The following is a 72,089-nucleotide window of genomic DNA, read 5'->3' as shown; positions in this document are numbered from 1 at the left end:
TTCTATATAGATTGTAAATAATATTGTAGTTATGTTCTTGAATTCAAACCTTTAAAGGTTGAGCATCCTTGCAAGTTGTGGATGTATCCTGGTCAGAATATAGTGCAGCTGGTGTTGATCGCTTTAGGCCTCATCTGTGTGCCCATCATGCTCTTCCCAAAGCCCATCATTACCCATTTTCAACGCAAAAAAAGGAGACAAGCTCTGCAAATTGTGGCATGTACGACAGGAGAAGAGGTAAGAAACATCATGTAGAACTTATTCTGTTAATGATATTACATATGTAATAATACATATAATGCATGATAGTTTCAGTCTGCCCCTTTTGTTGTTTAGATGACATTAATAATGATACCATTAATAGGTGTTCTGTATTTTTCTGATGATACTTATTGTGTTGTAAAGAATAATCAAACAAACCATTCTGGAAAAATTTCTAACATTTAATTTGAGCTCTACCAATAGCCTCCACCAGTTTAACCTTCATTTTATTTTGTTCAGGCTGGAGTATCTAATGCTCATGAAAGTGAAGAAGATGAGTTTAGTGAAATAATGATTGAGCAGGGTATTCACACCATTGAGTTCGTATTGGGTTCTGTGTCTCATACAGCATCATACCTCCGACTTTGGGCATTGTCTCTAGCACATGCTCAACTCTCTGAAGTGTTGTGGAATATGGTAATGAAAATAGGACTAGCTCAGGTAAATATTATGAATATAATTCAAGTAGTACACTGCTATGAACAGGTATCAAATATCTTTAGGACTGGTATTTGGACCTAATAATTTGAAATTTGATGTTACTCTTTCACTCATTTGAAAGTAGAATTCAGTCTTTATTCATATATATGGTACTCTTTCTGGGGATAGGGGAGAAAGAATACTTCCCACGCATTCCTCACGTATCGTAGAAGGCGACTAGAGGGGACGGGAGCGGGGGGCTAAAAACCCTCCCCTTCTTGTATTTTAACTTTCTAAAAGGGGAAACAGAATAAGGAGTCACGTGGGGAGTGCTCATCCTCCTCGAAGGCTCAGATTGGGATGTCTAAATGTGTGTGGATGTAACCAAGATGAAAAAAAAGGAGAGATAGGTGGTATGTTTGAGGAAAGGAACCTGGATGTTTTGGCTCTGAGTGAAACGAAGCACAAGGATGAAGGGGAAGAGTGGTTTGGAAATGTCTTGGGAGTAAAGTCAGGGGTTAGTGAGAGGAGAAGAGCAAGGGAAGGAGTAGCACTACTCCTGAAACAGGAGTGGTGGGAGTATGTGATAGAGTGTAAGAAAGTAAACTCTAGATTGATATGGGTAAAACTGAAAGTTGATGGAGAGAGATGGGTGATTATTGGTGCATATGCACCTGGGCATGAGAAGAAAGATCATGAGAGGCAAGTGTTTTGGGAGCAGCTGAATGAGTGTGTTAGTGGTTTTGATGCACGAGACTGGGTTATAGTGATGGGTGATTTGAATGCAAAGGTGAGTAATGTGGCAGTTGAGGGAATAATTGGTATACATGGGGTGTTCAGTGTTGTAAATGGAAATGGTGAAGAGCTTGTAGATTTATGTGCTGAAAAAGGACTGGTGATCGGGAATACCTGGTTTAAAAAGAGAGATATACACAAGTATACGTATGTAAGTAGGAGAGATGGCCAGAGAGCGTTATTGGATTACGTGTTAATTGATAGGCGCGTGAAAGAGAGACTTTTGGATGTTAATGTGCTAAGAGGTGCGACTGGAGGGATGTCTGATCATTATCTTGTGGAGGCGAAGATGAAGATTTGTAGAGGTTTTCAGAAAAGAAGAGAGAATGTTAGGGTGAAGAGAGTGGTGAGAGTAAGTGAGCTTGGGAAGGAGACTTGTGTGAGGAAGTACCAGGAGAGACTGAATACAGAATGGAAAAAATGGAAAAACAAAGGAGGTAAGGGGAGTGGGGGAAGAATGGGATGTATTTAGGGAAGCAGTGATAGTTTGCGCAAAAGGTGCTTGTGGCATGAGAAGCGTGGGAGGTGGGCAGATTAGAAAGGGTAGTGAGTGGTGGGATGAAGAAGTAAGATTATTAGTGAAAGAGAAGAGAGAGGCATTTTGACGATTTTTGCAGGGAAATAATGCAAATGAGTGGGAGATATAGAAAAGAAAGAGGAAGGAGGTCAAGAGAAAGGTGCAAGAGGTGAAAAAGAGGGCAAATGAGAGTTGGGGTGAGAGAGTATCATTAAATTTTAGGGACAATAAAAAGATGTTTTGGAAGGAGGTAAATGAAGTGCCTAAGACAAGGGAACAAATGGGAACTTCAGTGAAGGGGGCAAATGGGGAGGTGATAAAAAGTAGTGGTGATGTGAGAAGGAGATGGGAGTGAGTATTTTGAAGATTTGTTGAATGTGTTTGATGATAGAGTGGCAGATATAGGATGTTTTGGTCGAGGTGGTGTGCAAAGTGAGAGGGTTAGGGAAAATGATGTGGTAAACAGAGAAGAGGTAGTAAAAGCTTTGCGGAAGATGAAAGCCAGCAAGGCAGCGGGTTTGGATGGTATTGCAGTGGAATTTATTAAAAAAGGGGGTGACTGTATTGTTGACTGATTCATAAGGTTATTTAATGTATGTATGATTCATGGTGAGGTGCCTGATGATTGGCGGAATGCTTGCATAGTGCCATTGTACAAAGGCAAAGGGGATAAGAGTGAGTGCTCAAATTACAGAGGTATAAGTTTGTTGAGTATTCCTGGTAAATTATATGGGAGGGTATTGATTGAGAGGGTGAAGGTATGTAAAGAGCATCAGATTGGGGAAGAGCAGTGTGGTTTCAGAAGTGGTAGAGGATGTGTGGATCAGGTGTTTGCTTTGAAGAATGTATGTGAGAAATACTTAGAAAAGCAAATGGATTTGTATGTAGCATTTATGGATCTGGAGAAGGCATATGATTATGGATGGGGTCATTAGGGAGGTGAATGCAAGAGTTTTGGAAAGAGGGGCAAGCATGCAGTCTGTTGTGGATGAGAGAGCTTGGGAAGTGAGTCAGTTGTTGTTCGCTGATGATACAGCGCTGATGGCAGATTCATGTGAGAAACTGCAGAAGCTGGTGACTGAGTTTGGTAAAGTGTGTGAAAGAAGAAAGTTGAGAGTAAATGTGAATAAAAGTAAGGTTATTAGGTACAGTAGGGTTGAGGGTCAAGTCAATTGGGAGGTAAGTTTGAATGGAGAAAACCTGGAGGAAGTGAAGTGTTTAAGATATCTGGGATTGGATTTGGCAGTAGATGGAACCATGGAAGGAGAAGTGAATCATAGGGTGGGGAAGGGGGCGAAAATTCTGTGAGCCTCGAAGAATGTGTGGAAGTCGAGAACATTATCTCGGAAAGCAAAAATGGGCATGTTTGAAGGAATAGTGGTTCCAACAATGTTGTATGGTTGCGAGGCGTGGGCTATGGATAGAGTTGTGCGCAGGAGGGTGGATGTGCTGGAAATGAGATGTTAGAGGATAATATGTGGTGTGAGGTGGTTTGATCGAGTAAGTAATGTAAGGGTGAGAGAGATGTGTGGAAATAAAAAGAGTGTGGTTGAGAGAGTAGAAGAGGGTGTTTTGAAATGGTTTGGTCACATGGAGAGAATGAGTGGGGAAAGATTGACCAAGAGGATATATGTGTCAGAGGTGGAGGGAACGAGAAGTGGGAGACCAAATTGGAGGTGGAAAGATGGAGTGAAAAAGATTTTGAGTGATCAGGGCCTGAACATGCAGGAGGGTGAAAGGCGTGCAAGGAATAGAGTGAATTGGAACGATGTGGTATACCGGGGTCGACGTGCTGTCAGTGGATTGAACCAGGGCATGTGAAGCTTCTGGGGTAAACCATGGAATGTTTTGTGGGGCCTGGATGTGGAAAGGGAGCTGTGGTTTCGGTGCATTATTACATTAGCTAGAGACTGAGTGTGAACGAATGGGGCCTTTGTTGTCTTTTCCTAGCGCTACCTCACACACATGAGGGGAAGGGGGTTCTTATTCCATGTGTGGCGAGGTGGCGATGGGAATGAATAAAGGCAGACAATATGAATTATGTACATGTGTATATATGTATATGTCTGTGTGTGTATATATATGTATACATTGAGATGTATAGGTATGTATATTTGCGTGTGTGGACGTGTATGTATATACATGTGTATGTGGATGGGTTGGGCCGTTCTTTCGTCTGTTTCCTTACGCTACCTCGCTAACGCGGGAGACAGCGACAAAGCAAAATAAATAAATAATAAATGCTTTTAACAATCAAATCTTAGCCCATTACTATTTCACAGGAAAGAAGGGTTAAAAATAGTATAATTATGAATAATTTCCATGATATGCAAAACATTTAACCTAACTTTTCTTGTGTAAATTGATAAGATTAAATCATCACAAAAGCATTTAACAAACTGATAAGTAACTTGGTAAACTGTCACTCTCCTTCTCCAACTAGGCGAGGCAGTGTCAGGAAAAAATGAAGAAAGGCCACTTTTGCTCACATCCATTCTATAGCTGTCATGATGTTATGATGATGTCCTGGCAAAAGTCTCACCTAGTGATGATTAGCTTGTACAATAAAGCTAGGCTTTGGCCAGTGTTCTTGTTTCGTACAATTTCTTGAGCTTTATCCCACAATATACTGCCTCCAAAGTTGGTGTAGCCATTTTTATATGTTTACTAAGAATATGAATTGTACTCTGGAATAAAACATGATTGGCTATTACTGCTGATGTGAAATCAGATGTGTGTAGGAGGTTTGATGTTGGTGAGAAATACATGGCTAGAGCAAAGTCCATTGCCACAAGCCCCTGTCATATTTTCTGGTAAGTTCCCTCTCTTTCTCATACATATTTACCAATTCCCATGTTAGCGAGATAGCATCAAGAACAGATGACTGGGCCTCAGAAGGAAAAATCCTCACTAGGCCTGTGTCTCTGTTCCTTTTTGTTGAAAAGCAAAATAGGAAGGGAAGATTTCCAGCCCCTGCTCCCACCTCTTTTAGTTGCCCTCTAAATGGTAAATATTTTAGGTTTTTTGTATGCTCACCCAATTACTACTTCACATTGGAGAGTTGTTCCTGGAAAATGCAACTTAGTGGAATTATAGTAAACTGGGACCCTTTTTACCCTCTTGAAATCTCACTTGTAGAAACATTTTCTTGCTTCCATGAAAGAATATAGGCCCTTTCTTACTAAACAAATTAAAACTCATGGTTAGTTTCTGTTAGAGGAAAAATATCACCCAGAGGAGAAATAGCAAACACTAAACACAAGGACAATGAACAAAAGTTGCATCCCTCCTTTCATGATGTTTCAGGTTGACTGAGATGATAACTCTTGTCATCTGACATATTGGACAGTACCATGCTGCCCCATATACAATACCTCCACCATGAGCAAGTAATAGGATATATTGCATAAATAAAATCTGACACATGGAAAACTTTACAGTAAAACCTGTAATATTAAAACTTTTAAAAGAGTGTCATGGTTTTAAGTGTGAACATACATGGAGGGAGGATAAATAGTGGTCAGATGAATAAGAAAGTTGCAAGAATACTAGATATATTTTAAAATTATTCATTTCTTCCTGTCAATACTTCAGGAGAGGCAAATACATATCAAATAACAATTACTGTAGAATATTTCAAATAACAATATGAAAAGTGATATATTCATGTGGTACAATCTCCTTTCAGTCATCACCACTAGGCAGTATCATGCTGTACCTTATATTTGCTGTTTGGGCTGTCTTGACAACTAGTATCCTGGTGCTTATGGAGGGCTTGTCTGCCTTCCTTCACACACTGCGTCTTCATTGGTAAGCTAAAAGCTTGTGCCATATAGTCTCCTTGTACAGGCTTGTGGGCATTCAGTATGGAGTATTCATCTCTGTGTTAACCTATCATGTATGTACAATGAATCAGTTTTGATTGGATAGCTTGAATTTTGGTCGTAGTTTTCTAGAACTAGTTTACTACGTTACGTGTTGAATGAAGCCTAAGTTTAGAGTAAGTTTAGCTTGTATTAATGCCTTTCCTCTTGAAATTTTGCATGGATGTTTATGTGATGCAAGAATACAATGTTATATGGTTGTGAGGCGTGGGCTATAGATAGTGTTGTGCGGAGGAGGGTGGATGTGTTGGAACCACTATTCCTTCAAACACCCATTTCTGCTCTTCCACACATTCTTCAATGCTCCCAGAACCTTCGCCCCTTCCCCCACCCTGTGACTCACTTCTGCTTCCATGGTTCCTTCCACTGCTAAATCCAGATATCTAAAACACCTCACTTCCTCCATTTTTCTCCATTCAGACTCACCTCCCAATTAACTTGTCCCTCAACCCTACTGAACTTAACCACCCTGCTCTCATCCATACCCACTCCCAGCTCTCCTCTCTCAATGTATTTTATTTAAAACAAGAAATGTTTTCAAACACCTATGATGCTATGCATCCTACCACACTCATATTGAATGGTAGATTCATGGGTGTTAATATCTATGCTATGCTGCTACCCACTGCTTTTTTATTTTTTCAGTTTAAAGGGTTGATTGTGCATAAAATTGCACATACACCACAGTCTTGAGACATTGGTGTAGGTTCCTCCACACACCCACTCACATTCACATTCTTTTACAGTGTTTTTCTGTCTAACTTTCAATATTTACTCCCACCATTCATCTCATTTAGAATAGTCTTTTTAATAATTTCTCTTCAGTTATGAGTCATGAGAAAACATGTTTTCTTTCATTTTTTAGGGTGGAGTTCCAGTCGAAGTTCTATAAGGGAGAAGGATATGCTTTTGCACCTCTTACTTTCAAGCACATTATCAGTCAGAAAGAAGAAGAAGCCTAACGATTAATTTATCATTAAAAAGCACAAGTGATGTAAATTGCATATCGTATCAAAATGATTGTGTAACTACATGAAAACAGACTAATTTACATTCTTATTTTTGGTATAGAGATTATCTTTTATTTTCAGTGGTTATGATTAGCCAAGAGCCCTTATTAGTAAAATAAATCTTTTAATAAAGAGCTTTTAGTGAAGAAAAATGAATAGATATACACTTGTGTAAGAGACAATGTTGATATCTTATCAAGGTATTCATTGTATGAATTTTTAGTCATTTATATATATATATATATATATATATATATATATATATATATATATATATATATATATATATATATATATATATATATTACTTAAAAGAAAGTTGTATCTAATGAAATTTTGTAATCATTTGTTGCTTGGAATTTTTATATGCATATATCTAAATTGATTTGTGTAAGCTGTGTTGTGGTCCTTGGTTGTTAATGTGGCTAGTTGAGTTGCCTTTAGCCTCCAGTTAGAGAACAGCTTGAGACTTTAGTTTGGTTAACTATACACTTCTTGGGTTGTGTGTATCTGAAACCATGATACACGTCATGAAATTTATATTGAGAACTGCTTTTTGCTCTGACTGTCAGTAAAATAAAAATCTAACTTTTTAATATATACATTTGGGGAAATTTTTGACTTGTAAATACAATAAATTTTTTAAAAATTATTTTTTTGCCTTTTGTCATGATAAATGTAAAAACAATCATTAAGGAAGAGATAAGAACATTTGTTTTTGAGAGAATGAATATGAAGATATATGAGGAATGCGAAGACCAGTTCTTTTTGTTGTTTTTATTGAGGGGGGAAATTCTAAGATGGAAAGGAGTACCAGCTATGGGATGGGTAAAGAGCATATAATAGAGAGAAATCAAACCTGTGATGCTCAAGTTAAGGTACACATTGCATCTTTCTGTGAAATGAGACAGAAGTTGATGAGTATAAAACGATTGTTTAAACAGCCCACTTGGTTGTCCGAAACTTCCCTGATCAGAAAATTACCTCGGAAACCAAAGTTGTTTTTGCTTTCTGCCCATGCTCAAGTTTAAACCTGCTAGACCCAACAATGACTCTCATGTTACCATGAGCTTCATTTATTTGTTAATTCTTTTTTTACCTTTGTTTAATCTGTAATTTAGCTAAAGTAAGGACATCATACGGATGCCATAAGCACTCAGTAAATGAAGCAATCTGCTTGTATTAAGTTAAATATCTCAACCAAACCAATTACTCTTTCACCAGTTGATGATGCCACCAGCTGTACATTGATTCACTTATGAATCTTGTTTTCCTAATGTTTTCACCATAGCTTAGTTAACTTATGTTTGTTATAATGTCAAGATATGTTAAGTGAGAGTTTTCTGCATAACTAAACATAAATGATAACATATAATGTTCTAGAGAAGTGTAAATGAGGTGGCAATACAGGACTATTTAACGTCCACTTAAATTTGGTGCTTTAATTTTTTGAACTTATTATATTTTAGAGAACTGCCCATGAGTTGGCAACATGTGAATTTTTTTAACATACAATATTATAGACAAATGCCCATGACATGAGTTGACATGAGGCTGTCTAGCATTCATTTAAATCTGGTGCCTGAATTTTTTTGTACCTATTAAAGTTCATTCATTATTTACCAAAATGCATAATTAAAGATATGTTAAAGATATACATTGACAATAAACAATGTTTTTGAGTGCTCATAAGCTTGCAGCATGAGGCTACTTCACAAGAATGTTTTCAGTATAACACAGGAATACAGATGTACTGTATCTGATAATTCCATTATGGGAAGTACCTTTACTCTATCAGTTGTACACTTCATCTCTTGTTAATCATCTCTTGTTAATGTCATTGCCAAACAAGGAGAGCAGGCATAAAAATACATGATGACACCCAGGAGACTACATCAAAATTTTAATTGTATTTCAGATTGTTATGCATTAGAAGTGTAGTATTTCTTTTTCCTTAAGTGTACAGGGAATTTTTTATTTTGTTGTGTAATTGAAACAGTTTGCTGTTCAATATTGTGTCAAATTTTAAATGAAAATGATGATTACTTTAAAATGAATGACCAAAAAATACTAAAATGGAGAAACTGGGAAGAAACAAAGAAAAGCTGAGGGTAGGAAGGCAATTACTCAAGTAGAAAGTGACTAAAATGGGAGGGAGTGGGGGTTGGAATCTCCTGTCCCATTTTTAGTTTCCCAAAAGAAGGAACAGAGAAGGGGCCAAGTGAGGATATTACCTCTAAGGCTCAGTCCTCTGTTCTTAATGCTACCTCACTAATGCAGGAAATGGTGAATATGTATAAAAAAATTATATTTATATATTTATTATACTTAGTCGCTGTCTCCCATGTTAGCAAGGTAGCGCAAGGAAACAGACGAAAGAATAGCCCACCCCACCCACATACACATGCATATACGCCCACACACGCATATATACATACCTATACATTTCAATGTATACATACATATACATACACAGACATATACATATATACACATTCCTATGAGTCCATGGGAAAAATGAAACATGATAAGTTCCCAAGTGCACTTTCGTGTAATAATCACATCATCAGGGGACACACAAGAGAGAAATAACAGTCAGTTGATATACAAAGAAGAGACATAGCAAGGACGCCATTTGGTAAACATGTGATTGTCCAAGACAGACAGATTATTACACGAAAGTGCACTTGGGAACTTATCGTGTTTCATTTTCCCCATGGACTCATAGAAATATACTTGATCATGCGCAAAATTGTGATCCTTTCAAATATATACACATGTACATATGGATAGAGTTGTGCGCAGGAGGGTGGATGTGCTGGAAATGAGATGTTTGAGGACAATATGTGGTGTGAAGTGGTTTGATCGAGTAAGTAATGTAAGGGTAAGAGAGATGTGGTTGAGAGAGCAGAAGAGGGTGTTTTGAAATGGTTTGGGCACATGGAGAGAATGAGTGAGGAAAGATTGACCAAGAGGATATATGTGTCGGAGGTGGAGGGAACGAGGAGATGTGGGACACCAAATTGGAGGTGGAAAGATGGAGTGAAAAAGATTTTGAGTGATCGGGGCCTGAACATGCAGGAGGGTGAAAGGCGGGCAAGGAATAGAGTGAATTGGATCGATGTGGTATATTGGGGTCGACGTGCTGTCAATGGATTGAATCAGGGCATGTGAAGCGTCTGGGGTAAACCATGCAAAGTTCTGTGGGGCCTGGATGTGGAAAGGGAGCTGTGGTTTTGGGCATTATTGCATGACAGCTAGAGACTGAGTGTAAACGAATGGGGCCTTTGTTGTCTTTTCCTAGCGCTACCTCGCACACATGAGGGAGGGGGATGTTATTCCATGAGTGGCGAGGTGGTGATGGGAATGAATAAAGGCAGACAGTGTGAATAGTGTGCATGTGTATATATGTATGTGTCTGTGTGTGTATATATATATGTGTACATTTAGATGTATAGGTATGTATATTTGCGTGTGTGGACATGTATGTATATACATGTGTATGGGGGTAGGTTGGGCCATTTCTTTCGTCTGTTTCCTTGCGCTACCTCGCAAATGCGGGAGACAGCGACAAAGCAAAATAAAAAAAAAATAACATTCGTACTTGCTGCCTTCATCCATTCCTGTTGCCACTCCACCACACATGAAATGGCAATCCCCATGTATGAGAGGTAGTGCTAGGAAAAGACAACAAAGGCCACATTCACTCATACCCAGTCTCTAGCTATCATGTGTAATGTACAGAAACCATGGCTCACTTTTCACATCCAGGCCCCACAAAACTTTCCATGGTTTACCCCAGATGCTTCACATGCCCTGTCAATCCACTGACAGCACGTCGACCCCAGTATACCAGCTCGTTCCAATTCACTCTATTCCTTGCATGCCTTTCACCCACATGTATGTTCAGTCCCTGATCGCTCAAAATCTTTTTCACTCCATCCTTCCACCTCCAATTTGGTCTCCCACTTCTTGTTCCCTCCACCTCTGACACATATATCCTTCATATATATAATGAAGGATTATTTGGAAAATCTGGCAGTAATGATATTTGCATTTCAAAACAAAAACACGGCAGTTATTCGTGTTTCATGTGGCATTGTTATCATTTCTGTATTCGTTATCTATCAGTGCTCACTGACAAGTGGTATGGCCACAACAGCCATGTAAGACTCTAAGTTTGATTCAATTAAACATTTTGGAACTGGATTTGTATCTATTGATATTTATGGTTTTCCATGCTTCAAAGTTGCCTAAGTAATTAAAGTAAATTTGCATGCTATGATTGATAATTCCTTCACAGACAAAATAATGACATCCTGTTCATTAACATATTTTTGTCTACCTGTTCAAATGCTTCCCTTAACTAAACTATTAGATTTTTTGAAGATATTGATCAATGATTTCACTTTATAGTTTTCTTTCATGACCACACAATATCTGACATATGGTAATTCATCCCTTTAGCTTCCCAATGTTCTCTGCTTACTCTAAGTATGGCGCAAATACTTAAAATGAACATAACCAAAGTAGTGAATTACAGTTGTTTATCTTATTTTAATACCCAAATAATTTTTGATATTTCAAAGATTTAAGGCAAAGATTACAGCATTAGGAAGGGATTTTTTGAGGTACAAAAATATAAAAAATAATCAAAAGCACCAAACATGCCAAAACAACTGGAGTAACACTGCCCATTTCAATTTTTAGTAAACTCGAGGGTAGCAAAATTGTTTTTGACTAAATATTTTGTGTTGCCAAAGACTGTTAGTAATCAAAATGTCTCAGGAGACAATACATATGTCAAACTAGAACACAGAATATATAACAAAACTGAGAGAATCATTAACTATACCATCACCAATTTATTCTGTCTATAACCCTGTCATACCATCTGCTAATTCTGATGTTTCTACGAGGGGATTTTCACAATCCTGAGTATCTTGTGAAAAGCACTGATCAAATTTTGCTGTGAAGTTAGAAGCTGACTGGTTATGTGCTGTCGACTCCGTTCTTTGCTTCTGTTCATTAAAGCTACCATTTACAGTCATACCTGTGAAAGAATATGAAAAAAATAGCAATAAGTTAAAACCAGATCATGACACAACTTATAAAAGAACTGTTTGGTTAGAATTTGGTTTTCACACATATGGCAAATTAATAACCATTAGTCTATCCCTTTGAGGTATCAGTGCTTTCCATGTTCAAAGAAAGGTAGTGTCTAGGATCATCTCCTATCAACTTGGTACAGGAGGACCCTATCCATATAAAGATGTTCTGCTTAAAAATGTTGTGCTTTAATGTACACTATCAGTTAGGAAAAAATCTGCTCCAAGTCAAAAAAATTTCAATTTTAAGCCACTGAGGCCATGAAGCTGTGACATCGGATCATGACTTACAGGTGTAATCCCCCAATTATATCAAACACACCAAATAAGTGGAGTGAGCCTTCAACTAGTAAGAAATGAGGGAAAACATATCATCTGAAGTTAAATTATATATATGTTTTGTTCTACTTAGATGTTGGTGAATGAGAAATGAATGTCATCCCTCCACCTCAGTTCAGGAATATAAGCAAGATTCATGACCATTATCTGATAAACACATGTAATTTCATATAAAAAAAAAATCACATATGTTTCTTCCCAGTCCCTCCATTTTACTGTCTTTTTTTTTACTATCTTTGCTTAAGCAATCACCATTTTTTTCACTTTGAATTTTGACTTACAGTATTGAATGGCAAACTGTTTAAATTATACAACAAAAATTCAAAATTTTCTGTATAGTCAAGGAAAAAAGTAATGCTACACTTACAATGAACAACATTGTGAAATGCAGTAAAAAGAGTTTTGATATATTCTTCTTGGTGTCATCAACTGCACACAAAGACTACCTGGAGCATACTAAATGAACTTACTTCTGACAACATTTAAATTACAGACAAAAGCACATGCCACCAACAGAGATCAGAGAACAAAACCATACACTAAACAATTCCATCGCTAATATAATCACTGAAAGGCAAACAGCAGACTGGCACTTCTTTAACACTATGAACATAAACCTACAGCAAGCAAATCTATCAGTAAAAAAAATCCACATTTAACAATTCTAACCCATACCAATAACAACCAAAAACAGCACTTCCACCAAAGAACACACAAACATTCTCATGAAAACTAATAAAAAATCAGCCACAAACCAATCGCACCCCTCAACGGGGAAGTCATAAGGACCTCCATATATCTATATTTATTCCTGTAGAGTTGCTGCAGGACTCATTCCTTGAAAGGACTCGGATGTTACTCTAGGACCCCTTTGCCAAGTGAGCATGTAGCTCCAATATTGCATTACTTCCATTAGCAAGGCACTGATGGACTCCTTTAGAGTTAATAGTTCTTTGACAAGACTGTACTTCCTTTCAACAGACAATGATAATGTCAAAGGTGACATTTCACTTACATTATAGCCACAGGTAGGTGGAGTTTGGTAACACATCCATGGTTGTGGGTAGTGGGCAATGGTTTTGGTGAACTACATGTGATAGCTACAGAAAGGAAGCAAGTAAATTAGGCCTTTTCTTCATTTGTTCCTGGCATTACTGCACTAATGTGGAAAATAGCAAAAAAGTATGAAAAAATTATGAATGTGTGTGTATGTAATGCACCAAACTACAGCCCCCTATCCACAACCAGCCCCCACAGACCTTTCCATGGTTTTTCCCAGCTGCTTCATATGTCATGGTTTCGTCCATTGACAGCACTTTTCCTAGTTTACCACATCATTCCAATTTGTTCTATTCACTCTATATGATTAGTAAACACTTCTTGATACTGACCTAATGGAGTTTGGGAATTTCGGGTAGTAAGCTGAGTCATGAGTGCAATCAGCGTTGCATTTTGGGTTGTCATTGTGGAGAGTAGCTCCTTAACAGTGCTGCCTTGATTTGCTAGTGTCTGCTGTAGGCTCTGTGGGGTATAATATCATCAGAATCAAAGGAGCACAAAATCTACATGGACTTGAGAAAAGAAATATTCTTTGACTAAGCAGCTCATTTCCATCAATGCCTTGAATGTTAACCTTATGGCTATAACATCTTCCATAATGTAAAACAAACAAAATATTAAGATATTGAAAGAGTGAGCAAATTACACAGATAACAGAGAATGCTTCCATAATTCAAAATCAGATATTCCTCAGGCATCCTTGTCAGATATACCCCTAACCTTAAATGATTTACTTCCTCTATCTGTCCATCATTTTTCATGGTTTATCTCTTTTCCTTGTACTTTCAGACATACCAACATCTGTCATGCATCCTACATGACCATATGATCTTAAAAGGCATCCACGCATGTATTGAAAGTGGCTGCAATGAATCTAGTCTTTTATGTCCTAAATCATGAAAAAGTTTGAAAAAAATTTTCTGTATCAACAAAACTAACCCGCATTATTGTTTCTTGTTGTTCAGCATGCAATCTAAGTGTTTCTCGTATTTCCACCAATGCTGAAGAACATGAGTCCAACAAATTGAATGTTTGTAATTCCATCTGAGAGGGGTCCATGCTATCAGCTGTGGATGATCTACATAAACCTGGATGACCCACAATTTCACCTCTGACAGCTGACCCTGTTGAATCAGAGGCAATGTCTTCGTCTTCTACAGCACCCCACCACCTATCTCTGGCACGCTGAGCTGCACGGCGACCTCTTTTAGATGTACCACATTGCATGCAAGTTGAAAAAATCTAATTAACAATAATAAGTGCATTACACATGTGAGCAAATGATGCCTTTTCATCATCATTTCTTGGCATTACCTTAATCATATGGGAAATGGTGAAAAAGGATGATAAAAAACTGTTATGTAATGGCTATCTACATACATAAGTGAATCAGTAAATGTTCTGGACATATTTCTAGGGAAAAAGTAATTTATTTTTCCTATACTTTCTTACTAAAATTAAATCATAACAATTTGTAAGATATGGGAGGTTAATTTCCCTCTCTGAAAGGATTGAGACAAAGAATTTTACTTATACTTTTCTTAATGTCAATTTTCTTACTTGTCAATAAATTGACAGCATAAAGAAAGAAGGTACGGTAATTTGCTATGTGCAACTTTTCATCATTACATCCTTAAGGAAAACTTAATACACTTTGGTAAATCAACCTTAACATTAAATGTTTATCACAAACTGAATTCACAAGGCTATGAGAAAATGTTCCAACAGCCAAATGAACTCTTTCTCTCTCTTTAGGGAAGGGGTGAGAGAATACTTCCCATGTACTTCCTGAATGTTGTAGAAGGTGACTAAAATGGGTGGGATCAGGAGGCTGAAAATCCTCCCCTCCAGTTTTTACTCTTCCAAAAGAAGGAACAGAGAAGGGTCATGTGAAGTGAGGATTTTCTCTCTAAGGTTCAGTTATCTGTTTTTGATGCTAACTCTAATGCAGAAAATGGTGAACGTGTGAAACAAAATAAATGAGTTGGAAATGAAATGTTTGAGGACAATATGTGGTGTGAGGTGGTTTGATTGAGTAAGTAATGAAAGGGTAAAAGATATGTGTGGTTATAAAAAGAGTGTAGTTGAAAGAGCAGAAGAGGGTGTGTTGAAATGATTTGGAGATATGGAGAGAATGAGTGAGGAAAGATTGACAAAGAGGATACATGTGTCAGAGGTAGAGGGAACAAAGAGAAGCAGGAGACCAAATTGAAGGTGGAAGGATGGAACGAAAAAGATTTTGAGCAATTGGGTCTTGAACATGCAGGAGGGTGAGAGGCATGCATGGAAAAGAATGAAGTGGAACGACATTGTCTGCCAGGGTCAATGTGCTGTCAATGGACTGAACCAGGGCATGTGAAACGTCTGGGGTAAACCATGGAAAGGTCTGTGGGGCCTGGATGTGGAAAGGGAGCTGTGGTTATGGTGTATTACAAATGACAGCTAGAATCTGAATGTGGATGAATGTGGCCTTTTTTGTCTCTTTTCCTGGCACTACCTCACTGACGCAAGGGATGGCAATACTGTTTTCTGTAGGGTGGGGTGGCACTGGGAATGAATGAAGGCAAGTAAGTATGAATACATACATGTGAATCTTTGTATGTATATATACATGTTGACATGTATATGTAAATGTAAGTGCAAAGGGGGATAAAGGTGAGTGTTCAAACTACAGAGGCATAAGTCTGTTAAGTATTCCTGGGAAATTATATAGGAGGGTATTGAATGAGAGGGTGAAGGCATGTATAGAGCATCAGCTTGGGGGGGAAGAGCATTATGGTTTTAGAAGTGGTACAGGATGTGTGGATCAGGTGTCTGTTTTGAAGAATGTGTGTGAGAAATACTTAGAAAAACAGATGGATTTGAATGGAGCATTTATGGATCTAGAGAAGGCATACGATAAGGTTGAATGGTCTGCAGTTTTGTTATATTTCATTTTAAGAGGCCTCCAGACCAGGCAGGAGAAGGTGCACTTTAAAGTGGAACAAATGAATTGTTTGCTGAGGATATTAAGTGATTCTTTTTCTTAAATGGATGCTCAAAACCAGTAAAATGCTAGTGTAAAAGAAAAATTGAACTACAAATACTTTCCGACTTGCCTTTGTATGTGTATATACCCATCAGAACTCTTCAATCTGAATAACACTGATTAGTATCTAAGAAGACAGCTAAAAGAAATAAGCATTGTAAATTTTTCCATACCTTCCTCTTTTGCGTGGAGGCTCACTATCAAAAGCTTCAGTCTTGCATTTCCCACCTACTGCATTGGATGACTGGGCTGCTGCAATTGATGTATTTACAGATGTTGCTGATAGATGATTTGAGTTTCCTGACAATGGGTCTTGCTCAGAAACAATTGTAGTGCTCAAGGGACTGGGTAGACTGTCCTGAGGCGCATCGATGTCTCTATGGTCTACATTTGAAGTTGGTATTTTTTCTATCTTCTCTTTCCTCATAAGAGGAACAATTTGGTCAAGTATTTGAAAGTATGGCCAATCTGCATTTGCTGTAGAGTAGCCACCTTTAATATCCTGTGGTCAAAAGTTTTGTTAATTATGAACAAAATATTAGTGACAAAATGAAAGACTGAAATTATCAAATTAATTTCGGCTATAATATATAAAGCATTCCTGTCTCTTAACTCAAAATTATTCCAGCACTCTCAAGAAAAATGTTCAATGCATTCTGTATTATTTTGTGTGTACAAAAGCACTACAAGTTATAAGCAAAATACTGAAGGTATCTGAGTTTTAACCAACACTTTGGCTTGAACTATTATTGTCAAGATTATCATGGCTCTGTAGCATATACAGACAGTCAAGAAAAGTTTCAAAGACTTTGGAGACAAAGTTAGAACAATGAGACACCAGTCATGTGGATTAGTACCACCTCCTTTCTTACTGATAAGCTGCACCTAGAAGATAAAGGTTAAGTTTTTGGACAAAGGCAAAATTGGAGAGCAAGGAATGGAGCTAGCTAAATGATGCACTACCTCAAGACTGAAGGAGGTATGCCGTTTAGACCATACAACTTGCCCACTTGTAGCTGAGTTAATACTCAAAAGACAGTGTGCACAGAAAATGTATGAAAGGGCATAAATTCAGTGGAAAAAAATAAGGGGGAAAACTACACACAGGATCATCCAAAGTAAAGTCAAAGGAGGAACAAGGTACCAACACAGTGGCTTTATCAACAAAAGAGTAAGTTACAGATTGATCAGGTCACATGAGAGAAGGAAAGGTTGACTTACATAAGATACTGGACATAATCTCACTCAGGACCAGAAAGATTTAGGATGAGTAACAAAAGACAACTAAAGTGGTGCACTGAAATTAAAAACTAGCATATTCCTTAAAAATTTCCATTCATTGTACATTCACAAGTTATAAAACTTGACAAAATTGTGAGTCAAAACAATGAAGTAGATTATATTACAAAAGCCTTAAGACAGGAAATATCATTCAGTGGGAAGTCTGTCAATAACATTATTATTACCAAAGAAACAATTATAAACCCACTTTCACCACTGTCTTTAAGTCATATCTACTACACTGCTTTTGCTAGTATATGAAACATCAGACTAAATAAACAAAGCACACGAGTGTATAACCAGGTGCTAAAATAGCATCCCTCACTTGATATGTCACTCACCATATATTTCTGAAGTAGATTGGACCATTTTTTCCTTGCCTGTGCAGGTGTTATGATGTTGGTCAGTCCCAGCTCGTCCACAATCCGACTACAACATAGATATGCAATTATACATGATATACAAAGCTATTTTTCAGTTAATCTTTTATCAAACCATATTTCAATTGATGCAGCACAAAAGCAGAACTTTTTTCTTTTACTAAAATTTGTAATTAAATAAAAAATGTTTGTAACTAATACTTAACTAAAATATATTTCCTGAAAATATTTCATGCTATTCTCCCTGATTTTTCTTTTTAATTTCATTCCCATTTCCAGGAAAATTATCATGGACAGTCACAGAAATTCATTCCTCTAAGATTATAGTGAGAAAACAAACAGGACTTCATATTATATGCTGAATCTTTGCTCAATGCAGGGGTTGCAGTCTTACACAAGGGCATGTTGGGCATAGCTACTCATACAGTGCACAAAGATAATATTTCATGGTACAAATATGATTAAGGGAATGCAGCTGTGACATCAAACATACGGAAAAATATCCTTTTCTTAATAACAACTGAAAGTAAGTACCTGTACATATTTGTGAACTAAACAGGCATTGTCAGGCTATGCCTTAATATGGGTATGTCACGAATGAAAAGTTGTATCATTGTTAATGGACAAAAAGGAGTACACTTTTGATAAAGACCACACTAAAAAGGAGTCCATCCTCTCCAGACAACTGAATGTAACGCAACCTTGAACCTGTATGAGCCCTATAAGAGGTCAAGGTTATATGGTCAAAAAATATATGGAAACAAATAAAACAAGAAAAAGCTGAATGAATGCAAAATACATGTAGGTAGTGAACTTATGTAAAGAAATGAAATAATAAAAATAAGGTAATGTATGTGTTTTATTACACTCACCAACAAATTATGGTGATGCACTTGTGGTGATGATTATCACAAGGAGTTCTGAGTTAGTATATGCCTCTTCCGGCCCTCATTTTAATGTAAAGATGCATTTCATTGCTATGTAGGGGTGATTTACATCACAAGCAACTATACAATTAGCATGGAAAAAATCAAAGATTTCTAGTTATCCAGGTAGTATAACATCTTATCTTGTGGGAACTCTAACAGTACTTGTATAAGCTACCTTTATCTGTCATCAACTGAAGTGAAAGGCACAGTTTATCCATATGCAGAGATGCCTCATGTTACAAGCAACTACAATTGACAATGGGAAAGGTTCCTACTGATCCAGTTACCCACAAGTTCAAATGAGCTCAGTATACCTGTAGGTCTAAACTGCAACTTGAGGGCAAGGGAACTTTGGTGATAGATGATGGTGACAAGGATGATGCAACAGCTTTTAACCAAGCTGTTAGATGGGGTCAAGTTGATGTTAAGAGAAAACTAGTGGGACAATTATGATTAGGTGTGGGAGGAATTGAGTACTATCTTGCACGTCCCCCTCTGGACCATCTTCATCTGCCCCAAGAAGGAAAAGGCACTGTTTTCATGCCTTAAGGGACAGAGGGAGAACACTATTGGTGCATGGTCATAAACAATAACTACAACCCTTGTGGTAAATGTGCTTTGAGCACTGTCCACTATCTGAGGCACTGTTCACTTCATTACTGCTTTCAACTGTTTGAATAATTTAAGCACATCACACATAAATATTGTATGCAGAGGGAGTATCTCATGGTACATTAAGGGATGATGAAGAGTAAAGAATGGGTATGACTATACTACCCTAAGTTGCTAATAAGCAATTACCATTTTCTGTCTTCAAGAGAGTTGATGACATCATAATGTTTAAATTACAGTATGTACTGTAAACACTCATGTCTATTGGTGTACAAAATTCATGTATTCTTTCCCCATTGTCACTTGCATCTAGGACCTCACACCCACCCTCCACTTCTTCCTCCATCCCTCCATTCAAGTCAGCTAGCACACAGTCTCTCCCACAAGAGCTACATACTCTGCTGCTTTTTCAAGTTCTCCCCAGAGAGCATCTATAACCCTCTCTTCTACATCATTACCAAGAGAATATGCGTCCATTACAGACATACTTAACCTATTACACTTGATCTTAGCAAAGATCACTACTGCACTGACACACATGCAATCATCATACATACTTTCAAACCACTAAAACCTTCATTTACAATGCTACACCTTCCCATGCTTAACAACCTAAATCATTTTGCAGGCCTGATTTCACATCCTTCAATCCATCCCACTCAAAGGTTTCTCTATCTTTCAGTCTTGTTGTAGACAAATGAAATGTCTAATCTTCCCTTTTTGGATGCATCTACAGCTATCATCCTCCTAGATTCATCACTTATTCCTCTTACATGCCATTTACATATTGAACCTAAATTCAGATTTTACATGCACACTCATATGTATGTGTATATAAATATATATATATATATATATATATATATATATATATATATATATATATATATATATATATATATATATATATGGTCACCACTCCGCCACACATGAAATGACACCCCCCTCCCCCAGCATGCACGCTAGGCAGCGCTAGGAAAAGACAACAAAAGCCATATATGCACATATACATACATATACATATCAATATATACATACACATATATACACATGTACATATTCATACTCACTTGCCTTAATCCGTTCCTGCTGCTACCCTGCCCCACAGGAAGCAGCATCACTACCCCCCATTTCAGCATGGTAACACCAGGAGAACAGACAGAAAGGGCCACATTCATTCACAGTGTCTCTAGCTGTCATGTATAATGCACCAAAACCACAGCCCCCTATCCACATCCAGGCCCCACAGACCTTTCCATGTTTACCCCAGATGCTTCACATGCCCTGGTTCAGTCCATTGATAGCACGTCGACCCCGGTATACCACATCGTTCCAATTCACTCTATTCCTTGCATGTTCAATTTGCTGCTGGGGGTCTGGGCATTCCACAAGGTTCCCCCCTGCCATGGGGTCATGAATTCATAAGTCCAAGGCTAGCCCTATTTTGCGATGATATCGAGGGCGGCGTCTCCTGACGTCAGCACCTCGAGGTTGGGGGAAAACGTCTTGCTGATGTCTAACTGGAATCCCCAGAAACTGATATTGTTTGAATGGGTTCTTGCTTGTGTGCCGTAGAAGGTGACTAAAATGGGTGGGACCAAGGGGCTGGAAATCCTTCCCTCCAGTCTTTACTTTTCCAAATAAAGGAATGGAGAAGGGGGGCCTAGTAAGATTTCCTTGCTTAGGCTCAGTTCTCAGTTCTTGAGGCTACCTTGCTAATGTGGGAAATGGCAAATATGTATGTGTAAAATATCACAATGTGCATCTGACAATACCTGTAGGCCTTTTCACACAGATGCTTGCGTCCATTAAAAAGATGTCGAAGCTTGTATCGAAGCTGGATAAACTCCCGTGTAGATTCATCTGACCCTGAAATGATATTCACATTTCCATTACAAGATTTCATAATTACTGATTTTGAATTCTTTATCTTTTCTCATCTTCCCTAATAGCTATGATCTGTGCCCTTTCCAAAAGCAGGTTTGTCACTTCTATAACTTTTAGCATACTTTTCCTACTCTCTCTCTAATTTTTCATCATTTTGATCCTTTTTCATGTGTTATCTAAGGCTTGACCATGAAGAAGACTTTTGTCCATGACTGGAGTCTATGACATCAAATACAGTCATTGAGGCCTGACTGAATCTTAAATAATAGTAAATGTCTTTGATGGTAGCCTATCATCTAAATACATCTCACAAGCCTTCTCCATTACAGTGAGCTGGCTCATGCAAAACCTCATACAAGATTCATCTGCCTATCTATGTATTACCATTCCTCAATATCTAATCTAATGAGGTGGATCAGGTGTATACAGAATGCAAACATAAATCACCCACATCTTTAACCCATATCCAGTGCGTTGAAATGAAACTGGACTTCTAAACTTATAACAGTGCTTCTATCATTTTCACTGTAGACATCAAATTGATATCTCAAGTGAGATTGACATATCCATTGATACCAACTACACAAAATGCCTCTATTCCTTCCAATTCCTAATCATTCCTTTCCTATCATCTGAAATGCTGCATCCCTAGCCCTAATCATTTCTTTCACTATATTTGTACATGTCATCTGCAATCTATTTTTCCTCATTGTACATGTATATCTTCTTGAACAACCAATAATCTGCTAAACATTTAACATGATTAACCAACCTAAAGTACTTTCATCTATGCAACTTTCTAATGAGATCTTCAAAGCACATAATCTCACATCTCTAGTCTTCATTCTATCTATCCTCTGAACTCCAACTATACTACACAAGCCATTCATATCTACTTTCAACTATACTGTGCATTACCATGTGTGTATTCCAGACCAAATTCTTAATGGAAATGAAACCTGTATTTCTCTCATGTAACGACTTTTTTCAAGAAAGCGTTTCATTATGTGGACAAAATTACTGCCCTCATGACCTAAACTTATTCCTACCTTACTCAGCACTCGCCCTTCATTCAGACTTTCCTCACAGAATGTCAGCATAAGGTTACAGGAAAGCATATAGCTAAAATCAGAATATGACCATATCACGTATGGAATGCAATAAGATACTCAATTTGACCAAATTTGAACTAAACTTGTTAATCACATTAATGCTATGCCATCTGAGATTTTCATAGCTTATAGTAATACACCAGAGCTGATCATCTATCTATCTATCTATATCTCTGATGCTTGTTCCCTCCAGGAACTCCCATTAAGGGGGTGGTCACAGCAAGAATGTCTCCACTTATCCCTGTCCTTACATGCCTCCCTCACATGCACTTAATCAAACTACCTCACACAACATACTATACTCAAACATTTTATTTCCAATACATCCATTTAGGCCTGCTACTATCTCTTTATGGAACTGGATGCAACTGATAACAGTACTTTCTTTAAACTATAAGGAAGTAATCTAGAATGACAGTGTATGATTTGAAGAATATTTTTGTATTCTATAAATGTAATAATTATAAGTGATATTGGGGAACCTATGAACAGGGGAAAATACAGCATTGAAAAAAGGAAAAGTAAGTGAAACACTTGCAGAAATCTACAGAACCTATGAAAATACTAGATATCTTTCCCTAGCAGGCAAAAAAATTATTCAAATTTTTAATGTTATCATTAAAATATACCAAACTCACCCACAAAAAATATAAAACAGTGCAGATGACACACTGGGCAGCTGATGGCATTACAGCCCAGACTCCCCATAAGCAGTCATTTCACAGTTTCCAGAACCAGACAATATAAATTGAAGAATCTCAACTGCTTGGAAGAGTCAGATGAGGTTTTCAAGGGCGCTGTTAATTTTCACAAATGGTTCATTTACTTATACAATAACAAACCCCAAATTTTCCCTGATCTTCATAGCCCTGGTCAATATATCTAATAATTATCAGGATGAGGTAATGATGCAAGTCATGCAGTGCCAGCAGTCAACAAACATTTCACTTACCTTTGCATTAATTGACACCATATTTTTCTCAATTTTCCTGTCTTTCAGATTACAGAATCACTTGTATACCAGATAATGAAAAAAGCTCTAAATCATACAGCACTGGTCTAAATCATTTGTGCTGGCAGAAGTCCAGTTTTGCTTTGCACTTGTATAAGTTTTGAATGTTTCATGATTTTTTTTTATACAATAAAAGTGTTGCATTCCAATAAGAGAATGGGATTAGCAGAATCTGCTTTGAAGCTTTGTATTACTTTCTACTTTACAAAATAGGCTAATGGTTGAGACAATTATGAAGATAAGGGATAATGTGAGGTAAATTAACTAGATACAAGAAATAAACAAAGAGGAAACATAACCTTTGAAAACCTCCCTTAAATTCTTAGGGGCCAGTAACATAGGTGTTTACTTGTTTACACTTGTGGCCAGTTGAGGTAATGTCCAATCATGGGTGTCTCTAGCACATTTCAACAAGAATATGAAATTTCTGATAAATCTTGGCTGCTAGGGCAGGATAGGTGAGGTTCTTGTTGACTATATGATTTTCTACAAGCATATAATCTTTTACATTTACCCGATTCCCTGATCTTCATAACCCTCGCTACTATCCCCTTAATTGATAACGTAAAGCATAACATAATGAGTTAAGTCATGCTACGTTAGTTTCTATTCTCAAAACACTACACAACCACTGTAATGCAAAACAAAATCACCCAATATTCAATGCCAAATTCGATGAGAGGGTTAACTGGACTTCTTCTCTTCTACCATATTTAGGGAATGTGTTCATGCCTCATTATCATACTCCATTAAGTATCAGAGAGGTAGGATTAAAACTACCTTCAACCTAACTGGCCTAAATTCACATTGCAAGCTAAAGACAAAATCTTTATGAACATTTCCTTTTACAGTTGTGAAAACACAAAAAGTTACTGTACATGTTTGTCGGATTACAAGGTAGCAATACCAATATCAGGCTTTAATTTACAAGGCATTACATAAAAGACTCACACACTCGTGTCTTGCCTCAGACGATTTTCATTCATGATTCTGCAGCTGAGGAAATGAGAGGTAGACATCTAGCTCTTCCGAAGACGGCACAATTAGACATCTTAAGATGACTGTTGGATATCATGAAATGCCTCTTATATACATTCATGTATACTTACACTTAATTGATCCATTCATCATTGCTGTAGTTAAGTCAGCAACTTTCTATTTTCAGCTTAACTTCACACTTTCTGCAAAAGCTATCATGGGGAGGAGCAATCTTCAAGGACTTGCAAATGGCGGCCGATCGTCTGTTTGTTTACATCAGGAGAATAGGGAGGTAGGGCAATATTTACCAGCAACACTTCTGGGTTGATAGGTTTTTAATAATATCTGCAATCAGTATATTGAAACAAAAAAGTAACATACTTTATTTTTTATTTCGTGAATGTTGTTACAAATTCTAATATAAAATCACTAGGGTTGGCATCCTGTTCCCTAAATAATAGGACGTGTTAGCATTCCTGTACATCAAGACTCCAACCATACTATCACATGCGACACAAACATGACATTCATCTCCTATGCCAAAAACATCAACACAATGACCATAAAAATTAACTATAAGCCCACAGATCAATCATCAGCACAGGTTTCAGATAAGGAAGAGAAGCCTTCAGTAACAATAACAAACAATTCCTCGGCTCCACCTTAATCCACGCCTCACCTGCCAGGTCATCCGCCCTTTCAAAAGTTAACCAAACATACGTACAGAACATAAAGAAGGCGAAAAATAGTTGCAATCTATTCCCACCTCAACATGCTCGGCACCTATTTCTTTGTTACAGTGACCTCTCCCAACCAGACAGCTACATAATCAACCAAGAATTCGAAGGCAGAAATAATAAGCTCGCCCTCGAACCTACTATAAACATCAAACCTTGAAACATTACACTCACTGATGCCACACTTTCTTGGACTGTTAAAGAGAATGACGATGAATCATAGGGGTATTCCTTATTCTATCGAAGATTTGTTCATGTAGTTGGATTTTTTCTTTTAGACAGTTTATATGATCTAGGTTTACCAGTATTCCAGTTGATAAGATGGATGTGGACTGAGATCTCAATCATGAACAACACTATGAATAATTATGATACACCTTTAGGATTATCAGATCTTGTTTGGTGACTCCAATGTTTGTACTCAAATCATGGCGATAGATATGAATGATTTTTTAAAGTACATTTCAGTAGTGCAATTTTCAAGAAATATTGCAACAGCCCTGATACTTATGAACATTTCCATGTGTGAGAATTTTATGAAGAACTAAAAGTACTATTCTGAAAATTTGTATCTTAGCAAATTAAGGAAACACAAATATCATCGTATAACAGTGCGTCATTTTAACGCCAAATCACCCAAGAGGAGAGATGGAGTGCAAGAAACTCAGATAAGCAATGAAAAACTATCACTACTTGTGATTTGCATTATGCAAATAAAGTACGCGTTTGACTGACAGATGTCAAAACGTTCCTGAAACCATGAACAACTTTAAGAATCAAACACATTTTGTGATTAATGAGATAATCACCGATAAAAAAAAAATATCAAACTTGACGTATCATGCGCTATACCCTCATCAGGACCATGAGCAACACCAATTATTTTTGAGTGTCATGACTAAACTACACATACTAGAGCATTCCAGTGATTTGCATGCACGTCTAATCTGATTAGTTGACTACTAAAAGTCTACAATTCTCTAATTTTGCCCCAAAAGCATGTTTCATTATAAACATCATGTCATCGTCGTACATTCCAATATAACTTAAGTCGACCTCTGAGCCAAGAATATCACAATTTAGTTATCATGTGCATATCACACATGGAAACTGCAAATGAGATGTGGAAAACTTCAACAAAGTCCTATATTCCATATTCTAACAGTATATCAGTTGAGAAGATGATTTAACCATCATGTAAATCACACATGACAACTTTGACGAGATCAGGTATTCTAAAATGATCACTACAATCAATTCTCTTTAATAAGAATTGTAGAGAAACGTCTTCGGACATATACTTCAAGATATCCCTTCCCTAAGAAACACAACACTGACAAAACATTCATACTGTAACGACTTGACAAAAACAAGCATTTGACAAACGCCTAAGAAATTGACCATTCAACACAATCTAAGTTTCACCCCACCAGACACACACCCATCTTAAATATGTCCAAGTTACACTTTCCTGTCTGCGTCTGGACACCAACATTTTTCCAGCATTACAAACATCAATTCAACATATCATCTCAAGACCTCCCCATATCCATGATGCAACTATCACACTGAAGGTGCTGAACATCCACTCCTCAGTAGTCTTGGTCGCACCTTACACAGACAAATCCTCACCACCACACTTGACCTGTCACCCCACCCAGAGGACGTGGTAAACTGCCAGTACGCAGAGCGTTACTGAAATGGTGGTTAAGGATAGATGTTTACAAGAAGTTTACTATCTCAAATGCACAAACATCTCAACCCAGTTTAGATGGTGAATACGTAATTAGACATTTGGCTTGGTTGTTGGCATACATGATTGTTTATGATTAATAAATGGCTGATAGCTACATATTAATATTTGGATGACAACCGTTTACATACTTAAACTAAAGTGCAACCACAATCATATCATGAGACATAGGGTCATAGATTAATCTTATGTTCCCTTTTTACATACTGAGGTAAATACTTCCTTCGTTGAAGAAAGGTGTGGGAATGATTACTCAGTCTCTTGTACAGATGTGATTTAGAGTCATCAAGTCAACCTTAACACTTAATGAATAATTAGATTAAGTAACCAATAAACAAGTTGTGAATGTCTCACATATAAGATGAAACTGGTGTTACCAGTGAAAGGCAGTAATGTCTAAATGCAAAGATATTTTCATGGACTGGAATGCAAAGGGAATGAACTCTAAAGTGGTAGAGTGGGTGAAAAGAAATACTTCGAGGTGGTTTGGACATGTGGAAAGAATGCAAGACTTAGAGTTTACAAGAAGAGTGTAAGTTAGTTCAATTATGAGTTGGTATGAGAGGCAGACCACTCGTGACATGGGGAAATAGAGTGGAAGAGTAGCGGAGGGAAATAAATGGTGGAAGACTGTGCGAAATGGTGTACGTGGGGAGGCACGTAAGGAGAGAAATAAGTGAAGACTCTTTTGCCGAGGCCACCTCCTTGATCGGAGTTTCCGGAGGGAACGGGCGTCAGAGATGTAGATAGATATGTATTTCTCAAGTTGTCTCCATTCAAACTCACAATACAAGTAATCTGATTCTTTGCAATGCTAAACATAATGATCATGCTTTTACTGACATCATATACACACACACACACACACACACACACACACACATATATATATATATATATATATATATATATATATATATATATATATATATATATATATATATATATATGTATTACTAACCAATACATATTCAGTTTTCAGAGACCTTTTTCTCTAACACCTGGTCACTGCTTATGGAAGCTGTTCTAATTCTTAATTTCCACAATGAAAGCAAAGATTGCCTCCGTGTTAGCTCAGTCTTGCGGTATCTTGAGAAGGTCATGGCTCGAGAGAGGATCTTCAGTACACTTGCTGCACTCATGAACACCGTCTCCAGTAGTTTTCTTGGCAGTCTCAATATCTGGACCAGATTCGTGGCAATCTTCCTGATGGGGCTCGTCCGCAGCAACAAGTGCGCGTGCCAACTCATCAGGCACACCGGCACTTTTCTCAGGTAAGTGCTTGCTATCTTCTTCGTCAGCCGGGCAGGGGCGGAGTTAAGGACGTATAAAACAGCTGATCGATGCCTCAGGTCGGGAAGAACGTGGCAAGAATAAACCATAAAATATTTCACTATCTCTTTAGGCGTAACTTCTATCATAAAGTATAAAGAGGTTTTAATGCCCAGTAGAAGGCGAGCTTCGGTGGACTTAAGGGTGGTGTGTATTCTATGCCAACAAGAGATGATTGATATGAATATTATCTTAAATGTCAACTTTAGGAAGGCTCTGACCCTCCTGATGTACATCTTTGGATCCCAGGAATGTCTTCTTGGGCAGGCATTTGAGTCCTCTTTTGAATCCCTCTTTGACAGACTGAATGAACAACGCTTCCTGTCAGCCACTTCTTCGATTGCTTTCGAAGTTCTATGGTAATTTGATCCCTTCTCGTTATTCTGTTCCTCCACATGTGATCGTGTAAGGAGTTTTCTTATTGCTGGTTCTGATACTTTTGTTTTCAGTAAGACAATCATTTCTTTTCCTGCCATAGTTTTGATTTCATCATGTTGAGAAATTTTCCATGTTCTTGATATGTTTTTCCCGTTTGCTGATCTGTCAGAGGAATCCCTTTCTATTTCTGTTGTTCCTTTGGTTTCCTTCCATGATTTTAAACTCAGTCGTTTCTTAATAAAGTCACCTTTATTCTCTGAGTGTCCTAAGAGACTAGTTCTCTTTTTAGGTATTTCTTCATTTTCTTCCACTGATGCAAAGCTTTTCTTTTCGGGTGTTTCAGCTACTGTCTTTGGTTTTCTGAAGAAACTCATTCTCTGTTCGCATGCTTCTGCCATTACTTCTGAGCTAATTATCTTTGGTGTCATTTCTTCTTTCCTTGTAGACTCTAAGGTCGTTCTTTTCTCTCCTCGATTCATGTCATCTGTGTGCCTTAGAGATGATCTCTTTTCTGGCTCTTCTTTAGTTTTTTTGAATACGCAAAAACTCTAGAAATACTTAAGCTTTTATTCGAGGTTTCTTTTGATTTACAAAGGAGATCTGACTCTGTTTTTAGAAAGTTAGATGGCTTCCCCATCTTTAATATTTCGCCTCCATTACATTATAGTTTCCATCGATCTCTCTCGCGAAGTGCTTCCCTCCTCTTCTGTATTTTACTATTTTACTGAAAGTCTAAAGATCCTCTCTGAATAATCTTCTGTATAGTTTGATTGACTAGTAAAAGACTGATCATATAAATGCTTTAAAAACACTTGTTCAGAATGTTTTAGCTTTCAGTGTCACATTCGAAAATGTTTTTGTTAACGATTTTGATATGTTTTTCTAAGTATTATTTTGAAATGAATACTCGACATTTGCGCTATTTTTCCTTAAATAAGTTTTTCCAAAGATTTCTTATTTTTACACAATCAAATGATCACTGAATGTTATATTTCTTAACACAAAAATACTTCCAGTTCGCAGTATTTTCTTCACATCAAGGGGGTGTCCTGCATTATTATCAGTAACAGAATCAGTGATTCCCGCACAGCACCATGAATTCTTGATAGTTTTTCGTTGACCAGTATTGACGCTTGGCTGGCGGGTCTCTGGAGGTGTTTGGTAGCATCTAAGTTACCTTCGTCTCGTGCTCATCTGCCGCTTATATAGTGTTCAGGTAGTGTTTGGGTAGTGTTTAGTCAATGCTCTGGTGAGGATACGTTCAGAACTTTCTTCCCTTTGGTGGAAGGCGAGGTTTCTCGGGATGAATCCTGTGGAAGACGAGAAAACTAAGTAAGGAAGAATATAACTGAAATGCTACATAATCATGAGAGTACAAAGTGAACCACTATGTAATCATGAGAAAACTAACTGAACTGCAATATAATCATGAGACTACTAAGTGAACCACTATGTACTCATGAGAAAACTAACTGAACTGCTATATAATCATGAGAAAACTAACTGAACTGCTATATACTCATGAGAAAACTAACTGAACTGCTATATAATCATGAGAAAACTAAGTGAACTGCTATATAATCATGAGAAAACTAAGTGAACTACTGTATAATCATGAGAAAACTAACTGAACTGCTATATAATCATGGAAAAACTAAGTGAATTACTGTATAATCATGAGAAAAAGTTAAACTTCCTAAGTACAGCAGCACAATGCCCGGTGGAGCCAAGACTACAGTAAGTCGGATGGGTTGGTTATCATATGTGATGTATTGGGAACTTCCTGCAGACTAGTCCTAGGAGGTTCTTATTATGTAGAAGTCTTTGGAATATTTCTGCAAACGAATCCTTTGATTTTACTACATATTAGTTCTTGGATGTTTCTACATTTTTTTTCTTTTTTCTTTTCATACTATTCGCCATTTCCCGCATTAGCGAGGTAGCGTTTAGAACAGAGGACTGGGCCTTAGAGGGAATATCCTCACCTGGCCCCCTTCTCTGTTCCTTCTTTTGGAAAATTAAAAAAAAAAACGAGAGGGGAGGATTTCCAGCCACCCGCTCCCTCCCCTTTTAGTCGCCTTCTACGACACGCAGGGAATACGTGGGAAGTATTCTTTCTCCCCTAACCCCTCATATGTTTCTACATATGAGCCCTAAAGGAAATCCATGATAAAAGGAAGCTGGTTGACTACTCAGCAGAAGAAATCGAGGACATCAGGTGGAAAATATGTACCATTGATATCTTATTATGCGGAGATGGTCACCCTTAACCCCGTGAACAAGACAGTGCGACGTTTGAGGACGACGGTACCACCCTTGAAAACGACCGTACAACCATTTTGAATGGTGACCTAACCTATGACCTGTCCCGCGAGAGCATCAGGTCTTTGGCCATCATATTCAAGGTTCGAACACTCATGATCAAGGCTGTGCCGTCGTGCTCATATTATCAGTTACTATAGGTAAGGAAAACAGAATTAGACGATAGTATACAGATAACTTGGAGTCGTGAGGGCAGTAAGAATATGTGACGATCAATAAATAAACAACGTGTCAAGATGATATGACGATTAATATGAAAAGTATTGTATAACTACTAATGTAAACTCTAAGATATGACAAAGCTATTCAGGAGAGATCACATATGATAGATATGAGCCAGTAATGTCCAACAGTCAATATATGCGTCTATATAAGTCAAACAAAATCTTTGGAACATAAAGAAATTGCCAGAGCAGGTATCAGTCTTCCAGCAAGAGATAGGAATATGCAAGTATCTTGCACCAGCTGTTGCCCTGATGACGTTTTAGTCACTTCCTTAACCTCAGCTAACAGCAAGCTGTGTACTCCGCCGCGGGTTACACTATCATCAATACATTGGTCTATTAGTATAAATATATCTTTGACGGACATTACTATAATGCGAATATCTCTCAGACATAATCACACTTTTTTCTGTCATTACTACTAGCACCAGTCCAACTATTACTACTTATACTACTATTACTACTACTACTACCACTACTACAACTACTGCCACTACTACTACTACTACCACTTCTACTACTACTAGTGCTACTACTACTACTAATGATAATACTATTACTACTACTACTACTGCCACCACTACTATTACTTCTGTTAGTAATAACATTATTGGAAATGATGAGTTATAAATACAAATGAAGAAAAAAGCTTTCACGATAGTTACATGGCCATGGTGTTGGCGTATAAAGGTTCCTCCGTGTCGATTTCTTCGTCTTTGGCTGAGAGGTCCTCTGAGTATCCTTGGTTCATGTAGGACGAATCCTGGTAGCCGCCCTGGTGATACTTTGGTTGGCCCTGTGGATAACCTTGTGGTTGGCCCTGTGGATAACCTTGTGGTTGGCCCTGTGGATAACCTTGTGGTTGGCCCTGTGGATAACCTTGTGGCTGGTCCTGTGCATAGACCCTTGGATAGCCTTCGTTCTGGAAGTTGTCTGGGTAGCCTTGGGTCTTCTGGGCCAGCTGGCTGACGGGAACCTAATGCATTGGAAAAATGTTTGGAAATATTATAGTAAAAGGGGCGATACACATTTCTAGTTACTGAGACAGATATTGAAAAATATCAACTCAAGTACAGGTAGACAATGACATATATATAATTAGATATTTACGTAAACAGAAATAGATACCAATATACATACAGGTTGATACTACCATAGATAAAGGTAGATACTAACTTATATAAAGGTAGCGATTAAAGTACATGCAGGTAGATATTACAGGTGTTTGTTACGCTTAATACCTTCTGAATTGTGAACTTATTCTAATGTTTCACACACACACACACACACACACACACACACACACACACACACACACACATACATGTATGCATTCATACATACATACATACTTACATACATACATACATACATACATACATACATACATACATTGATTAAGACCATGAAATGAGGAAAACGTTTCCTCAGCCAGAGTATAACGTACGTGTGTGTGTGTGTGTGTGTGTGTGTGTGTGTGCGTGTGTGTGTCATTCTGATGTAGTACATGTAATGTACTAAAGGGACTAATCCATGACATGAATAGTGTTCATCGACCCAGGTAGAGTACAGCTGGTGGTTATCGATCTAGATAGAATATAACTGGAGGTAATCGATCCAGGTAAAACGTAAATGGTGGAAGTTGATCAAGGTAGAGAACGTATGGGCGGGGCAGGATGTGCTGCGGAAGAACAACAGCAGCAAACACAGCTAAGGGTCACCCTAGTGATCCTACAAATGGCCAAGGTCACACTAGGGATCCCAGTAGTGGTCAGGGTCACCCTAGTGATCCTAATAGTGACTAGGATCCCTCTAGTGATCCTACGGAAAGCCAGGGTCACCCAAGAGATCCCAGTAGTGGTCAGAGTCACCCTAGTGATTGCACTAGCGGCCAAGATCACAACCATATAATTACTCACAAGAGGAGGCGTTGCCTGACTTCCTTGCTGGGACGAGAAGCAGTGTTTGCTCATAGAGATTGTCCCACGTTATGCAGCGTGAACACAGGGCAAGATAAGTACTCAAAGCACATGGTTAGAAAATTACTAATGTACTAATTTAGAAAAGTACTCACTGTACATGCCAGAACACTTCTCATTAGGGTATCACAATAGACGTGTTCCCTTACCCTCCCTGCACAGAAAGTTCAGTATCAGAACTCAACTGACTTACCATGTGAGGAGGAGCCGCTGCTGAGTACCCTGAAACAGATGATTGAGATTAGGAGCCACACATTACACGATGTGGACAACATAATGTCACAAGGGCATCATGTTGATTATTGGTATGATGACGGGAGAAATAAGAAATTGAGTGAAAATGTATGGAACAGATTTCAAAAGATATAATGAAATGAGAAAATAACATAACTAATACAACTGACAGATCTAGCTAATAATATTAATACGTACATTCTCATATGTATTAACATATTTGCAAATCAACAAGGCAAGTAAGTACACTTCCATCCAAATGTGTTTTCAAGACTTTTCAGGCTATCATATGAATATGAAACACACACACACACACACACACACACACACACACACACACACACACACACACACACACACACACACACTACTGGGGCAGAGGAATGTATTGCATGAATTGTTTTACCAAACTCAGTTTTGGCATCACTCACGAAGGGTCAGTGGCATACCACTGACTAGGGCCCTACTGAAGCATCAGGTGGTAGACCAAATATCTCTTGCCACTCTGCACATCACTTATCTCTTGGCACTCACATCACTCATTAATGGGAACTCGGGCAGTTATCGAATCACCTTACTCCACTGACCACTTGGAACTCAGACAATATTCTGATCACCACTGACCGCCAGGGTCTGCCAGATACGTGTGAGTGGCAGTGTCGGGAGTGTTGGTTGGTAGTGGTGGCTGGGAGGCACACCAACAGTGTTATCAGCGGCAGACGGTCATGACTTCCGTTCAGGCCCTCAGCACAACCAGACAACCACGTTGTACTATCTGGTTCTGGCCTCTTTGTCTGTCTTATAATATATTGACTGTCTATATGTCTCTTTCCCGTATCATTCATTATCCCATTATCTTTATCTTCCTCTTTCCATCTCCCTATCTTTCCCATTTTCTCTACTTTTATCCGCCACTTTCTTCCCGTCTTGCATCAACAGATGACTATAACACTCCTCATACTACAAGCAGAATTCAGGAAGAAAAATATCGTATTATAGAGACAATGACGGCAGAGACTTGCGGACGAACCCAGCTGCTGCTGTCGTGTGATGAGAGTTGGCTAACCTTCTTCCTCGCTAGCTGGGCCTTAACCATCGTGTAATGGGACCTCGACTTTATAATCATGTGACAGAAGCTGACCGGTCTCGAAACTTCAACAATATTACGTTCAGTCTTCTCTTTGATCATCAGTACAGCAGCCGTGAGGCGAGATCTACCACTCATATCCTTTCCTATGATACTAATGTCTGGTCATCCTCTCTGAGAGACTTAAAGTAATTCTTTGTTATGGTCCTTGGTATCTAAATCCTAGATTCTCCCCGTTACCCTTGTCTAAATGTGTGTGTATGTAACCAAGATGAGAAAAAAGGAGAGATAGGTAGTATGTTTGAGGAAAGGAGCCTGGATGTTTTGGCTCTGAGTGAAGCGAAGCTCAAGGGTAAAGGGGAAGAGTGGTTTGGGAATGTTTTGGAAGTAAAGTCAGCAGTAGCACTTCTCCTGAAGCAGTAAATATATACATACATATATATATATATATATATATATATATATATATATATATATATATATATATATATATATATATATATATATATATATATATATATATATATATATATATATTGAACCAGGGCATGTGAAGCGTCTGGGGTAAACCATGGAAAGTTCTGTGGGGCCTGGATGTGGAAAGGGAGCTGTGGTTTGGTGCATTATTACATGACAGCTAGAGACGAGCGTGAACGAATGTGACCTTTGTTGTATTTCCTAGCGCTACCTCGCACACATGAGGGGGGAGGGGGTTGTTATTCCATGTGTGGCGAGGTGGTGATAGGAATGAATAAAGGCAGACAGTATGAATTATGTACATGTGCATATATGTATATGTCTGTGTGTAAATATATATGTATACAATGAGATGTATAGGTATGTATATTTGCGTGTGTGGAGGTGTATGTATATACATGCGTATGTGGGTGGGTTGGGCCATTCTTTCGTCTGTTTCCTTGCGCTACCTCGCTGACGCAGGAGACAGCGACAAAGAAAGATAAATAAATAAATAAATAAAATATATATATATATATATATATATATATATATATATATATATATATATATATATATATATATATATATATATATATATATATATATATATATATGTGTGTGTGTGTGTGTGTGTACAAACACCGGGAGAGAGGCACGACAAACACACATACACCAAGCAAGCGGTGACGTGACTGACCTGCGTTAGGGTTGAAGGCCGGGTAGACTAAAGTGGCTGTGTCGGCGTAGACGGAGTAGGTCAGCTTCTTCTTGTGTCTCTTGGTGGTGCCTCGTCCCCTGTAAGTCGTCACTATCCGAGGCTGAGGCCACCGGGAAAGAAAGGATATTTAGGGATCCTGGGAGACTTCCTGCGGTCATATGGTGTCTTTGGGTGATTAGGGGATACCTGAATGACCTTTAAGGTAATTTCGTCGTTAGGTAGTTAAGTAGTAGCTATATGGATGGTTAAGGCCTGATACATTTTTGAATACTAATATTGATTGGTAAATCTATCAGAAAATAGTAATTATTCTGATCAGGGAAATTAATTTGTTGATAAAAATCTTTATCATAATTATTTTGTTAGGGGTGATTATCGACGTAATGAGGCAGTTAAGCAGCTAGACGAATCTATACAAATTAGCAACATCTCTAATCAGTATTAAGCCGATAGGAGATGATTGAAACACAGTGAACATTGGTTAAGGATTGTTGAACTAATAACTGTACCTTTGACAAGAAGCATTGGCTTGATGAGGGTTGTCTAAGAAGTTATTTCTTGTAGTACGATAATGTTACATCAAATGGGTCAAAGGGACGACTGTCCATTTCTTAACAAAGGTTGTTAAGGACGTTCATACGTGCTTAGATATCTTGATAACGTCCGTAATCAATTGAGAATAAGTGCTAATAAAGGCTAAGACAGTACACAGTTTCCCAACCGCCACACACCTGACCACAACATTCCTCTGGTGTTCGAGTCTGTCATCCACTGACAGCTCCTCTTGCCAGGATACGTTGGCACATACCTAACCATTCTAATTACACATTTCCTATCTTTAACTTCCAGCAATAAAGACCAGTTTGGATTCTTCTAACTCACATAGTCTTTCCACCGTCAATTACACAAACACCCTTTTCCATCTGTTTTCAATTAGAGAAACGCAAAAACATCCATGCACTTTCCTCTCCCTTTTCATTTATCCTTATCCACACCTTTCTCTTCGGTACACTTATCTATCGATATCGTCTTATCAGTGTTTGTAATGCATTTACGTCACTGTTCACAAAGGCTTCCTAAAATCCATTTCTTATACCCATTTCTCAAAAATCTCACGTTACAACCACCTTTTCTGAGTAGGAATTTCCTGACTATTGCGTTTGTCTTATGTTATGTGAAGAAATGTTATTCTGCCGTTCATTCCAACTCTATAGTGGCCCCACTTAAGTCAGAATCTAAGCATATACCATCGCCATAGTGACCCTTTTAAGGTCAGAGTTCAATCATGTACCATTTCCATGATGACTCCAACTAAAGTTTGTGTTCAAACATGTATTATTCCACAGTCCGCAGTGATCCCACCTAAGGTTAAAGTTCAGTCATGTATCCTTTTTCTTCAGGAAGCATCCCAGCCGGCAAGCCCCCAGCAAGCACACAACAACCCATCACTGACCTGCTGAGGGGCGCTGTTCATGTCTTCCATCTCCATCTCACTGGTGGGTTGTTTCACTTCCGTCACCTCTGAGGTAGAGTGAGAGATGAGGTCTACATTTACGAAATACAGAAAGGAGGTAAAGGAATCATACTCTTTATAGATAGTAATTAGAAATATTAGGAAATGAGCAGAAGTTAGATAGATAAAAATATTGAGATCATTCCCATGTAACGGGATTACTGATGAGTGAAATAATTGTAACTCCACACATACACACACACACACACACACACACACACACACACTGCCCAGCCAGGATCTACAGGGGTGACTCCCTGTAGGGTGGCTTACCTGTCGTCTCCTCCTCCAAGATCTGGTGAGGATTGTTCCCAAAGAATTTGCTCAGCTGGTCATGGAATACGTCATCCAGCAGATAGAGGAGCAAGCCCACTGCCATGCACAGGACACCTGTCGGGAAGGGAAGCTGTGTCAAGACTGCTGGTTTCTTGGGAATCATAGACAGAAATGAACCTAGAGTCACGAAGGACGTTCTCCTTGTCTGAGGCCCTACGATAACCATTGAAGCATGAGACCTGGCATATGGTGAAGTATTCTAAGCAATTCTTATGAGTATAATGTGACTAAGGATTACCTACCGTGTGGTATAACAAATCCAAGTAAACTGAATAACGCGAGAGAGAGAGAGAGAGAGAGAGAGAGAGAGAGAGAGAGAGAGAGAGAGAGAGAGAGAGAGAGAGAGAGAGAGAGAGAGAGAGAGAGAGAGAGAGAGAGAGAGAGAGAGAGAGAGAGAGAGTAGTCAGAAAAAGCGAGGAAAGGATAGACATAAAAACAAATGAGAAAAAAAAAGGCATTGAATATAAAGACAAAACTCAGAGATGCAGACATAAATCAAGTTTCGTGTCACTCACCCACGATCAGTGCCAAGTACCAGTGGACACCGAACTGTGTTCGAAGGACTCCTTCAGGAGGTGTAAATAACACCTCGAATTCAAGGAAGTTCCTGTTCAAGGCCCAGATGAGGGAGGCGACGAAAAGCATGACACCAGTGAGCGCCAGGGTTATGGCAGCATAAGAGATGACCAGCTTGGACAAGACTGCAGTCAGTATCCACAATGGCAGCGCTGTCCTGCAGGTGACGCACAGGGTTGGTTTTGTGTTCAGCAGTACAGGAAGGAGGCCACTTAACGACTTTTGTTACAAGATAGGTTGTCTGGGGCAGGAATTTATCTATATTCTACCTGTACTTCTATCTTTCTAACTGATGAAGAATGAGTATCGAATATAGAGGAGGTTAGAATTTTCATTGGCTCAACAGGAGGTGGGTCTTGCCCTGAACAGAATAGGAATGGACAGATATGGGTGTTCTAGTGTTAACCGGAGTCACTGTTTGCTCGGCTTGGAAAAATATCGAAAATATATATATATATATATATATATATATATATATATATATATATATATTATAAGACTGGACAGGTATGTACGAATAGATAGTAAATATGTACATAAATGAGTCGATATTTAACGAAACAAGTTTATGAGAAGGAATTATCTTTCAAGCTGGACTGAAAGTTACAAGAGTAGCGACGATGTTCTTGATACATCTCTTCTGTGTACTACATTTTCGGTTCGTTCTGTTTGATCATCAGTTCACTGGAAATCCAAAAAGAGAGAAGTAATCACCATATCATCTGCAACTAATGTTTACTAGAACGGCACATACGAGGAAAATAAATCCGATGTAAATATTTTCAAAGAAGACCAACGGAGAGTAGTAAACATTTGTTTAGTAAGTTTTAAAGCAGATGAGCGATCACAACAGTGCTATTTTACGTCGACGAAATCCCAGATCAGAGAAGATTTAACATATGATAACTTCAGGAACATCATTACAGCTCTGTCTGCAAAAGATGCTGACGTCTACATGTTTAGAATGACACAAGCAACTGTCAATATCCTTTGCTCTCAATACACCATTACTCGATTGTCATGACCCTATCACCAAAATGTTCTACATGAAACCAGTGATCCAGCAGCGCAGTTCTAGGACTTGTTGGTAGTTTGATCTTGTGATCATATATAGGAATGATAACCGTCTCTGTTAGTCACTCGTTATCAAAGAGATTAGAAATAATCATAAGGATATCAATCTTATCTTTTTAAGCTAATCAATTTGTTTAATTATCAAGAGTAATCGCGAATCAGTTATAAACTAACTGATCCTAAATCAAAACAGATTCATTCTTAGAGTTGAATAGCTAGTAAGGAGTTTATGTGAATCACAAGTCATAAGATACCATAACATATCCACTTCTAGAGCAATAAGCGGAAGCCACGTCCAGTGTTGGGTCACAGATGATAAACTCTGCCTCCACTAGCGTAAATATTGTGTAAATCCTAGAAACTAAGGATAAACCCCGACTACTATGGTGTCGATATCTAGTAAAGGCTCCAGAATAAGGATTAATGTGGGTTCTTCTGGTGTAGATATTCTGTAATAATTTCGGGAAAAGAAGTGTATGTATGTGTGTGTGTGTGTGTGTGTGTGTGTGTGTGTGTGTGTGTGTGTGTGTGTGTGTGTGTGTGTTTTAACATATGCACGTGTATGGGTATAGTTTTCTTTATTTGCATCAGCTGAAGTGCACAAGCTTATGACAATATATGTAGACTTACATATACATACCTGCTTACACCTGCTTATGCGACACTATATCAGTTTCATTACGATCCCAATCTACATTTCCCAATTTTCACTGTCATTATTCCCACGCCACTAACCAACCAGTCAGGTTTTACCTATTCTGTACAAATTACCATCTTGGTGTCACAGACTGACTGGAGCTCCCAGCTGGGATCGTCCATACAGGGAGAGAGCACTTACCATATGCAGATGTGAGCGAACCATCCCGAGGTACGGTAGTAGCGACCGAAGCGAAGACCTTCGCCGTCGAAGGTGAAGATTTCAGCTACCCACAGGATAGGAAGCGGCGTACCCCGGCGCTGCGCTGCTCGGAAGTTGCGCTGAATCGCGCCAGCTGAGAGATTGATCATAATGTTTTAGGAAATGTAGAAAAGAATGATAATATTGAAAGTCTGTGAGAATATTGGCACCCAGCTCTCCATGTGACAAGAAGTTTTTCAAGGCAAAAGCTTAATTTCTCGAGTTCTGCTCTACGACGCGTTATACAGCCTCATGCTCCCAGTACCACATTACTGTTGTCTTTAAGACTTCTTTGGTATCTACAGGTTTGTTTTCTGTCTCTTACTTGCGCCTTCTGTCCCAACATACTGTCAGCATGAAATCCCTAGCGGCTTCAAGATCTCTGGTCACGTGACCGCTTATCACATATCCGCCATATGTTTCGGTTTCAAGCTCTACTCCCTAGAAGCTCGGCGTCATGGCGTTTGGTTCGTAGCCACTTCTCCTGAAGATCTTGGGCTTAAGATCCCAGGTTCTTATTCGTCATACACTAGTACTTCATACCTAAATGCTACGGTCAGAGGTTTGCCTAGGGATCTCGTACTTACGACCCCTCAGCAGAACCACTGACCCTTAGAGCCATGACCACTTTCTAGTTATTAACAACCGTTATTACCTGTGGCTTTAAGATCAATGACTCCCTAAAATCCTTGACACTATAAACCCTCAGATATCTGTCATTCTAAGACTACTCTTTCGAAAATCCCCAACTCAAAGATTCTTAACAGAAAATCATTTCGAGAGTCTTGACGTAATGACTTTATTTACCGTTTGAGACTCTTGTCCTTCACGTTTTCTGATCCTAAGAACCTGGACTTCAAGATATACCTTTGCTGTACTTACCGAAGGGACCGAAGCCAAAGCGTCCTTGACCCCACGCCCAGGAATATCTCTCGTTATAGTCGATGGTCTCACCGAGCAGGTCACCCTCAGGGTTCCTCCAGGGCTGTCGTGACACATGTCATCATCAGTGTGGACAAGTTCGAGACATATCATGAAAGTCATTCACAGTCAAAACAATGGATGGTCATATATCCTTAATCATATTCAGAGGCAAAGCCTATAGACTTGTAGAGATTATACGCCGATCAGACAAACACAAACACTCGGAGAAACTAATATGTAATCAATTATCGCTAATATACCACTTAAACATGACAGAATCCGTAGATGCTTCACCATATTACGTAGCGCACATACAAAGCCTGAATTCTTACAGTATATGTACACACAGCGAAGTGGGGAAAAAGATAGATACAACAGTCTACATAAAAAAGTATGTATATAAACAAATACAACGAAGAAATGCAATAACAGTATAATGCAGAATGCAAGAACACACTCATACATTGTAAGTGTTAAAAACAATGACGCACACTTCATTAACGACAGTCGTACCTTACAGGTAATTAAACATCATAATCAACAAATGATTAAAAATTGTTCATGCATTTAACCGCATAATACTGAATAGTAACTCACATACACACACACACACACACACACACACACACACACACACACACACACACACACACACACACACACACACACACACACACACACACACACACACACACACACACACACACACACAGGCAACATGGGAGGCACAATAGGTACACCAGGTAAGTCATCACAAACAGTACTTAACGACACGCAGAAGCAGCCATATTTCGCTCACCTTTGAGAGTGACGTTGACGGAGCGAAGACCTATTTTGACCCCGACTCGGGCGTTGATCTCCTGACCTGTGCCTGCACGATAAGGGGTGAGGGTGTCCACTTGCCCGACCTCCCACTCCTGGCCGAAGTTGCACACTAGTGAAGGGAGCGGTGTGGGAGAGGGCTTTAATGAATGGTTGTAAAGAGAACTGAGCTGAATAGGCTAACGTGAAAAGTGAGAGATGAAGTTAAAAAGATGGGTTAAGAGGAGCAGCAGAAGGGCACGGGGGTTGCGTTGGCAGGATAGAACGAAGATATTGTGGGCGGGTGGGTGGGTGGATGGTGATGAGGGAAGATGGGTGGGTGTGTGGTGATGAAGCAAGATGGGTGGGTGGTGATGAGGGAAGAGCATGAGGAGTATGAAGGACTGCAGTGGGTAAAGAATGGTGGGAACAGGAAGGTCCAGATGATGGGAAACTATTGCAAAGTTAACACTGGACCGACAGGCTGTAATGGTGGTAAATTACGGGAAAATGGCTGAAGGTGAATGACATACAGTCAGAGGCCGAGGACGTAAGAGGCAGATAGCAAGGGGCAGTTCAATGTCATTTGTAGTTGCACAAAAATTACGTCTGATGCATCTCAAGTGGCGGAGCAAACGACCAGACCTGGTTGGCCAAGAAACATCACACCACATTACACATGATCTCTCTCTCTCTCTCTCTCTCTCTCTCTCACACACACACACACATATATATATATCTGTCTATCTATCTATCTATCTATATATATACATATATATATATATATATATATATATATATATATATATATATATATATATATATATATATATATATATATATATATATATATATATAGAGAGAGAGAGAGAGAGAGAGAGAGAAATACTTACACATGATAACCAATCCCAGGAAGAGGAACAGACTAACTCTCACGAAAACCAGGAATCTCTGTGTGGAGGTTACACATGTTAACACTTAGTTTGTTTATATATATATATATATATATATATATATATATATATATATATATATATATATAATTCAGTACAGTAAAAACATATGAAAATTGTATTCATGGACTTCATGACTTATAGTTTATGACAAAAAATCGCAGAGATTTCGTTAATGAACTAAATACAAACTCGTATCTTACTATTACAATGTCGTAATATCAGAACACTGGTATATCATAAGCCTAAATCACCACGTCATTCCGTATGTCGTTAACATACAACATGGTATTAAAACAATGTTGTGTTCAACGCCCTCGGCATATCAGGTGGTATGGGAGGAAGGCGTTGGTACCCTACCTGCCAATGGCTGGTCTTCATGGCTGGAAGGATGCAGAGGAAGGCGGCCAGGACGGTGAAGAAGGCGACGATCCAGCCCACCTCCAGCACGTCTACGGTCACCGGAGTCTTCAGTTCTCCATACTGGGTGGGGAACGGCTTCATTCTGAAGCCATCGAACCACCCGGGGGTCGTCCTTATCGGGTCCATGCTGAGTAGTGACAACAAGTGTCGCTCTCGGGTCTTACTGGTGGGTAGTGGTGATGAAGGTGGTTAGTAGATGACGGTGTTAGTGGGTAATGGTGGTTGTAGTGGGTGGTGGTAGTGGATGGTGGTGGTGTTGTCAAATATAAAAACACTGCATGGAACTCCTTAACAAAGAACAGACCATCCTCTAATGAAAAATTTGGTATTACTTTGCTCCATGTAAATTTTGTAGATCTTTAAATGAGAGGATTCAACATCATGAATATCATACAAGGACGGCTTCGGAATCAAACATGATATTCAAACTTACAGAAGACTGTTCACATCCAGTGAAGTGGAAGTCAAAAACTGTTTTCCTTGCGAGTGTCACTTCAAGAAAGGCTCATCGTAGAATCCTTTCTGATCAAAGTTAACAGCATTAATGTACATGAATGAAGGAATGTATAGATTACATAACATCATAATGTATAGATTACATAACATCATAATGTATAGATTACATAACATCATAATGTATAGATTACATAACATCATAATGAAATCCACTTTACTGAGAGTCTGAAGCTTTTCGTCGGCTCTCCTTACGTGACCATTTGCTTAACATCGTCTCGTAATGTCGTCACAGTCACGTGTGACAACAGTAACCAAAATTTGGATTTCTTTTCGTTCAATTAACTATATAAAGAAAGAAAGAAATATAGCTATATTTATCATCTATTCATTTTAGCTAAATCTCTTTATTGCTGGCTTTCTGGAATACCTTGAGATACCCATATCCAGTCCAGCACCTTGTATGTCGGTGCAGAACAAATCTCAACAGTTTAGTGGAGGTTTGATCATTGGTCTGTGTTACTATGTACCAGAGGAAGCAGAACACTGTGCTACATGACATACCATTACGTTTTAAAGACATTTCGGATGAGACGTAGAATGAATGAGGGCTACATAATATTGAAAACATCTAGAATCTTACTTTGTCTTGTATCATCATCTGATGATATATTGATGAAACAGCAATATATTTGATTTCACGTAGATAAGGGGTTTCTTTTTCACTAAGATGATAACTTGTATCATTTTCTCTTAGAATTTCTCCTACGCGCGTAATTTAAGTGGTCTTCTACCGGAATATTGAAATAACAGCTTGAATCTGCGGATATAAACAATTTCAACGGAATAATTACTCATATGATGAATATCTACAACAATATCTGGAACGACATGTCTCTCGACAGGAGAAAGTAGTTTCATATGGCGTCATGTGACGGGCGTCTCTGACAACTGTTGGTTAGGATAACCGTTGGTTATAAAGCGATAAATTGTAACTCGTCACGCCCATGATGTGCTGCATCACACGGCCGTCAGAAATGATAAAGAATAAGAGAACTTGGCATCCGTGTCAGTTTATACGTGTGTTATCTCTATCAACCTTCTAAATCATAAGCATACACAAAATAAAACTTGGAACACGTCAGTTAACTACGAAAATAGTAGAGCCATTTCTTCCATACCAGAACAAAAATACAACATACCACTCGTCAGGTGAGGTATATTCTGTTGCGTCGTGATGGTGAGCACTAATCAAATAGTGGATTTAGGTCGACTGTGGAGCAGAGAGTTGGCTCAACTTGCGCCTGACGCTGGAGCGTCGCTTCAACTGCTTGGCGGAATGGCCGCTCCTGATAACTAGGGCGGAGCATCCGGTCCTTCTAAGAAGTCGTTACTGACAACACCAACAGTACTCCGTCGTCGACAGTCTTATGATCGTTACTGACAACACCAGCAGTACTCGAGCAGCTTTACCTTGCAGCGCCTGCACTACTCCGACGCTTGCAGCCTCATCAACCAAAGTGTGACGTGTGTTGTGATACACTGCAACTACACCTATCCTACTAGTTCAGTAACGTAATTAACCCCACTGTCACACCACCAGCCTTGTAGTAAAACCGTCAGTTACCTGATAACACCATCAGACAGAACAATATCACTGTCTTTAATACTGTGAGGCCATTAACCTCAATGAATCAGTTACGATGTAACGCTGTCTTCTACATTGCAGCTGTGACAGGCACAGTAACACATCAGTCACACACTAACACTGGGAAGTTCGCTCATGTTAGCAATGTACAGTACTACCGTAAAGCTGGTGTACTGAGGTACGAAATTAACGTGCAAGTACCTACTGACGACCATGTCAGGATTAAAGTCCGTACCGAAGTGGTCTAGAATCACAATAATAGATGGCGTTCATCGTTGTGACAAAGAGTTCTCGAACTGTTCTTATAAAGTCAAGGCCTAACGAGGTGGTAGTGCCATTTTGCAAGGGTTTGGCGATCAGCTCTTACATAATTTCCTGCAGGACAGATTTTTGTAATAAGGAGCGGCATTCATATCCCGTACAGCGTCCACAAAACTCGCGTTGCCTTTGATACCGTCCAATATTTCCTCGGCTGAGGTTCCATATTGTCACTCCGGGAGTTTCATTTCCAAGTTTTCAGTCGAGTTTTAAACAATGTCTTCCTGTGGGAGTCCAGGAGACGACAGTCATCACAGAGAATTTTTTTTTCTTACGTGTTCTTCTCTGATTACTCTTATTTTGTTGTGTCTTTTGATGAACAGTATCACATGACTGTGGGTTAGCATTTCTTAAGTTCAGGATTATATCATCTTAGTTATCCTGGCCTAATCATGTCATAAACCGTGCTCGATTTTCACTGTGGTTTTGTAGAATTGATCACTAAACTCTAAGAACATCATTCCACGCATTTTTGGAATAACTGTATTTCTATATTCAGAATCATTTCGTTCTAAGATAACCATACTGCTGAGTATAGGCGGTAGAATGATGTCTAAATTTTCCAGAAAAGAAAAGAATAAAATAGAAAGAGATGATGTAGTGTGATGATGAGGCTGTTAGGTGGTGGTGTAGCCTGAGGTCTGAGTGTTGCTTATGGTTAAGCGTGAAGGATGAGTTTGAAGAAGTAGGATGTTTGTGATAGAAAAACTTGTTTTGAGATTGCTTCTGTAGACCTGCTTCTGTTACACAGTAGTTATGACTATTGTAAGAACATGGCATCGTATCACGTCACTGTGGGTGTATAAACTGTTATCCATGATACAATCACGTAAAAAGGCCAACGATTTCTTTTTCCGTCTCTAATGTTAAGGACAACAGCAGCTACCTATAGCAAATCATAATTATTTCATTCCACTCTTTCATTTTGATTTATTTGTAGCTTTTTAACGAGAGCGTTAGTTTTAAAGTGGTACGTTCCGGGAACAATGGGGACAGTGTTGAAAGGCATCATATTTTACTGCACTGATAATAACTTAGTTTGCTTCAATTAAGATAATGCAAGAGGCAGTACCATTCAGTTCATTGTCAACATCATTATTAGCAGAGTCATTGCTTCAAAGGCCCTCATTAAAAAAGGATTACTTTTTTCAGTAGCATCAATAATACTATAACAAAAGGAAAGAATTTTCGTTTTGAATCAGATATCCACTTCCATTTACCCATCCAGATTGATATTTGCTTAATGACATGAGTTTTTGATTTGGACTTTCCACCTAAACGATTCTCTCCTATGTGCATCAGGGTCACATTCATATTACATCTGATATCACTTGTCAATCTCCGTGATCAAACATCCAGCAGGACCATCACCACAACAAGGATTCGTATTTTCCTGTTTTGATTTTTGTCGTATTTCTTCATTATGCACTGCATCGGGTCCATTATCTATTGCATCAAGTCCATTATCTATTTCTTCATTATCTACTGCATCAGGTCCATTATCTATTTCTTCATTATTTACTGCACCAGGTCCATTATCTATTTCTTCATCTGTGATTGCCTCAAGGCTGTGCTACTCAGTAGCAGGAAAATGACGGACTCCTCCAGCGAGACTTCACTCCTTATCGTCAAGAGAGAATGATAGAGCTTCGCTGAGAGTGACCTCTCACTCCCAGCGTAACTGCTATATACGGATATGATTATCTACATATGTACTCAGGCACCGTACACGTTGCCACACATACACATGGCCAGTGGATAACTTTTGATAAACGATAACGAAAAATAAGAAATATTTATGTTTCTTGGAGGAATGGTCGAAAACCTGCCAAGAAGAATTCAAAACATTTCTCCCTGAATATCGCTCTCTCTGCATCACTGAATAATTTTATTGTCAAGTTTACATAACATTCATGAATATTTTGAAAGTTTGGCTGCGGTATCTTCCTGCAGCGCAAATGGAACGAGGAATTTAGATGGGCCGACGCCGCGCAGTTGAAGGGATATGGAAGCGTTCATTTGCATCCGCTGAAGAACAAATCGTTATTCTTTTATTCTCCGAACTGCATCCTGGTACTGCTGTTCCTGTCACTGCTGATCCTGTCATTGTTGACATTGTCACTGTAGATCCTGTCATGGTAGATCCTGCTGTTGTTGATTCTGTCACAGTTGATCCTATCGCTGTTAATCTTTTCACCGTAGATCTGTCATGGTAGATCCTTTCACTGTTCATCCTGTCGTTGATGTTCGTTTCACTGTAGATCCTTTCATTGCTGGTTTTCTCGCCAAGAATTCCCAAATCAAATGGAGCTCAGTAGCAGTGATACAGAAAAGCAACATTTGTATTCTCAGACGAACAAAACTATGGAAAACATTTTGCTGACTGGCAAAAATGTTCGCTGAAAACGACAACTGGGAGGTTTCCAGGCTTGGTAGATATTATCTAAGATGGGTGTGCTGCGGTCAGCTGGTTACTTGGAATAGGAAATTGAGGAAAGTTTATATAATTTCCATCCAGTCTTTTGTTTCCTGCTGAAAAGTCATTAAAGATGTAGAAATTGTTAGTTCGCGAACAAGGATCATATTTACATGCATTTTCATTTGAAAAGTTTAAGGGATTTATATCACGCAAAAGGGGACGTTATAATTCAAATCTAAAATTTCAGTTTGCACATCAGGCTAAAAGTTGTATCAAAAGTATATTTTTCTCCTGAGAGAGAAATAGTTTTTCGTATTTTTCTTTCCAAGGTGATATGTAGTACCGTGTGCAACGTGTAACTAGAAATAGAACGTACGAACTCACACTGTATTTGATTTATCATGTAGATTGAAGGATAACGGTGCCATAAGTCATTTGGGTCGAGATCTTAGAATATCTGACGACCTGAATTACATTTTTCGTTCAGCAGGAAAGGTATACCTGTAATGGTTTATGCAGTATACAGGATAGAAAAATAATTGACACTCGGGGTATGACTAGGGAAGGTCACTGTGCCCTCAGCAGCAAGCGCGTAGAGGCAGACAAGAGCGTCATTCAACACGAAGTGTATTTCTGGCCAGAACAATGAAAGGAAGTTCTTACAGCCGTGAAGTCGGATGATACAGGCTTTCTTATCATTCTGTCCCATCAAGCGGGCCTGGATGATCATTGAATCGTCGGTAACATCTGACTGAAAGAGTTTTTCCATATATATCTTACACAGTGAATTGCTTCATGACTTAATGTGATGTTTCATGGTGCTACAAATGATAAAACGGAGACTGTGGAAAACCACATTACTTTTGTAACAAATATTGTATTTATAGGTTTGCGAAGGCAAGACTTACATTTTTAAGTTTTTCGGTTCCTTTTCGCACTAATACAACCATCAAACTCTCCCGAAGCAGACACACTAGTTATAACCTTGGCCTGTGCTTGACACGGCTTTAGGTTAACGTTGATATAACCAAGATCACAACAGTCAAGTTTTCAACGATGTTTCCTCCATGAGAAGGAAGAGTACGTCTTGTGTGCATACTGAGACTCACCTGAAGTGATCTAACTCAGCTACATCTGAGTTAAGGAAGCTCAACATTACTAAACTTTTGTTTCTTAACTCCAATATTAACCTATCAGCTTAGCCCCACTTAACCTCAGATAACGTGAAATCTACCGTTGAGTAACCTTAATGGAACTTATCAGTGATCTCATACATTCTTGCCAAGGTTTGTTGTTCAAGCTGTCATAATGGTCAGGTTGATTACAAATCTGGCACATCCTAAGGTGACGCAGAACTACCAGAACTCTAGAAAGTTTGATAGGACGAAAATCATAAAATTCTGATTCATAATCTGTGGAACACATGACGCTCCACAACCACAGAGAATCTAAACAATCCAGAACCGTCAGAAACTGCTGGAAAAAACTAACAAGAGAGAATACCGCGCTGGGCCAACAAGACAATGGAAACTTAGAACCAACACAGCCGAGTGGATTCTAAACCAGCTGTGGTTTAAGCTACCCAGACCCGACGGATGTAGAAACACTTGGAAGAGATACAGGCCACTGAGAACCGTAGGACAGACCCGACACCGTAGAAACGCTTTAGAAGAGACAGAGACCACCGAAAACCGTCAGAAAAGTAATCAGTTCGGTGTCGAAACTTGCCAAAACTCATCTTGGTCAGAACTCTTCGTAACTTATTTATCTTGAGCGGCAACGGAGTTAGTGCTTCGAAATTCGATGTCCAGAGACGTCTAAGAATACCGAGGAGAAGTGGGATACAGTCGGAGTGAATTGTTTAAATGTTTGGAAAGTAATGTTGGCGTGTTCTTACTCTCTAAACGTAACAAGACTTCCAAGGTAATTAAGAATTACGACAGAAATATTGTTGCTGTTAAACTGCCGCCTCATCTAATTGATGCTTTTACAGTCTGATAGAACATTGTTAAGTCATCACCCAAAAGAGTGGAAATTGGTGCTGTTATCGACAGAAAGATTGGACACTGGCGCTGTTACGTCATCGCATGACAGAGTAGAAATCGGTGTTCTCATTATTTGATAAGAAGGAAATTCCGTGCTGTTATGTCATCAAGCGACAGAGTCAAGATGGCTACCAAGAATTACCTGATAGAATGGATGTTGTCTAGTCTGTCCTTAACTAGAGAAGTGGAGATTTTTTGCTGCTGTTATCATCATCCCAGGAAGGGCTTGCATAAACCTGACTGCCTAAATTCCTCACACTGGCCACTGACAACACTAGTTGCTAACAACAAAAGCAGTGAAAATACTGGCTTCGACAACACCGCCAGCTACTGACAACTCTGCCCGCTGACAGCACTGGTCCTAGCAACACTGGTGTTGACAACACTGGACTCGACAAGACCGGCCGCTGAAAACATCGCCTTTGACAACACTGGCCGCTGACAACTCCTGAACGCTTCGAAAATTTAACTTTTCTCGTTTACTATGAACAACTTACTTTTTTCGCAGTATAGCAAGTGAAAGGAGATCTTGTTTTTGCAGAGCATTGACCTTACTGGTAAGTGAAGAGAGGAAGGAGTGAGGGTGAGATGGAGTAAGAGAGGGAAGGAGTGAGGATTAAATGGAGTAAGGGAGGGAAGGAGTGAAAACGAGAGGGAGTGAAGGAAGAAGGAAGGGAGGATGTGAAAACGGGAGAGTGAGGATGACTGGGAAAAGAGGAAGGGGATCGAGGTGGGAGAGTGAAGGGGTGTGTATATGGGGGCGAGAGTTGGGGAGAGAGGGGAGTGGTGATAATTAGAGGGAGTGAGGCTATGTGGGAGCAGAGGATATTTAAGGAGAGGGAGGGGGAATGGGGAAGGAGGAGCTGTGAAGAGAAAAGAATAAAGAGATAGGAGGGATGAGAACAGAAACAGAGGAGACTTAGAGACCAATCTTTTCGTAACAGAAGGGAAGAAGGAAATGAAGAGAAGGTTAAGTGAAGTGGAACACCAGGCATCCCAGGTCAGGAGGAGGGATGAAGGTCTTCCTGGTCGGGGCAGTGACGTATGGTAGCCTGGCAGGGTGTCCTGGTAGGGTCATGGTAGGGTGGTGTGGAAGGTGTCCTGGCAGGGTGTCCTATAGGTTTGTCATGAAGGGCTTCCCTCTCCCTGACCTGACTATTGATGAGATTCTAGTGTGGGGTGATGTTGCCCCTCCCCTCATTCTTAGCAGTCTTGGGAAGAGAGAGTGAAGAGGAGGAGGATAAAGGACGGAGGGAAGGAGGTCCGAGAGTGTGGAGGAGGAGGAGGTGCAGGGAAGGGCCCAGTAGTGCAACAAGAACTCTGTAAGGATACAATAGGGGCGTGAGGCGGAAAGGAGCATGAAGGAAAAATAGAGAGAGAACGGAAATGAAAAGAAAAAAACGGGTAGGGGGAAGAAGGATGGATGAATACGAGGGAAAAGAATAAAGAGTAAATGAAATAAAGAGACATTGAGAAAAGAGTTAAAGCGAGTTGTACATGCAAGAAATATACTAAACCCTAAGATACTGATATTCACTACACCACTAAAATCTGACCCTTTGAATACCTGTAAACACCTGAATTAGTCTAAACAACTGAGTCGGATACAGAGAGAATAACTTTATGGTGAATGAAACGTACTGATTACTTCTGTCACCAGAGCACAAAATATAAGTAATATGAAAAGAAGCAACAGTGAGAATGTAACAAGAATGAAACATACACACGTGTGGTGCTTAAGAATTGATGAATATATTTCATAGCAAATATTATCATTTTCCATTTGCTTTCATCTGGCTGCTCCAGAAAACCTTGTGAAATATTTAGCATATGCAGAATGTTCCTAAGTGGAGGGCGTAAAGATCAGACGCCTCGCACACACCCAGCATCAGCCTTGGCCGTGAGACGTGCGCAGCTTGGGACCTCAGCTGCCCTGATTTTTAATATCCGACGTTCATATCCTGCTGGTAACTACTGAGGCAGGGGCAGGCCGGGCAAGGCAACACTAGCTATGTTCCTAGGGGCTGCTCTCAATAAATATAGCCTTACCTATACACCATAACTGACATGAGTGTGTACACACAGATGCTCACACACGGGGCTTCCATGGTGTACTGGTTACTGTTAATGACCAAGATATTCTCCCGGTTCGAATCTGGGACGCGGTAGTCGGAAATCGTTCATCCTCTCTTTGAGGATGGTCATTTAAATGGATACCTGGCTTAGGCTGGTGTTTGTGTTGATGTATGTATGTATGTGTGTGTGTGTGTGTGTGTGTGTGTGTGTGTGCGTGTGTGTGTGTACACACACACACACACACACACACACACACACACACAAGTAAAGATATGGTACAAATATGCTGCCATCACTGTTACTACTGTTGCTTCTGCTACTGATGTTGCCAATAGTGTCACAGCTGCTTCTAATGCCAGAATTGTTCCTCTCGCTATTCTAGTCTGTTACTGGTTCTGTCTCTACATACGAACGTAATTCCTACGTCGTGAGAAGACTCTGTCTCTTCACTTTTCTCCAAAGTAAAAGGGATTGGTTACTACAGGGCGATATATGTGTATGAACAGAATAGTAACATGGATCATTAACCTTACGGTAGATCGATGCTGCTTCATCCCTGTGAAGTTACGATGTAAACAATGTTACATTATGGGTTGTCATGGACGAGGGGAAGTCCGTGGAAAGCTATAGAAACTTCAAAACTCTTTTAGGCTATCTTACTCCCTACCTGCTGACGGAGTTCGTCCCTTTTCATAGCTTCTGTCAATATTTGGCTAATATTATGTTACTAAAAGGGACTGTAAACACTGCCGGCCTACACTATAAAAAGAACCGTAAATATTTAGTACTGTAAACATGCCGCGTAAAATGAGAATGCAAAGATGAGGAGCCAAAATGAGAAACATGACGTAAGTTATCAAGATTAATATGAAATTCAACTCGATGTCTTTATAGGGTTCTCTGATCACAGTGATAATGATCTATCAGATTCCACTGAAATCCTACTGTAGCCTTACGTTTCAGACTGAAAACATTTAAAACTTCATAGAAGCGATCAAGAGCAACTGTTTTCTTTAAGCCTTGATCTTATTTCTTTTATGTTAGATATGGAGTTCATTTTATGTCTTTTTGGTGTCTATGTGCAGAGTTGCTTAGCGCAGGATATAGTATCATAATGACTTCATATCATTACTTCCATAATAATAATCCAGGTGTTGTTACGTGAATTACTGATACTGAAATTTGTTATTTTCTATTCTATAATCAGGTTCCTCAGAGTTAAGTGTACACAGCAGGACATGAATGATTTTTTCCCTTTGTATGAAGAAGCTACCGACGTTCCTCCTCATCACCTATCTACTAGTATATTACCTTCAACCTACCATACGAAACACTGATCTGTCAGTACCAGCAGCCACTACCACCACTCAAGAGTAGCACCTACCAAGTGCGTCACACTAACCATCAAAAAGCACGTCACCCACCAGCGCCCCCCACCGTCCTAGCATTAACCCATCAACTCAAACCTTTAGCATCATCAGTCATCGCCAAATCATACTACTATCTACCAGTACCACCACCTACTACCACCTTAATATACCAGCTGTACCTACTACAATCAACCACCACATGTGGTGGGTGAGGAGGAGCCTTCTCCTATATCGTCCTGTCTTCATTTCTAGTGGCTGCTGGGAGGGAAGATTCGGCTATATTTCCTATTTCTATCTATGGTGGTGGGAATCCTCTGCTGTGCTATCATGTCGAAGGATGGATAATTATGATACCGTTACTGTCCTCCTGTAACAGATAACCTCGTCATGGGCCGTCAGGACTTATGTCATCTTTCCTTCTCATGTCCTTGCAACGAGCAACAACCGTCACCAATACCTACCACCACTGCCACAGCCTCCTGGGACAACATATTAGTACCACCACTTATTATGGATAGAAAAGAAGGAAAGAGTTGCACGAGAAGGAAAGAAGTGAGGGAAAAGGCGTGGCAGTGATGAAGAGGTGAGGAGGTGGAAGAGAGCAGAGGTGATGGAATAGATCGAAGAGAATGAGGAAAAGGATAAGGGCTGGAGGAAAGGCAAGAGTGGAAGAGAGAGGAGTTGCTGATAAAGAAGAGAAAGATAGAAAGGGAACGGAAATGTGATGAAATGAAGAGAAAGAAGAGAATGAGAGAGAATGGAATAGAAGAGAGGAAGAGATGAAGAGGGAAGGAGAGTGAAGGAGTAGTGAAAGAGAGGAAAAGGGTGGAGGAGAGGGGAAAACGACATGAGGGTTGTCATAGCAACGAGCCGCAGGGACCTTTGTCCCCCACGGCCCTCACCCCAACATCAACAGACGACCTGAACACTGTGAGGTCATGTGACATGATACCTAGCAAGGTTCAGAAGGCTCTACATAGACGTATTTTGTCTTTTAAGAATTCAATTATGCTTCTTACACTTGGCGAAAATCACTTTCTCTCTCATCCTGTAAACGAGGGTGTTTCCTAGGGATCTGTCCTATCGCTTACTTTCTGTCTTTTCTTTATAAATGATCTTTCTTCAAATGCTGACGATTCAACTCAATAGGATCGTCCTTCCCTACTCCCCCACTCTAAAGCCTGTTCTCTTCCTTGCACTGAACATATTTTCCTCTCTTCCCTCGGACCTCTGCAGCATTCCTGAACGTAGAACAAGTAACCAGGTTAAATTCAATAATGCAAAACCACAATTTCTACCTATATCTCTCTCTACATCTCACTCATTTTCCACTACCAAATTTCCCAACACTACAACTCATTCTTGTGGTAATGTAAACTTAGCATATATCCTCTACTCCACCAGGTTACTCTGTGTAACGAACATTACAAAATCTGCTTCCCAAAGTGTACGAGCGTTGCACATGTGCCAAAATGATTCTTCCTGTGAGCAGATGTGCAGTATGTACAAGGGTTTTCATTCACCTCAATGTAGAATACAACTCGCGTAACTGTGATGACTTTTCCAACGTTTCTTAACTGGGCGAAATAGAAATCCTTAAGACTCCCGCTATCACTCTTCTACAACCACCCTTTCTCTTCTACTGAAATGTTGCTCTCTTACCTCTGTTCTACAGGTATCAGTTGTGACACTGTCTTTGTGAGGTGTCTGCGTTTGTCCCAGCCACTGAGGCCAGGACCTGCGTGTGGCAATTGACAAGCTGCTGACTCTCATATTTTCTGTGTGGAGAGTATCCACTCGAGGAATGACCATTATGATACCTCCCATTTTCCTCGAAGAGCAAAGCTTTGGAACTTTCTTACTTCTTTTGTCTTTCCCAATTTGTATAAGCTTTCCAACTTTAAGAGTCAGGTCTACAGATACCTGAAGAGCTAAGATTAAATCTCCTGTAACCTCTTTATTTCATAGTTTGTTGTTCCTCTCGTCCCAGAAGGTCACAATTAGGGTATGCCTTGACCCGTACCATAATGACATAAAAAAAGATAAATTAAAAATCGCACTTGCCAGCACCTTCATGTATGTGCGCACACATATGTTCACACACACACATTACACACACACACACACACACACAAACATACAAACATTGGGAAAGCGTAACATATTCCCACGTGCCGGAGGTTATAGCTGAATAATTCAAAGACCAACAGTAGCGGCAGCTGTTGACACATCCCTCGCTCTAACAAACAAACTAATGCTCTTGGCCACTGCACGCCTGTAGTTAGTGGCTGGACACCAGGACTTTGGCTGTGACGCACATATTAGCATATCTCTGTACATTACCACAACCTGCAACATACAGACCCGGGCTGTACTGTGAGGCTGGCTCTTCCTGGCGCTCCAGGGGTTCTGAGTCGGTTAAGGAACACTTTACCTCAGACTCAGGGAAGATAAGCATCTTGGTTGTGTTCCTCTTGATAGGAATTTCAAAATGCTTAGGAAGGTTGGAGAAAACCTGGAGGCAAGTTGAAGGCAACTAGGCCTAGCCAGGGTCTAGTTGATTAGATTGCTGGCGAAGATTTGGAGAGACTTTGAGAATAGATGAGAGACCAGTGTAGGCAAGTGTAACGAAACTGAGCAGAATAGAACCGACTGGGACAGGTTGGATATAAGGGGGGGGGGGAGGTGAAAGGCGAGTGCGATAAGACTGGTCCGGGCTGAGTCTGTATGAAAAGTGGGAAAAAACCATACAGGTTTGGATATCAAGTGGGACAGATTGAAAGTGATCAGGATAAGATAATATGAGTGAGACAGGTCAGGATGATAGACTTTACTTCGCGAGTATTACTAAGGAACAAGAACACAAGAGAAATACCCAACAAGACTGAGTGGCTGAGGAGCAGACATCAATGATGCCACCTCAGTATGTTGACAGACGTACAAACTGGAACATTCAGCCTGTAATTCACAGTTTAGATGACAGAATATAGCTATGTCTTCTCTCTCTCTCTCTCTCTCTCTCTCTCTCTATATATATATATATATATATATCTTTTCTTTTCTTTTTCTTTCATACTATTTGCCATTTCCCACATTAGCGAGGTAGCATTAAGAACAGAGGACAGCCTTTGAGGGAATATCCTCGCTTGGCCCCCTTTTCTGTTCTTCTTTTGGAAAATCAAAAAATGAAAAGGGAGGATTTCCAGCCTCCCTCCCCTTTTAGTCGCCTTCTACGACACGCAGGGACTACGTGGGAAGTATTCTTTCTCCCCTATCCCCGGGGAGATATACATATATATATATATATATATATATATATATATATATATATATATATATATATATATATATATATATATATATATATATATATAAAAAGGCTCAGTCACCTATTTCTGATGCTACTTTACAAAGGTAAGTAACAGGAGATTGCTTGTGTGTGTTTATTACATACAGCACTATCATACAAGTAGGATCCTTTTTATGGGGCTACTACTGAAGCTTTAAAACTGCTCCAAACAGAAGATGGGTAATGACGTACTCTGTTGTGGAGATAACTTTCTGAGATTACACATTCTTTCATCCCTTAAAGATGATATAGTCTCAGTGAATTTTCACTTATGATGTAAAAGTAAGACAGTCTGGTAACATGTATGTACTGTGTCTTCACTATGCAAGCAGCACTTAGTGCATGAGGGACCTTATGGTAACCTGAAATGGTGTTTAAAACATCATAAAGATGAACCAGGACAACTTTTGTGGGCCCCCACTCCACAAGGAAACGGAAATGATGAACTCATTTCGAACCAGAAGATTCTTGATACGACTGTACTCCTTTCTGTCAGTCGATGACGCCACAGTCTCATCAAAATGGGTTTTTAAATAATTTTGATTATGGAGCCCCATGATGCTTTACATGGGGATCCAAAATTGCACTTCATTGAGGAACTTACAAATGATGCTTTTGGAAAAAGAAACTCCCTGATGATACAACCTATGTGCTTGTTTGCAAATTCCAGCACCAAGAACAAATGAAGAAGAGCCCCATTTGCTTGTATCAACTATCTAACAGTCATGTATGATACACCAAAATCACAGCCCTCCTATCAACAGACATACCCCCACATATATATATATATATCTATCCCTTGAGCACGATGGTATTGCCCTGAGCACGTCGGTGCAACCCTTGACTGAGATGATGTACCCTTGAGCACGACGGCACAACCACATGACGACGGTACGACCCCTGAGCACGATGGTGTGGCCTATGGGTATGATGACCTGGCCTTTGACCTGACCCTTTAAGGCCAACCCAAACAATGTTGGACTAAAGTTTTCTCCGTGAGCACCGATGAATTTACACAGCATTTGTTATGCCGTATAAATCCAACAGTGGGAAGTATACAGTCAGAGAGTATTCATATTATTCATCAATATTCATCACCATCCCGCCATGCTTTTCATCAGTATTCACCAGTGTTCAACGGTGGGTTATTTACAACCGGACATGTATGCGTGTTATTCAAGTTATTCATGTATATTCATAACTGTTCAGCAGAAGGTTATATACATCCCCAAATGTATGCAACATATTCATCTGTATTCATCACCACGTCGACACATCGAGGCCACTAATTTTTGGGCAAAAGTTTGTCCATGATAATTAACCAGGCCAGCACCAGATACTGTCACGATATGTGCAACTGCTGCTAATTGTTCTCTAAAAAGTAAGAAAAAATATACATCTGTGACAGTTATAAATACTTTACTAATTCAATGGCCAATTTATCAGTTAATAACGAGAGAGAGAGAGAGAGAGAGAGAGAGAGAGAGAGAGAGAGAGAGAGAGAGAGAGAGAGAGAGAGAGAGAGAGAGAGAGAGAGAGAGAGAGAGAGAGAGAGAGAGAGAGAGAGAGTGTGTGTGTGTGTTGGGGGGGGTGTCAAATATATGTAGATCAATACTTCCTTTGTCTTCCTATCTATCTAGCTTCTAATATTCCATGAAACGTTCCATTTCATACCAGAGTCACGTCAGTTTTCGCATGATAAAGAGAAAGGATCAAGGCCAGAGGCGATGGAACCTCTGTCGAACAAAAGAAAGAGAAAAAAGAAATCCTCATTTATTTTTTGTGGACTCCATCACAGACTCAGACCCTCGCCCACCCACTGACTCGCTCTTTCATTTTTATTGCTCGAAGACCTGGCTCTCACAGTCCTGAAAAATCCATATAAACTCTAAGCCAGAAGCGGTCAAAGAAAGTTGGGATATAAAAAAGGAAGGTCCATTTCCAGACACATTTATACAGTAGATTACCAAACCCAAGCATTTTTTATTCCTTTGTCGCCAGATCTGCTTCCAGCATCACTGAAGTAATTTCCTGAGGTAAATCGCCTCACTGGCTTCGTCGAGGCCGTCTCTCTCTCTCTCTCTCTCTCTCTCTCTCTCTCTCTCTCTCTCTCTCTCTCTCTCTCTCTCTCTCTCTCTCGGTGTTGGCGGTGTCTTCCTTCTCTCATTCGACCGGTCGTCCAGTACCCTGTAACCTGTTCTCTGACCTTCACGTCTGTCTTGGTCATGAAATACTATTCCTTCTCTACCTTTCTTTCTTTCTTATATATATATATATATATATATATATATATATATATATATATATATATATATATATATATATGTCCTTTCAGTATATCTATCTATCTGTCGATCATTTTTGTCTTTTTGATTTCCTCTATCTGTGTGATCATCAACCACCCTCCCCACATCCAATCTCTGTTGTTCTCCCATACAGAACGTTAGCACCTCACTATAAAGACACAGTCATCATCTCCATCACTCCACACGTCATTGTCTACCATCGTCGTGAGTAGATATTAAGGATTCGTCAGACTCACCAAGGTCATAAACTCTGTCAGCAAACCTTTTCCCCATCTACCATACAAAAGCTACTTGGTAGCTCACGTTCGCCTGAAGAGGAGAACAAACACTGTGCCTCACACAGCACCATACATCAGGTTATATACTAATGATATCCAAAGATGTCCTCTTGGTTAAAAAAGGAGTATGTGTAAATATGAATCTCTTTTCAGTGTCTCTTTCGTTACTGCTCTGTCTCTAACTGTCTCTGCTGTTACTGCTCTGTCTCTACACTGTCTCTGCTGTTACTGCTCTGTCTCTATACTGTCTTTACTGTTACTGCTCTGTATCTACACTGTCTCTACTGTTACTGCTCTGTCTCTTTTCACTGTCTCTAGTTTTACTGCTCTGTCTCCGAAGCGACCTACGTCATCTTGGCTCTCAGTTTGCCAAGGCCACCACATCATACAACAGAGGCAAGAGACTGGAGGCTCTCTTAGGGGTAACCATCCCATTGATCTGGAGGAAAGAATCGCCCAGCATCAAAGAGAGTTTTCTCTTGATGTAAGGGTGAGGGGGTAGGGAGAGCGAGGGAGAGTTGCTCTTAAGAGTTCCTGCATAAGACAATACGATCAAAAGAGGAAGAAAGGAAGCACACGATCCTAACGAAGTCTATTATCAAGCTAAACATAAAGTTTTTACTTCATTATCCCGTGAGAGGGAAGCAAGCCGCCTCTCCTGTCAACCTACAACGGCTCTAACAATCATACGGTTGATCTCATGACGTGAGGAGAAATAATGATTAAACAAGACAACATAGGATATATAGATGAGATGAAAGCAATTACGTAAAATCATTAAGATCGAAAAAAATGAACAACATGAAATTATCAGAAAACACTGAAACAAAAGGATAGAATTAAATTAAATTGAATGACAGCAACTAGAAAGATGTGTTTGGACACAAAGTCTTCGCCTGATAATACTACAAAGTTTTTAGAAAACAAAACAAACAAAAAAGGTATTTCCAATGCTTGCAGACTGTAAAAGGAAAACGAAATTATCTAAACTAAAGGCGTATCGTGAAACCTGACAGACTGGTGTATTCCTTGCCTAATGTTATCTATATGAGCACTTAAAGGGAAGCCTCCTAAGCTTCTGACATTTCACAGCATAAAGTTTGGATCCTCCACAAAGGAACCAGAATTGCAAGTTTCACTTTAGATGAAGTTTTTCTGTTCGAAAAAGAATCTAATTCCAAGGAAGGTTTATGGTAAACATGTAGGAGCTCCCGCCGGACAACTCACGGTTCATCTTCATGTGAAAAACCGATGAATACCTATAGTAAACGATGAATAACTTCCACAATAAACGATGAATAACTTCCATAGTAAACGATGAATAACTTCCACGATAAACGATGAATAACTTCCATAGTAAACGATGAATAACTTCCACGATAAACGATGAATAACTTCCACGGTAAAGAGGAATAACTTCCATTGTACTAAGTCAATTTAATGCATGGGTATCACTGCTGCCTAAAGCTACGGAAAGCAAATAGAGAATTTTCCTCAGGAAAAGAAATATCCTGGGATGCTGCTGGCACTCAGATGTTTACTTGAGATCGCACATCTGAGTGTTCACACTCGACACAGATTTGGAAGACCAAGACTGTAATATGTTTCACACCTGACGTGGGAAATTTAGAGTCTTCCCTAAACCGCTGATATATATATATATATATATATATATATATATATATATATATATATATATATATATATATATATATATATACACGAAAGATTCAAAGGAAGACCGAAACGGTGATAGTGCAAGGCAGAGCGTAAGTCGTGGATGTGATCGACAGAACGTGGGAGTCAAAGGAAGAAAAAATAGGAATAGATATTGGCAATCCACAGATAAAAGCAACAACAGGAAATCGAGTTATTCAAAAGTTCAGCATGAAAAGGAAAAAGAGAAATGAACAGGAAGGATCCTCTTTATTTGAATTTCCTTGTGATATGAATCTCACTTGAACTCTACATATGAACTTACCCCGAACTTATCCCTCACACATGTAAGTTCTCTTTTCACTTGGTAAGAATCTTCTTCCCCGCCGATGATTCCTCAAATGGATTGTCTGTCAATGTATGAAATCGGTCCACTTGCAGTTCCCCTCGTCCTTACCCAGCAGTTCCTCTGTACATTCTACTGGTACCCGATCACCCACCCACCTGTGCGGCCACAGTGAGCCCAGCTCTCTCTACCGTCCCTCACGGTCAGGAAACTCGGCAAATGTTCGTATCAACACCGGAATATCGTTGTCAACAAAGCCTCCGGCCCCTCGCCTCCTACCATGACAGCCTGCCTTTTACCAACCTTTAACCTTTAGGTTCCCAAGACAATCCCCAGCCCCAGTTGACGTACCTCTACCGTCTATATGTCTTCTGGGCTGAGATACCTGTGTGTGTGTGTGTGCGATGTCCATAGATATACATACATCTGTATGTATTTATAAAGTATGTATACGTCCTACATATCTAAGTATCTCTTGTAACCGTGTCCACACGCGTGGGAGACATTCTTCTTTCATCTACACGCTACAGGTATGGTATGGCTCAGGAAGCCACTGTGGGGATCTGACTGTGTCGTGGGGAGATCAGAGAATGGACGGGAGTATGTGGGTGTGGATCTACTCGCCTACATATTGAGAGGTAGATAGATAGATAGATAGATAGATAGATAGATAGAGAGAGAGAGAGAGAGAGAGAGAGAGAGAGAGAGAGAGAGAGAGAGAGAGAGAGAGAGAGAGAGAGAGAGAGAGAGAGAGAGGAGAAATAGGGCGGGGAGAGAGAAAGAGATTGTGTCTGGAGAAGCAGCTGTGTTACATATAGAATACTAATCTGAAAATATAATCAAAGTTCGCGAGATATCTGTCATAGTGCCGCGGGGGGCTGGGGAGAATGTGATTACTTCTTTACCTGAGCTTCGCGTCTTGGGAAAACATCGAGATTACTCTCGGAATGTGGGAATGAGGGAGTTCTGGGAGTTACACTGGGAATGTGGGAGTAGGGGAGGTCTGGGAGTTATACTGGGAAGGTGGGAGTGAGGGAGCTATAGGTATTGTGCAGGTACATGGACCAAGAGACCTTTGGGGTGTTGATGGTGGAAAGAAATAAAGGTTTGGGTTGTGCCAGAGTGAAAAAATGAGGACACGTTGTGTGTGTGGCGAGGGACTTTGTATGGAATTATGGAAGAAGACGTTTGACTGTGGAGAAGTATTCAGAATTTGCAAAGGAAGGTGGATCATACGGGAGGAAGCAAGATAATGGAAATATGCATTGAAAAATGTGAGGAAAACGAAGGGAAAGGATTCTTTGATAACACAGGTAACTGGAGAGAACAAAGAATGAACGCGGTGTTAGAAAAAAATGAAGCGCAAAATTAAACTAGGATTAACAGACAGATAGTGACACTTATTGTAGGAAGAGAGTGGTAGTTTGAGAAGTTGCTCTGGTGTGATTCATTTGAGTTGAGAGGAAAAATGGTTAAGCCTGGTCTACATCAGAGACGAGCGAGTGAGTGATCGTTAAAAAAAGTGACCCGGACCTTTACATCCTGGAGGTCCAGATGACGATCAGCGTCAGAAAACATAAGGGAAAACGAAGGAATTGATTTAAGAAAGTAGGACAAAAAGGCCACTGCAAGGTTGTAGCAAGGGAGGATTGAAAGATGTCGGAAAAGAAACTCCAAATGAGATGGGTAAAATTCTCTTTGCTTGATTGTAAAAGATTCAGTCTAGAAATCCTGACATACACCATATTAAAGACTAATTCTGCTTGTGTCTCTTGTGGACACACATGGCAGTGCCATTAAAAACGGTCACTTTAAACAATACATAGTTCTACCAGAGATTATCTGAACGATACCAGAGAAACTGTTTACCTTCTTTTACTGTAAGATTGCGCAAGAGCAGCAGGGGAGACGTATACCTGGTCCCCTTTAAGATGCGTCGCGTACACTCCTACAACCCAGGCGAATTTCCTAGTGGTTCGTCTTGTAGTGTGAGTTCTGCACGTGAAAAGAAATAAGAAGCACGAAAACAATCGGAGCAAAACACAAAGGGACTTCCTGTTTCCTGTTGGGGGGGGGGGGGGGGGGGGGGATCAAGAATGAGAACGGAAAGAGCGAGTCTACCCTCATTCTCCTGCAATTTATTCTGTCACTCATTGTTCCGTAAGGTTACGCACGATTTCAATACTTCACTCATAATCATATATAAAAGACTATTGTTATTCATAAAATTAATTGAAAAGATACTATGAAACTAAGATATACAACGCAAAGAACCCCTTCCATCTACTATAAACCATCACAAGAACAGTCTACTCCCAACATTATGTATTAACTTCCACTTCTGCATTTGTGTAAAGACTGCTTCAAAAAAACTTTTTATAACATCCCTGGAAGTTGTCTTAAGTATTTTTCCTATATTATGCTATCGTAACATTTCCTTACTTTCTATTATTATTTTCCTTTCATAATATCTAATAAAACTGGTCAGCCAGAGATATCATTATATATGTTGGCTGCTACCTGATGAAGTGAGTAACTCTACCATCACACATCGCTCTCCTCAGCAACATGAATCTTACATTTCCCTTGTTTTCTTCTGACCTTAAGTCACACTATTTGTTCATCGTCACTCTCACCATCTCTATTGCTGTAGATGTTCTGCAGTTCTCCAAACACAATGTCTTGAAGAAAACAGTATGGGATCCTTTTTCCAAATCACAGAGAAACTCTCTCGAGGGGTGCCTCATTTATCAAATTTTCTATACAAAATAATGCAAGACCTCATTTCTCCCTCCAACGACACCCAAACGTTTATACAACACCCAAACGTTTCTCGAACGCCCAAACGTTTCTAAAGCCCGTTCTCATAACTGAGTTACGACTGCATCCCTGGGACGCGCACTACACCTCAAGAAAATCTGTGGTGTCTCTCAGTCTCCCTTCGTCTCATGTTGGAGTCAAGTGTGCCACCATCATGTTGGAATCGTCAATACTGATGAACTCTACGGTGAGAACACCTCTTCTCCCAGCCCTTCAATATTCTCTCTCTCTCTCTCTCTCTCTCTCTCTCTCTCTCTCTCTCTCTCTCTCTCTCTCTCTCTCTCTCTCTCTCTCTCTCTCTCTCTCTCATCCTTCACCATGACACCTTTCTTCTCCATAGCCTTTTCTCCTGTATATAATCTCATTTCTTCGCTTCCATATTCTTCCCCCATCTCCACCATTTTCCAAATCTTCCCTCCCTCATTTCCCGTCATCTCCTTCTGGATCCACTTTCCCTCACCCAGCCTCAGATAACGAGGGTAATCTATGGTGTTTATGGACGCCACAAATTGTGATCCCAACCTGAGAAAAAGGAGCAGAAAAATTAGACGCGTAGAAGATGTAGGTATGGGTCCCCGGCCTAGCCTGACGTGTTGCGCACAGACAGGTCCCCGGTCTAGCCTGACTTGTATCTGTAATATGTGCACACGTGCGCATCTGTATGCGTTTCAGAGAGCACATGTGGATGCATATAGAGTGTGTGCGGGAGTTTCTACGCATGTAGCACTGCTCTGCGTATTTGTGATGTCTGTGATCTCTATAAGTTCCACCAGTGAGCTCTACCTATGAGCTTTCCTTGTGTTCTCTGCTGTGCCAAAGCTAAAAGGTTTCCGAGGGAATGTAACTACTATTTCCCTATTCCCTATTACTTCCTCTCTTTTTCTTTCTCTCTCTTTCCTGCTATTTCATATCCCTTTTCTCTCTTTATCATGCCTTTCTACTTTTCTGTTCCTTCTTTTATGTCAGTGTTCGTCTGTTGCTTCTCAGCCGTGCCTCTCACCGTCTCGTCAGTTAGAGCTGGAGGTAAACAGTATTCCAGGTGGGGGATGAAGCGGAAGGGTTGGTAAAGACTCACTAATGAGGATGGTGATGTTGTCTTGATCCCTCCAGGTGTGCGTGTAGTCTTCCATCTACCTCACCACTAGTGTCGTTCAGCTGTCAACACTGTGTAGTAAAGCCTTACACCACAAAATGTCACCTACGTGTTTGTTGTTGTGTGGCCCCTGACCAACAGATGTCCTCCCAACTCCCCGAGCGTCTCATCCCATCATATATCAACCTTTAAACTTTGACGCGAGTTCCACCATAACCGCTCCCTACCTCCCACTCCCCTGTTTTGATTTGCATAATCCAGAAATAAAGTTTTGATGAGGGAAGTTGCTAGTTCATTATAGATTTTATATGCAATATCCATATATGGAATATCCATATATGAACTTTCTGAAGGCGAATTGTTTGCGTTTGTCATCGTTATAGATAATGGGAAGAAAATCGAGAACCAAATGAAGAGTATCATACTAATTTTTCACTGCCTAAAATTATTACATCTCAGAAATTATGATGCATGAATGGAGGCGATTAAGATGTTCTTGAGTGAATAGCTTTAGTTCTTGCTTTCCTGTTTTGGTTGGTTCTTAAACATTTTACGTTGAAGGCTTCAGCCACGAACGAAAGCTCTAATTAAGGACGGGCTTTGTATGAAACAAAAAAAAATCTAACAACTTAGAGAAGTACTTCCCTCTCCTCTGCCTCCTTTTATGGGGCAAAATAAAAAAGTTTAAAAGTGCTACTGTTCTCTTCTGACTCCTGAAACTTTTACAATCTCTAGAAGGAAGAAATATTTCTACGTCTTCTTTACGCCAACCGAAGCCAGAAGTCTCTCTCATTATTAAGTGTTATTTGATTAAGCAGACCGGATTAACTTAAGCAGCTTTCCCTGCCTGGGTTATACTGCGGTGACTTGCTTCTATTTAACAATGTGAAACCCTCTTTCGCCACCATCAGTTGCAGTGGACAGCTTCAGGATGATAAAACGCTGTCTGAGCGTTTAAACTGAATGGTTAACAACCTGTTGATCAACAACTGTCGAGGTTGGAGAGCATCTGGTCACACTTTACAAATTTCCACTAGTCATGTGGGACGAAGACTTTGTCTCAAAACATCTTTGTGAAAAGTTTGTGACTTTCACTTAAAAAATCGTTTGAATATATAATGCTATACAGTGGAGTTAAAGATTGTATAATATCTTAAGAGAATGATAATGTAAACACTCAACAAACGGCATTAAACGAAATCGGGAAGAAACAAAAAGAACGATGACTATTTTCCCTCAATGAACAACCACTAAAATACTCATCATTATGCCATAAAGAACAACAATTAACTGTTAAACACAAGGATCGTTGAAGCGTAAGTCGAGGGTGAGCACCAAGGTGGAGAGATCTGAACCAACACAAAGGGTTATAGTTGTACACACATATTTGCTTTCACTGTAATTTGCATATAGTCCACTGACATCTAAAGCGGAATGTGCTTGTAGTCTTGTTTACATAAGCGAACTTATCAGCATATATATATATATATATGTATATATATATATATATATATATATATATATATATATATATATATATATATATATATATATATATATAAATATATATATATATATATATGTGTGTGTGTGTGTGTGTGTGTGAAAAGAAAAAAATGATATAGAAAAATGTTATTTAGTGTACACATTATATTTTCCGGAAATGATTCCATGTAATTTACTTCAGCGAGGCATTAGAAGCATATATACGTTTGTATAAGAATCCTCACATGTTTTTGAAACTCCGATACAAACAACCTCAGGCTTACTGGACAAAGACATACAGACAAACAACATAAATTCATGGACTAACTAATAATGTTAGATGTAAACATGATATGTTTCAGTATTCTAAGTATAATGACTTGATTCACTTGCTCGTATATTCATAAGAAAGTTCTTGATAAGAGGCGAGCCTGATGGGTGTGAATATTGAAATTACTCATTTCGTAAAGATGGAAGTCTCGCGTGGTGTAAGATTACAGGATGTGAAGGAGCTTCTTCGAAGTTACCAGGGTACGTGTTTGAGATGTAGAGGGCGCTGGCCTCTGCTAACGAAGAGACTGCGCCACACGATCGCTATTTTCTGCTGACATTCAGAAAATATTTATTGAGATGTGAACCGAAAGGCGGAAAATATTGGAGGAGATTCAAGACCTTCCCTGGTGCAACGGAGCCTAAATTTTTTCTCAGATGCTGGACACTGACGCGTGAAATGGGAAAGATGATGTATGTTCAAAGTGGTATATTCCCATTCTCTTCGCCAGGAAGAGGGAAGTGAAAGAGGAGAGGGTGGAGGAGAACATAGTATCTCATATATATATATATATATATATATATATATATATATATATATATATATATATATATATATATATATATATATATATATATATATATATATATAGAGAGAGAGAGAGAGAGAGAGAGAGGGATTTTGTGTGTGTGTGTGTGTGTGTGTGTGTGTGTAAGGAGTGAATAAAGAATGTCGAAAACCACTTCCTATGGAAAGGAAATCGAAAAGACTGCTTGAAATTGATAATGAAAAAAAAATCAGAATATGATGACGTACCAGTATAGTTCTTGAGATATCTGGACAGAGGAATTACATCAGAACTGGAATCCTTGTACCAAAAAATGCTTGATGAAGGCGAGTGGGTCAAGGATGCTCTGAGAACAACCATGATTCCCATACATATAGCAACCACAGAAGGAGTCAAAGTAGACACAGATTCTCGCATCATAAGTAGTGCTAAGGTATTAAGCAACAGATTGAAAGCTGGTCAATAACCTCACTTTGGTAATCAGTTTGGATCAGGATCAGGACGAGGAACAAGAGAAGGAATCGGTTGCATGAGAACATTAGGAGAAAAAGCTACAGATCATGAGTCAGAGATGTATATATATATTTGACTGACCTTGAGGGAGCTTTTGCTCGAATTCAATGGGATAAGCTGATGGGAAATTCTTTAAATCAAACGTCATTTGAAGAAAATGAAGATTGATTGACCATTTATATTTCGGTCAGACCGCTACAGTTCGCAGTGGCTGCTATCTGGTTACGGTACTGTTTAACATTTATGCGGAAGCAATCATGAGAGAAAACTTTCAGATCTCGACAAAAAATGAAAGTCAGAAGGGAAGGTTTCAAACCAGTCATGTGTGCTGGTGACGGATCCTTAGGTAGCAGTATAGGGAAAGGTCTCCGGGTAATGGTAGATAGTTTAGTTGGGATGACAAGTGTTGTTTCATAGTCAAAATAAAGTTACTCAAAGCGAAAGTGATGAGAACTGCAATGAAAACTACCTGAAGAAGAAAAACATTTCATGTGCCAAGCAAGTGTTATATCTTGCAATGCAGGTTGTAACATGAAGGTGTGGACTGTATTGCTATGGGCAAAGCAAACTTTCAACAAAGCAACATACTGCCCACTGATAACGTTGACGAAATAACTGGTGAAGAGCTCAACAGGAAGTGTATCTCTGTACGATGCGGAAACATAGACCTTGAGGGCTAACGATAAGAAGCTGTGAGTCAGGAAGCTCTGATATGTGCCACGACCTGGAGAAAAACAATGAAGATAAGGTGGGTTGAACATCAAAGCAACGAAGTTTTACGAAAAGAAGTGGGAGGGAGTCTAGTCAAGTAATAGCGCGAAGACAAAAGAACTTCACATGACATATACTGAGAGGATGAGATAGAGGAAATATATGAGGATAAAAGACCAAGAAGAAGTCTATGCTTGATGACCTGAAGGCCAGGCAAACTTATCATGACATGAGGAGGAACGTTGAAGATGGTGAAACTTGGCAAGAGTTAAATGTATGAAAGTGGACCAGCCATCAGTAAGAACACCAAGTAATATATATATATATATATATATATATATATATATATATATATATATATATATATATATATATATATATATATATATATATGAAAAAATGAATAAGACTATGTTAGAATTGATGTAAAACCATATCGAACTATATAAATAATGGGAAAGTTTGTAACAGGATTCAGTTAAAAGTACTGAAGTAGAGATAAAGTGAAATAATTCTGTTAATTCCGTTGCTCGTAATCAAGGGGGATTAGTATCTAGGCAACGGAAGGTTAAGCTAAACAGATAGCTCGGCTAATGAGCATCAGTTTATTGGGGTCGACGGCAGAGCCCACCCTTTATGGGCTAGACTGCAGCTGGAGTGTTCGAAGTTTTATAGCGAAAATGATGGAGCGTTTAATGGGGGAGGGTGAGGGGGAGTGTCTAATGGAGAAAGGCGGAGCAGGAGGGGAGGGGAGGGGAAAGGGGCGTAGAAAAATAGGAAGACGAAATGGGCAGGCGAGACTGAGGGGAAGACTTCACTGAGGAGGGAAGAGAGAAATTTTTCATTTAAGGGAAGGAGAGAGACCTTGAATGGAGAGAGGAATGAGAGTGAGGTTTAAATGGAAAGGAAAGTGACTGGAAGTCGCTAAAGGAGAAGGGTGAACACAGTCCTAAAATGGGAGGGGAGAGGAAAGGACTCACCAGTGGTGGAGGCAACAGGGAAGCTGTTACGCAGAGAAAGCTAGAGAGGTTGCCTCCCTACCTGTGATGGAACAGGGAGGGGATACGTAAGGAGACTTCTACTGAGGGCGTGGAAGGAAGGGGAGGGGAGACATCAGCTGGGAGGTGAAGGGATGGAACTCCTCAATGAAGGAGAAGAAGGAGTTTATAATGAATGAGGGGAAAAGGGGAGACGGAATTATTCATGAGTAGTAGTAGGTCAGGATGTGGTCATGTACACCGTCATGCACTGATCAGTGTTTCATCTGCAATACTTAAGAAACATTCTCAGTCGCAGTAACGCTTAACCTGATATTCAACTTGGTGTACCTGACAAATCAGGGATTTCCTTGTTCGTGTTTGCCAGTTATCATCTTTTGTTCAGGTAACATTTGCCATGTGTCTGCGTAGCAGAGGCTCTTGTACAATGGCCAATTCTCTGCTTGTGCCCAGCATCTCCTACTGTAATCACGGAATGATCAACGCCCACGGTTTCATATCCTTCCGAGGCCAGGAACAGATCACCGTTTTCGTCTTCTTCTTCCAGTGAGGTCAGAGAAGGATCTCTGTCCGCTGATTCGCCAACTTTTGGAGCTAAGGAAGAATATCTATAACCATCCGCACTCTGGAGTCAGGGATGGATCACCGCTCCAGACATAGTCTCCTTCTGGAGCCAGGGAAGGGTCATTGTAAGCAACCCCATCTGTCTCTGCATCTGAATCTCCATCTGGAGGCTAGGAAAAATATGTATAACCATCTATGTCTCCCTCTGGGGGAAAGGAAGGATCAGTATTCTCGACTCCTTTTCCTACTGGACCCAGGGAAGAATATAATCATCCGCGTCTCCTTCTTGTGCTAAAGAAGAACCGGGATCTTCCTCAGGAGGCTGGGAGGGATGATTGTACCTAATTTTCCGCCACCAGTCCACTTTGCTAGCGCCGTCAGCCACGATGATGTTGACACATTATCAAAGCATCATTTTCGTCTTCCTGGCACTGTGAGTTTCCTCCCTCACCAGATGTTGTCTCGTTTCTCGTAAAGCTTCTTCTTTAGAAACATATGTACATGTTATTTTTCTTATATATATATATATATATACTAGAGAAGACCCTACTTCCCTCACCAGGTGCACGTCTAACACAAATTTCCTCCACAACTTCGCTAACTTTTCGTGTTCGCTGTGACGTCACGCAGCTCACCTTTAACTATCATATTAATTTCCTTTACTTCACTCTCTCTTTATGAAATAAGTTTAATCTTCTTCATAACTTTTTTCGCGTCCTCAAGAAATTCTTCTTTCTTGATTCTCCTTTCATTCACTCATTTACTTCTATTACTTTGCTTATGTTACACATTTACATAGTTCCTCATGAACTCTATGGATTCTAGTTCTAATCAGATCTCGATATATATATATATATATATATATATATATATATATATATATAGAGAGAGAGAGAGAGAGAGAGAGAGAGAGAGAGAGAGTCTTCCGTCCATACAAAGTCCCTTGAGAACGTACCTCATTCATCTTTCACTTCTCCAGGATAATCCAAACTCTCATTTTCTCTTCCCAGCAACACCTGAAGGTCCCCAATTCCCATATTCCCAATGTAATTTCTGGCTGTATTCCCGGGATGCTCAGCTCACCCGAAGAAACAGTCTTTTCCTGGTTCGAGTCTATCTCATGTAGTCATAAATCACGTGGATTGTAATTATGTTCTGTCAGTCTACCTCTAGCACAATAGTCCTAGCCATGCCATGCTCGTAAGAGACCAGCCTTGCTTCCATGTATCCAGCCAGGCTTTTAGGAGACCAAGCGTGTTCCTTCGAGACTATCCATGAGGGGAGGATGAACACCTGGGTCGGGCAGGGGCCGACTGCCGCACCCAGGATGCGTCAGTGTTTGCATGTCTATGTGTGTGTGGGTGCTCATGTACGTACGTGGGCTGTGCCCCTATGCTTCGATGTAGGCAAATGTATTTGCGTTTGATCATGTGTGTATGCAATGGATGCATGAAGCAGTGTACATGTAT

The 72,089-nt window shown here is 39.6% G+C and overlaps 2 protein-coding genes and 1 pseudogene across 3 annotated transcripts in view; 1 reads left to right on the top strand and 2 right to left on the bottom strand.

The window, feature by feature from the left end:
- The window catches only part of LOC139758286 (V-type proton ATPase 116 kDa subunit a 1-like), a 35,166-nt gene extending 27,627 nt beyond the window's left edge, over positions 1 to 7,539 (top strand). For both annotated transcript variants that reach the window (XM_071679502.1, XM_071679501.1), the window contains exons 14-17: positions 58 to 237; positions 502 to 702; positions 5,682 to 5,803; positions 6,743 to 7,539. In XM_071679502.1, the coding sequence (XP_071535603.1) occupies positions 58 to 237; positions 502 to 702; positions 5,682 to 5,803; positions 6,743 to 6,839 (600 nt within the window). In that variant the 3' untranslated portion in view covers positions 6,840 to 7,539. The remainder of the gene's footprint in view (positions 1 to 57; positions 238 to 501; positions 703 to 5,681; positions 5,804 to 6,742) is intronic.
- A 4,078-nt stretch (positions 7,540 to 11,617) lies between these two features.
- On the bottom strand, positions 11,618 to 24,886 carry LOC139758287 (uncharacterized; annotated as a pseudogene).
- A 1,711-nt stretch (positions 24,887 to 26,597) lies between these two features.
- Positions 26,598 to 45,128, bottom strand: LOC139758285 (dual oxidase maturation factor 1-like). Its single transcript, XM_071679500.1, has 13 exons — positions 44,989 to 45,128; positions 43,271 to 43,496; positions 42,851 to 42,908; positions 41,945 to 42,090; positions 41,115 to 41,205; positions 40,173 to 40,326; positions 38,200 to 38,417; positions 37,622 to 37,738; positions 37,289 to 37,356; positions 35,815 to 35,935; positions 33,531 to 33,559; positions 32,024 to 32,334; positions 26,598 to 30,122 (listed from the first exon to the last, which is right to left on the bottom strand). Exons 2-13 carry the CDS (start codon positions 43,457 to 43,459, stop codon positions 30,074 to 30,076), a joined length of 1,551 nt encoding a protein of 516 aa, XP_071535601.1. The 5' UTR covers positions 43,460 to 43,496; positions 44,989 to 45,128; the 3' UTR covers positions 26,598 to 30,073.
- Between the last annotated feature and the right edge of the window lie 26,961 nt (positions 45,129 to 72,089).

This window comes from Panulirus ornatus, chromosome 30 (genome assembly GCF_036320965.1).
Source record: "Panulirus ornatus isolate Po-2019 chromosome 30, ASM3632096v1, whole genome shotgun sequence".
NCBI classification, from domain to species: Eukaryota; Metazoa; Arthropoda; class Malacostraca; order Decapoda; family Palinuridae; genus Panulirus; species Panulirus ornatus.
The sequence above is the reverse complement of the archived record's forward strand: the minus strand, read 5'-3'. Positions and strand labels throughout refer to the sequence as shown.

Excerpts from the sequence above, each read along its gene's own strand:
- LOC139758285 (XM_071679500.1), bottom strand. The coding sequence starts at position 43,459 with ATGGACCCGATAAGGACGACCCCCGGGTGGTTCGATGGCTTCAGAATG. Across the intron at positions 42,909-43,270 it reads TGAAGACCAGCCATTGGCAG|AGATTCCTGGTTTTCGTGAG; the intron begins GTAGGGTACCAA and ends ACCTCCACACAG. Across the intron at positions 38,418-40,172 it reads TTCGCTCACATCTGCATATG|GACAGCGCTGCCATTGTGGA; the intron begins GTAAGTGCTCTC and ends CGTCACCTGCAG.